The 72,089-nt window shown below is 40.8% G+C and overlaps 2 protein-coding genes across 6 annotated transcripts; one reads left to right on the forward strand and one right to left on the reverse strand.

Annotated features, from left to right (window-relative positions):
* Window positions 1-19,039: 19,039 nt before the first annotated feature.
* On the reverse strand, window positions 19,040-36,071 carry LOC121351977 (carbonic anhydrase 2). The gene is made up of 7 exons (XM_041464476.1): window positions 35,853-36,071; window positions 35,161-35,358; window positions 25,607-25,725; window positions 24,094-24,186; window positions 23,278-23,340; window positions 22,130-22,285; window positions 19,040-19,897 (listed from the first exon to the last, which is right to left on the reverse strand). Exons 1-7 carry the CDS (start codon window positions 35,884-35,886, stop codon window positions 19,778-19,780), a joined length of 783 nt encoding a protein of 260 aa, XP_041320410.1. The 5' UTR covers window positions 35,887-36,071; the 3' UTR covers window positions 19,040-19,777.
* Window positions 35,977-40,150, forward strand: LOC121351976 (translation initiation factor IF-2-like). Of its 5 annotated transcripts, none has more exons than XR_005954866.1 (4): window positions 36,222-36,413; window positions 36,558-36,706; window positions 36,812-37,034; window positions 39,722-40,150. XR_005954866.1 is itself a non-coding variant. In XM_041464475.1 (3 exons), exons 1-3 carry the CDS (start codon window positions 35,977-35,979, stop codon window positions 39,933-39,935), a joined length of 834 nt encoding a protein of 277 aa, XP_041320409.1. In that variant the 3' UTR covers window positions 39,936-40,148. The 5 variants fall into 5 exon arrangements, 1 of the variants encoding a protein (XP_041320409.1); XR_005954865.1 differs by having other exon boundaries at window positions 36,558-36,741; window positions 36,852-37,034; window positions 39,722-40,149; XR_005954863.1 differs by having other exon boundaries at window positions 36,558-36,688; window positions 39,722-40,148.
* Window positions 40,151-72,089: the final 31,939 nt, after the last annotated feature.

A 72,089-nucleotide genomic window follows, 5' to 3' on the forward strand; every position in this document is an offset into this window, starting at 1 on the left:
TGGGCAGATTTGAAATAGATTAAGAATTAGTGCCATAAGGAAACACATAGCCTGAAAGGATGATGTTTTTAATGCATCTTGGTGCTTTCCTGCTTATTCAGAGCTACTCTAATAAGTGTATTGAGTGTTTTCACAACATTTATAGCAAAAATGCTCTGTTTCATCAATGCTACAACCCAGAATTATTTTAATTATTATTTGTTCTGTTAGGCAGGTAATTTTGAGGGGCTTTTGCCCTTTAAAAGTCCTAACAAACGGATACTGAATGCAAGGCCATCTCTAATCACTCTTCCATGACTATCTGAGATTATCGGCCTTCCTGTACCTAAAGGCTGTGTGGTGATAGGAAAGGGGGATGACTTCAAACTGAAAGAGGGTAGGTTTAGATTAGATATTAGGAAGAAATTCTTTACTGTGGAGTGGTGAAGCACTGGAACAGGGTGCCCAGAGAAGGTGTGGGAGCCCCCTCCCAGGAAGTGTTCAATACCAGGTTGGATGGGGTCCTGATTAACCTGGTCTAGAGGAAGGTGCCAGTGAGAGGAGGGTTAGAGCTGGATGATTTTAAGGTCTCTTAGAACCCAAAGGATTCCATCATTCCCTGATCTAGAGAGATGGAATGATATTAATTTTGTTGCTTCCAAGGGTGTCTTACTGAATCACTCTCTTCTCTTCTTCACATCTTGCTTTCTATACCTCCTATAACTGAAGACACTGCACTTTGAACTGCCAACTCTATCTAAAATCACATGATTTTTTTCGTTGTTATGTGGAATCAGTTCATTCACTAAGCAAAAGTCACCTGGAAATGCTCTGAATGTCCTTGATTCCCTCAAATGTGCATTTGATTCCCTAGTTCAGTGATCATTGCTTGTAATAACATCAAAGGAAATACACAAGAAGATGAAAAGTGTTAATGACGGCTCATAAGAGGAGGTTTCTAGCAGTGATTTGATCAAAAGGATCCAAGTCAGATCCCACTTAAGATCAGGAATAAATTGTAGAGCTCTTTTTAGCTATTCTATCTTGTGACTCACTGTGCAAAGCAGTGCTGCTTCTAAGATATCTTTCTGTTTCACCCAGCAATAGAACTAGCTCAGGAAGTAAAGAGCAGCAGGATGCAGGGAATTAACAGCTATGGAAAATCTCACAATTTATGAAACTTTTTAAAATAATAAACTGAAGGACTTAAAAGACAAATGTTTCACTTTTGTCAATTTTTTTTTTAAAGAGGCTTCTGGTTTGTTTGTTTTTTTTTTTTTTAATTTTTTTTTTTAAGAGGCTTCTGGTTTGTTTTTTTTTTTTTTTTTTAATTTCTTATCCAAATAAAATTCACTGCAGAAAATAAAGCCATTTTTCAGTTTGTTGTAGGTTGACAAAAATGTGCTTACTTACTCACTGCTTTGCCTTCGTGCTCCTTTTCTTTCATTCTGTACAGGGCTCAGACATTTCATTCCCCAAAGGAAGGATTCTGGATCAGCTGGGACAAGATGTTCTCATGGAAATATTCAAATATGCAATTATTATCTGATATGTCCTCACATGTTCTTAAAGCTTACTAAGTCATATGATATTCTGTTCTCGTGTGGAAAAGCCAGCCTACAATCTTCCTTTTCCCTTTCCCTGTTTTGTGGGAGATTCTAAAAAGTGGTCTGGGTGTAATGTTAGCTGGTTACAGGAGAAGAGTAACACCAGGGTTGTGGGTTTGACCCCCATATGGGCCATTCACTTAATGGTTGGACTCAATGATCCGTGTGGATCCCTTCCAACTCGGAATATTCTGAAGTCTGTGAAATCTGTGTGGGTGAGGTGGATGGCTCTACCCGAGCAGAGGGGTACATTGTTGCTGTTTCTGAAAGCCCCATGACTTTCTGTAACCAGAGACTTTAGGTTTTTTTCATCTGTGCTGATGAATTTTTAAACCACCTCCTAAGGGCATGGGAGCAGGAAATTCCCAAATGTCAGAAATCAACAGGCAGAACAGGAATCTTCTCTTGAAAATAAGGCAAAAAAGAAAGGTGTATCTCAGTGGATATGGGAAGAATACATAGAGGTTGCTTGCCATTGTAGAGAGAAAATTCATGTGGCCAGAGCTTAGCTGGAGATAAAGCTGGTCAGAAATGTGGGGGACAATAAAAATAATTTTTTCAAATATATTAATGGCAAAAGGCAGTATAAAAACAACATCAGCCCATTACAGGGTGAGGATGGTCACCTCAAAAACAGGAATGTAGACAAAGCAGAGGTGTTTAACTCATTCTTTATCCCTGCCTTCAACAGAGATGACAGATCAAGGGAGTCTCGGCGCCTGACCCGGAGGACCATGACTGCAAAAATTATTAACTCCCTGTCAATCCTGAAGCTGCTGCTCCAGCCGGATCCTTACAAATCTATGGGACCTGATGGCATTTATCTGAGAATCCTCAAAGAGCTGGCTGATGTCATTACAAAACCACTCTTGATGATTTTTGAGTGGTCTTGGGAATCCAGAGAGGTCCCAACTCTCTGGAAGCTGACAAACCTTGCCCAAGTTTTCAAGGAGGGCAAGAAGGAGGACCCTGGACACTCCAGGCCTGTCAATCCCCCTTCAGTGCCTGGTAAAGTTATGGAGAAGATTATTCTGGGAGGTATTGAAATACACCTGAAAGAGAATGCAGTCATTGGCCACAACCAGCACAGCTTCATGAGAGGACAATCCTGCTTGGATTGGAAAAAGCTAGTCAAACTTTATTTCCTTTTATGACAAGGTAACCCACCTGGTTGATCAAGGGAAGCCAGTTTATGTGATCTTTTTGGATTTCAGCACAGTTTTTTATACTGTCTCTCATAAAATCCTTCTGGACAAAATGTCCAGCTCACAGCTGGATAAACCCATCCTGTGATGGGTTAGCAACTGGCTCACAGGTCGGGCACAATGGGTTGCAGGGAATGGGGTGACATCACACTGGGACTTGTCACTAGTGGGGTTTCACAGGGAAGGCCTGTGCTCTTCAACATCTTCATTAATAACCTGGATGCAGGACTGGAAGGGACACTGAGCAAGTTTACAGACACAAAACTGGCAGGAGCTGTTGACTCCCTCGAAGACAGGGAGGTCCTGCAGAGACAAATCAGAGGGCTGGGCAATCACCAACCATATGAAGATAAACAAGGGAAAAGTGCCGGAATCTGCACCGGGATGGGGCAACCCAGGATGTACAGATGGAGTGGGGAATGAGGTGCTGGAAAGCAGTGCAGGGGAAAGGGACCTGGGGGACCTGGTCGAGGGAAAGTTGAACATGAGTCAGCAGTGCCCTGGCAGCCAGGAAGGCCAACCATGTCCTGGGGGCATCAGGCACAGAAATTGAAAGGAACTTGAAAGGAAGAAGTTTTTAGAATCCCTGAAACCTTTGTCTTTATGTGAGAGCAGGAGGGAGAAGAGGCTCCTGGAGGTCAGATGCATGTGTATGTGTGCATCCCTCTTCTCTACTGTGAAAAGCGTGCACCAAGAGCTTCCTATTCCCAGAAACACAAGGATTGAACAACCTTCTGACCCCTTTACCTGTAAAATCAGAAAAAATTCTGCCTCTTGTGTATTACTAACAGGACTCACTCATGTCATTCTTCCCCAAATTTCAAACCTTAGGAATATTCTGTCAGTGTAATTGTTTTCTTTAGGTCTTTGTGCCGTAAAAGTGAAAAGAAAACGGCCAAGACAGAAAGTTTGGGCTTGTCTTTCTGAATTCCTCAAGAAGGGAAGCCAGGCTTGCAACCATGCTTTACCAATGGTATATTGTCTTCTTTGTTCCATTTTACTGCTTAAAAAAGTGGCCACTGAGTCTATATATTTTTTTTCCAAAATACATAATTCAAAGTCAAGACCATATAAACTGAAAATATATTAAGATTTAGGTGGCCTAATCTAAACATTAGTTCTAGAAATATTCCATGCTTTAGTCTCTGATTTGAGTCTTCTGGTTTGTACGACAGATAACACAAAATGCAAGTGATCACACTGATTACCACTAGACTCTTAAACTCAAGAGGATTTCTGCCACAGGACTGACAACCAAGAAATTTCAAAAAGAAAACTTTTCCAAGCAAGTGTTATATAGATATCTCACGAAGGACTATCCATCCAGAAGGATATTCCTATGTTGTCAACAAACTTTTAGGAATTATTATCCAGACTGCACAGAGAACACATTAACTAGGAAAACTAATTTTTATGGGTTTGCACCACTAGCTCCTGACAGATGCATGATAACAGAACTCTTTATAAACCCTCTTATTAACTGCTTCATGAAGCTAGTGATAGTATTCCAGTATATATGTATCTTACTTCACACGACCTGTCTTCTAAGATTGTTTTTCAAGATGGGGAAAAAACCCCAAAGAACTCAAAGAAATGTATTTGAAAAGTAGTTTCTAATCTTGCTTCTTAAGTGCACTTCTAAATTCCACTGAATATAGACAGATATGAGCAGAGTATCTGTTTGTTTGTAAAATGTCCATGGAGATAGGCACAGTGAATGTAACACGAAAGCAAGGCCACAGTGGTGTTATTCTGCTGAAAGAATTGACTTGGAGTTTTAAGTGGCTATTAGGGAAAAATCTGACTAAAAGTACTTGTAGAAGTCTCTTTTACAATGGAAATACTTTTCAGTTTCTACTAAAGAAGAAATAATATATCTCCAGCAATGCTTGTTGAAAAGTTGTTACTATGAAGCTGCACAGGCCTAGAAGCAAATTAAAATCTCTGTGGCTTGGCTTACAGAGCCACACAAGGCAAAAGAATGTACAAGGCACACTTTTCCCCTTTGCATTGTCTGTGCCTCTCTGAGAGTGACAGCCCAAAGTGAAAGAGGCTTCTTAGGAGTCATGTTCAAAAGGAGCAAGAATACTATTGACCCTTGACTGCAATCCCCATGGCCTGAAGTGCTATTATACACTGGTAGGAGCTGGCCTGGGGAAAAAACTCACCTCAGATGGCTCAGTAATACTGGGATTTGGCAAACGAAGGCCTGTAATCATGTCCATAATGTCCATAATGTACATGATGCTCCCAGAGGTGAGTACAGTGGCTCAGGGATTACAGATTTGGAAGGGGCTGTGTAAGTGATAGAGAGGGGGGCTGGTACTGGGGCAGTGGCTCAGCAGGGAAGAGAAAAGACAGGTCTGCACTGAGAGGCTGGAGAGTGAATGTCCTCCAGTGTGGATATTCCTACTCTACACCTGATGCTCTTCCTGTCGGAAAGTCCACCAACTCCCAGTGGGTTAGGCATGAACTACAGATCGGTTTACTACTCCACCTTGAAGGTGAACTTTCTGGTCATTAAAAGCATGTTTTTAGTAGAGTGTAAGATCAGATAGAGTGGAGAGGTTCATCTGTGTTAGACAGTGTGCCTTGAGGTTGTTCACACAATGGGAGAGCACTTAAAGGAGATAGCCCACATGAGAATTCACCTTCTCCATTAATTCTCAGTGACCTATCTCTGTCTTAGAGGTGTTCCTCAATGAAACTGATTATCAAAGTGGATTTTTGAAAAAAAAATAAAGTTTATTTGGTCTTTTTCTGAAACATAAATCCGTTTTTGTTTTGGAAATCCCTATTAATTTCTTAACCTAAACACATGTGCCTCTCTCAGGGATACTGGTCCCCTTCTCCGTATCAGACTGTGAACTTTCTTTAACCCAGCCCTTCCCATTTACTAAAATGTCTCTTTGACCTGAGCTGTAAAGCAGTTGACCTTCCCGCCTCCAGCTCCCTCATTCATATGCGCTTCTTCCAAGACATCTACATGACACAGGCCATCTTTATGGGCGAGCATAAAGAGCAGTCAGACTTAAGTACCAAATAACAATGCCTATGTTTTAAAAGCCCTCAACGTCTGAAAAGTATCATTATAGCTTGTGTAATATATGATATTGCAGAGCACCTCTGACTCTCCGAAGAAGGAGGTTTACAGGGACCTGGGACAGCCATTCTCATCTCTGGATAGGTGAAAACTTTGGAGTGAAGGTGTGCAGAATTGTGACAAATATTCCCCCTAAAGAAGTTAACGGAAAAAAACCCAGAAGGTAGACAAAGCATCCTCTGTACTTATATTCTGAAAGCTTTGTCCCTTGGTACATTAAAGAAGCCCAAGAGACTATAATTACATTTAGTTTCCTCACAGTGTCTCCAGATGGAAAGGTATGGACACAGTGCAAACCTGTCTTCTGAGCATGCGGCACATCTTGCAGTTTTATGTCTTGACAAGCTTAATGGACCTCTAATACTCCCTGCTGCTTTTGGAAAGACTTTTGGAAAGAGATTTATTGCTTCACCATCATATAACCCTTGGACAAACACTTACTACCTCTAAAAAAAATCTCAAAATGTCTGTTTTGCGAGTAAAATACACTAGCTTGGCACAGATATAAATAGCAACAAATATACAATAGCAGAGAAGACACTACTTAAATACATTTTATTTTGAGCAATAACAAATTTGTTGCTATCAGCCACCATAAAATATGCTTCATATGTCTTACATAGAAAAAACTATGGCATAAAATGGGTCAGCAAATAGCATTAGTTCTTCTTTTGGCGTCTGATATTTGGTGCCACCATATGTCAATCCTGCATGGTGAGATTTGTTTCCTTCATCTAATATTACTATTTTTCCCCACAGCTGCTTTTGTAGAAGATGAGAGATCATAATGCAGTGGCTGCTTGCATTTTTCCTGCCAGGCTTTGCTTGCTGCAATGGAATCACTATACATCTCATTTAATAGTCAAGGTCAAACCAACAGCTAAGATCTCTTGTATGTGATTCTCTGTGGGTGGCTAAATAAATGAAGATTTCAATAAATATTTGATGTCTTCTGAGGGATGAGAAGTAGCTTTCTTTGTTCTTACAGCAGGTCCTTGGCTAGTACCGATTTTTAAGGGCACAGCCAGCCTGTACTATATGTTGAAAGGCAATTTTCTTGGATCCTGAAGCAAAAATATTGGCAAACCTTCATGTAAGGATGATGTCTTTGCTCATATGATTTATAGTGCCTGATGCATGAATTCAGCTGGCATGGCTGAGCATCAGTTCCTGTTAGAGCCTGTATATAAGAATCACAGATATCCTGTTAGAGCTTGAATCTGAGTAATACCTGCTAAGAGCGGCAGACCTCTCTCCAATTAAAATCCTTCAAAGACACATTCATGGTCATGACATTCCTTTTTTGTCCTTTAGAGTCCCTAGAGGACCGACCAATCAGTTATTTGTGAAATCCCTTGAGGGAATTCTCAGATAGCAGAGACATGCGAAACTCATCTCTTTGCAGCCAGTGACACATTTTTCTCTGAGCAGAAGCCACTGTGGCCATGCCTGAGGAGTGATTCTGCCTGGAGTCCTGTCATATATTAAGGTTTCTTGTTGCTATATTTTCCAGAAGGATTAATTGTTGGGTGATAAAAACCTGGAGGTATTTGGGACTGTCTGGATGTAGGTGTTGAATCAACCATAGGTCAAGGAAGTGAACAAGGAAGTCAGTAGCAGAGTGACCTGGAATTTTTCATGGGGTGTTCCTCCATTCTTCTCCAAAATGCTTTATCAAGTCTCACAGAGTCTCGCTGGTCTCAGAAATCAGCAGGTTTTCACCATGTCGAAGCATGACCCTGGTCCAGGATCTAGATCAGAGACCAGTTTAGCTTATATTGTGTGATCAGTTGTGCAACAAAGCTGTCAGATATCTGCTTCTGTTCTGCCAGATAGCCAATGGAAAGCTGTGGCTCTTACTGTGCATGTGAGAGGCTCAGGTAGAATAAGTCTGGGAAGTATGTAACCTCTCTTTCACCCTTCCCAACCCCCAGAGACAATGTCTGTAGAGAATCTGTTCACTGGCAGATTAGCTCAGGATAGCTGTCTTTAGGATGTAAATGTTCTGCATTTCAAAACAGGACAAAAGAACTTAATTGGATTGTGAGGCTGAACTTTGTAGAGACTGCCTGAAGAAGATAATAGGCTTCCCGAGATCAATAAAAAGAATTAAAACTCGGGACTGGGACCCCAAAAGCATAACTCATGATCTAATACACATGAAAAAAATGTCAAAATATCTGAGTCATAATTATATGAATGACCATTACATCAGGATTCTAAAAAAAAAGTAATGAGCAACACTAGAAAAACTTGTACTTATTTAATACCTTTTCTCTTTCTTCGAGCTGAATTCTGTAGGGCTGTTCCTTTCTTTCCCTGATTATTACACTTATAGATGTAAAACAGTAGAATTTTGTACTGGTTTACATAAGATTTACAATCATATGGTGAGCCACTGTAAACAGGAGGGGCATGTACGTCTTCTTTTACGTGCTAAGTCAAAGAAGAAAAGTTGCATTGACAGTATCACAAAATGTAGGTATGCAGTAATTGTCAGTTTTGGTAAAATAATAAAATACTATGAGTGTTATTCTCTTGCAAATTGCAATAGCAGTTGTGTTTCATTCTGAAGCTGAATAAAATCCCTGTCATTAAAACACTGCAGCTCTCTCTCCCTCCTGTGACTAGCAGAAGTTTTTCACTCCAACAAACCATGGAGTCCATGTCTAAGTCCCCACTCTGGCATATCCCATATTAGCGAAAACTGCATGTCTGTACCTCCATCTGGCAAACCAGAATGAAATATTAGCACAATCAACAAATAAGTACTTCCAGAATTTTATGGATAAATGTATCCCAGTAAATTCACAGTAATCCATCAACTGATACTTTTGTTTATAACCAGACCAAAAGGGCTCCAAGTGTTTCATATTCATTCATTTTGCTCACAATCAGACAATCTTGTTTGTTTGAAGCATCCAGAGAACATATTTTTTTCTTGTTCTTAAAACAGGTGAAAGCATTATGATCATTACAGAGCTGATTGCCTGGACTGGTAAAATGTCCCACACGTTTAACCTCTATGTAATGGATTCTGTTTTGGAATTTTACTTGCAAAAATATTAACAGAGAAAAAGAGAAACTTATAAATTAAGTTTCATTTACTACTGAATTTTGCCACTGTGAGTAAAGCTGCTGTACTTTAAGATAGTCAGGTCTCATCCTCATGGTTGTGGTTTCTAGAGTTAATAGTTCAAAAAATCATTTTCACCAGTGCTGCATGTGAAAGATAAATAGAGAATAATACAGGCAAGTTCAGGCTCGTTGACTTTGTATTACTTAGTTGGGAACTGATTTGGGGTTTTGGGTTATTTCTGTAGCAAAATGAAGCAAATCCTTGGTGATATACCCGAGATTTTTTTTTTTATGATTTCTGCAGTAATACATTCCTGAAAATTGCCACTAGACTCCATGTCCCAGAGATTGAGTGAATTGAAGTTGTTTCACTGCCTCCCTGGTGTGTAGGTTGGAAGAAAACCTGTCTGCAAAAAGGAGGCTGAATCACAAGTAGTACCAGGCAGCCTGCAAAAGACCTTTAAAAACGAGACGTCTTGTACCATTTGCCAAAGAGTGGGGAAAGCGTGAAGATGACTGAGATGATTCAAAGCCCTTTTAAAAGCCCTCACATGCCTGATCATGTTCAGTTTCACAGAGAGTAATTTACTCCCACCACAACATTTTGCTGCATTTTCAAATGAAAACCTGGAAACTGGTGTTAAGTTAGTGTAGTACTAGTGGAAGGTACTAGACCTTATCTCAGAGAGCTTCGCTCTCTGCGGGGTCTGAATGGGATCCTGGGGAGAAAGAGTGGTGTAAGGAATTGATTTTATGTTCATTGCAAGAAAGGAGGAGCTAAACCTCTCTCTCTGTTCATGCAGGGTGAGGACGCGAACCTATTTACACTACTGAATTCCTGATTGGAATCTCAGGCTTCATCCCAGCTCAGGCCATCATAGACCTGAATTAATGTTGAATGTTATTATGGATATTGGTCTACAGTGATAATAAAGAGACTGCAAGACAGTAAGATGGGGGCGGGGCGGGGGGGGGGGGGAGAAGGGTTTTACTGTCTGGGTATCAAATAATATTTTTTCTCACCTTAGTTTTTTTAATATTTTTGTTGGACTTAAGTTAGCGAATTTCAGCATAGGCTACAAGACTCCACTGCTCTTGACCAAACTTCAGGGCAGCAGTTACTCCAGCTCATGCATTTTCTAAAAGATAAGACCAAGAACCACAGAAAACAGAAGCTGCTTTCAATACTGAATTACCAATTTTGTTATCAGCTCAACACAGTGGGCAATGTACTGCTGTATGGTTTTAGAAGAGATTTCCTACTTGAGTCTATAGCTACCTCTTAAAAATTGCTAGCATATTAACTTCATTTGTATCCTCATTTTTTATTTTGGGTGAAAAATACCTTCAAATAGTGGGAAACTGTTGAAAGTTAGTGTCCTGATACTGTTTCATCTTTATGGCCAAAAATAATAATCTCGGTGTAGAAAAATTCCTGTCAGTTACCATGAGAAAGTAATGCTGTTACTGACATCTTTTTTTCTCTAGTTTGCTCCTCTGTGCATGGTTTGCTGTACTCAAGAGCTTTCATGGTATAACTGACATATTTAGACATTTCTACTTGTCTCTCTCTAATGTATGTTGCTTTTTTCTTGCTTTCTGTGTGGTGATGATGAAACCACGGCCTAGCCCATAATAAATCCAGGTGAGGTATATTAAACTAAAAAGAAAAAAAGATATATGATGCATATTATCCCTTTTAAATTTATAAATGCCAAGCTTTCTTCAACAAGTGTTTAGAGATGAACATTCAAAATATTTTTGGCATAAGAAACTGATTGACTTTGTATTAGAGTCCCAGTCAGAACAAGCCATTGGGTTTGAATAGTTAAAATATGAACAACTGAGTTTTCATTGGGTGTCACAAATCTGTTGAAAAATTTTATTTTTCACTCACTTTTATTTTTGAGTTTTATCCAAGTAGAGGGATAAAGAACATTATTTGTGACATTTCATTTCTGTGAAATGAAACAAAGAGCACATAAACAGTGATAGAAGACATGGTAGAGCACAGTTACAGCTGCTGGTGTCCATAGTGTGCAGCACTTATAAGAGGCCAGCGTTGCTTCAGTTTCAGGGTCTATCTTGCTATAAGTAATTATAAAGTCAACCATCATCTTCTTGCACAGCACCTGATTTTGTGCCTGTCCTGGTCACCCTAGGACCATATGACAAAAGAAATTATTCTTATGCTTACGCCATCTGGGTGATGTTTGTCTCACAGTTTGCCATCAGTGAACTTTCCACAGATATTCTCTATCCAGAACTAAGAACAAAATCTCAGGTAAATATACTCCTACCTGCCATCCCCTTGGGAAACAGGTTTGAACTATCTGCAGAGTAGATGTTTTTCCCTTTTGTTTTTCTTGATGCTGTGGTTGTAGGAGGAGATTTAACTAAGTTGTCTGGATGCAAACCTCATAGATGACCAGAGAAAACAGGTGGAAAAAAGCACAGCAAAAAATATTGTCAGACATTGTTGACAGCACAGCTTCTATCAGAACACCAGAAGGATTCAGAGTAGTCACAGAGCCACAGCCATAACATGGATTTGAAGGTGTATGAATTTCCAGGACCACATTTTAAACCTCATACTCACAGAAAGCCACTAATGGCTCTCTGTGAAGAAAATCTGTGCCACTGGTTTAGTTTATGGTCATGAGAAAAAGCCTAGCTTTTGTATTTAAAAACCCCTGCAGAACTGGAGGAAGGGCTAAATAAAGGACCTTTGATTGAGACATGGGAACAGAGGTAGACAGGCTCTAATTTGGTCGTAGCATTTTTATCTGGTGAAATTCCATTACTATAAAATCTCATGGTAAGCCAATTTTTGCTGTTAAATCTATTTTTGTTAACATGGAAAATGAAATAATTTCAAGGCTCTGGAGTAATCTGCCCAGTGTTTCACATATATGTGCAATATTTTCAGTTTTGCTGAAAGAAAAATAGTATGTGCTTATCTGGAATGTTTTCTTGCCTAGCTCCTTCCTGCAGTGATTAATTACTGTTGCATTTCAGTCCCTTGGAACAGAGGATTTATAACAGAAATACTGCAGAGTGTGCCACTTTTTTCAGCTCTGCACATCCAGACTGGGCTTGTTACAGCAGGTTTTGCATACATCTTGAAATGCCTTGCAAGAGCTGAAGCTCTTGAGGATATTTTCAACCTTATAAGTCCGCGGAAATCTTGCGTCACAGTCTCCACGAGGCTGGTGGTATGTACAGCAGCCTGCAGGAGGAAAGCTCTGCGGTGCAAAGCTGTTTGAGCACAGGCTGCATGGCTGGTGGTGCCACTGCCTAACCCAGATTCCCTTGACTGCTTCAAAGGGCTGAGAGCCCTCATTCTCTCAAGCACATCTCTATTGCTCTTCCAATCAGTGGCTCATTTCTTACTGCTGAGAAGTAAAAATAGTCTCATTAGTTAATGTACAAACCTTGGACTTTTTTTCTGATTGTATGGAGGATGACTTTGTAGCTCACTTTTATTTCTGTGTTTGCTTTTATTTTATCCATTGTAAAACTCAGGTAATAGTTCAAAATGCTTTGCTTTTAGCCACACTGCAGTCCAAAGCACTACAGAAATTCAGTTGGAACAAAACCAGAAAACCACCAGAGAAACCTAATCTGCTAACCACAAGAAAGGAACCAGTGGCCATAACTCAGCCACTCAGTAGGTTATCACTATCATTTTGGTAGCAACTTTTTTCTTGTCAGAGTGGGACTCTTATTTCACAGTGCTCTGGTTTTCCCAGGCTCTGTATTCTCAAGACATGTAACATAAAATGGGAATCTACACTCAGAACACGTGGTAGTATAGACCACTGTGGTGTAGTCCTAGCTAGGGAAGGAGATGAGTGATGGAGGCTGTGGGAGCTGAGAAAGTGAGGGCTGTATGACACCTGAAGATGCAGGGAGGCATCAGTGGTACCTGCTGAATGAATTCTGCACATACATTTCAGTGACTGAAGGACCAAGGCATTCAGAAAAGTCTGAAAAGTGTGGTGACAATCTGTCTCCTGAACACAACACCTCCCTGCTGGAACCCTGGCATACATAGCTTTAGATGTGCCTCAGCAAGTTTTCCCTGCTGAAGAAAAAGGTGCATGCTGAAGGGTTTTTAGGCTTCAGGAAGGACTGATACCTTGATGGTGTTGCTGCAGGTTGTGCTTATCAATATAGTTTTACCTTTGTGACATTTTGCAATGCTGCAAACATTCACAAATCATTTATTTTTGAAAAATAATACATCTAGGAACCACCTCTTAAAAGTAATCTGTCATTCTTCCCTATCTTAAATAAAATATTATTAGGATTAAAAAGAATGATGTCCTAATCATCTTTTTATATTTGATCAGTTTTCTTTGTTCGCATTTACTTTTATGTTTTCATCACTCAGACCAATATAGGTCAAAATCCTCTTACTGATCTCTGTGAATACACACTAATAATACTGGAGCTCCATGGAGGCATAAATATCTGTCTGCCTACACTGCACTGCAGAAATATCAGGTTTAGTCAGTTTTCCTTTTTCTTTCATTATTTTCTAGTATTGCTTCTGCTTTCATGGTAGCGTAAGTTTTAAGAAAATGCTAGATCATAGCTGGCAGAATAAACAGACAACAAATTATGAAACTGGATGGAAGAAGTGTAATAACTGTTTTAAAACCCCATAATTAGCTAGGTCACAAGATAAGCATACAGCATGTACCTAATTCTGTCAACACTCTGCTACCATAAAGTTAGGCTCTTAAAGTTATTCCTGAATCATTCATTAAATGCAGATTAGACTTGCTGTCTTACCTAATCAACCTTGCAGGCACTGAATTTCCTAAGAGTCTGGTGTCATTAGCTCTTCAGTCACCGGGAATGCAATGACTGGGAGTGATGGCTGCCTATGTCAGACCTACTTCTTTCTTGTCTTCCTATCCCTCTTGGGCAATTAGTTTCATTTCAGTCCTTGAAACAGCTTTTAATAAAGCTTTTTTTTCAACCCTTGTGGGAATCTCTAGTTTCTTTAAGCAACCATAAGCAGATCTGTGATGTCTAAGATACACATTATGTTTTACTTGAGCAGACATATGACCCAGTTTTTCCCTATTATGGATAGTGAGCACTTCAAAAGGTACAGTTTTGATCAAAGTGCAAAGGGTTGAAATCAAAGATAAAGTGACTATTTTCTAAGTACAACATACTTGATTGGCTTGATGAGGATTATTTGTTTTGGGTGATAATTGGTATATTGCTTTTCTATTTCATATCCACTCTAAGAAAAAATGGTCTCTGAATGACAAAAATAAACACTTCTTCAAAGGTTTATATTACTGAGAACATAATATGTGGAAGGAGGGCAGACATTTCCTTCTCATGAATTGGGATTGACATTTATCATGCAGTCAGATATATTGCAGTTGTTAGATATGAAGCCTAAGGTCTAAAAAAACCATTATTCATATACCTTGTTATTATCATATAACTTTATTAAACACAGTATGGTGATTGATGACAAACCAGGTCAATTGCTCTGACATTATTCCTCCAAATGAAAATAATCTCAATGCTACACAAGTTTAGATTTTTTTTCCTGTTTGCTATTTTTCTTTCTGAAAAGATACTTTCACTTTTACAGTCCCCTCTCCTTAACCTAGATAGCTGCTCAGCTGCAATATCCTCTGGGAAATAATAACAGATTTTCATATGGGAATGATCTGACTCTTCCATTTACCTGGAGACTACACAAGGATTAGATAACTAGATGGGAATAGAATTTTACTCAACAGAAATTAGGAGCTGGACCCTGCCAGTCACTTATGAGCATGCTCAGATTTCTTCACATGAACAGTCCCAACAGCCTAGCTCACACCCATTCCTCCATCCTATCCCCTCTCCACTATTCCTCAGGATACATCCCTAAACTGAAACTGAAAGGAACAGGACACCTGACCTTTCAAGTATGCAGCCTCCTACCTGTACTACTCATGGAGGGAGAATGGCCCTTCCTGTGCAATGTGTGTGGGAAACCAATTAAACTTTGATTAATGGATAAGATTACTCATGTAGGTGATTAGTCACATCAGAGTTTTCATGATCAGGCCTTAACTTCTGGTGTTTCTTCCCCCATACACTTGATGATGTGATGAGTTCTTCTCCAGGGAGAGAGAACCTTGGGAAATGCAGAGCAGAAGGTGACATTTAAGAACTTACAGCAGGGGAATTTTACTCATTCTGGGACTAGTGCGTTTTGTATGTGTAGGCATTATCATTAATTGAACACTTGTTTATGTCTCTAAAAATAATTTAAAATACTTTTATTTCAAAATGCAGTCTGGGTATGACTTTATTACTAGTCAGAAAGTATTTAAGAGGGCCTGCACTTCTACAGAGTAGGAGGAAATTATGTTTACCACCCTCTCTTAAGCTGATCTGCAAAATGCTGTCCTTTTAAATGTCTCCCAGGAACAGATTTAGAGTGAGGATGGTATATTTTCAAGCCTTGTTTTTCTCTGTTGTTCCACCCAAATGCTGCTTTTGTTTTCTTTTTTACTTCTACCTTCCTTCTTGAAGCATGATTATTAACCACTAAAACAACCAAAACACATGCTCAGTGCAAGTATCTAGAAGCATTTAGATATTCATTTTGATTCAAGGACTATATTATTTAAGACTGTCATTTGAGAATAAAACAATTAGACTATTTATAGTAACTCCTGATACATCTTTTTATACTGCTAATAAAGTGGTGAAGAGATGCACCATCCAAATTACAGTGTACTGCAGCACCTGACTTCAATGAAGCTCAAGTCAGCTGATTGAAGTGGGATTTAAGCAAAGGAAGGAAGAAGCTCTTCCCTGACCTTCGAGTAATTCCAACAAAGTATTTTGCTGCTACACAGTTTGGCAAACCCAGGATCATTGGATATCCTTCCTCCTTTACTTTGGAAAAGGTTCTACATTTCCCTGCTTAGGTGCACTGGACTCCTGAAGGCCCAGCTGTGGAACAGAAAGGGAGAGAATATCCCATGAGTCATTATACCAGCCCACTTTTTCCTCTTTAGGGTAGGGTGGCACAAGATGAGCAAAGAGGATTATTCAATGGTCAAGGGCTCCAGTTTTTACTGGATGAACCCTGCAGGTTCACTGGAGTCAGGGTCCTCACACTTTGGGCTTCCCAAGACAGAAGGAGGTCAATACTTTGCAGTGAATTTTCCAGGTCTTTGACCACTGATTATTATTACAAGCCTCATTAAACCCTATTCCTTGGGAAAACAATGTAGTTAATATGCACCTGTTACTTGTTTATTGCACATGGTATCAATGCATTTCTTCGCTCTTTCAGAGTCAGTTCACACTGAGCAAAAAAGAGCAGTGATTGCCTCTATACATACATAGAATACCTCACAACATGCAAGCTTGTAAGGATAAGGCTTATGTATTGCCTTTTTCCAAATGACCTGAGGGTATCTTTTTACTGTTTAATACACTGGAGGGCACGGATGTCCTCACTGGACAAAACTGACTAATCAGGGATTAGGAGCAGCACAGCTGCTCCCTGATAGCACCAAGCCTGCTGAGCATCTGGGTCCATCAGCTCAGGCAACACAGCTCTGTTGCTTTGAGCTCTGAAGAAAGTGAGCATTCTGGAGAGTTCCTTGTTAGGTTGAAAGTCAGAATCACTGCACTGTAACCCACAATGGGCTGGGGATGTACCCAAACCAAATGGCTTTGGTTTGCGGCTTAGATAAAAAACAAGAGTGAAATGTGGTCTAAAATTAGGGATCCCTGAAAAGTTTTGTGCATCTGCCTTTAGGATGTTGGTGGCTCACAGGGAGCCTCATGGCCTGAGTGAACCGTTGATGGCATCAAGGCAGCACAGCTGTTTACCATCATACAGAAAGAGGAAGTGCACAGAAGTGACATGTCCAGTTCCCAAATAGACTTAAAATATACCAAACACTCAGTGTAAGCAACTGTCACCAAGTGCTACATGAATATATGGGGTGCTGTGGTTTGGAAGAGGAAGTGGTGGATGTTAGAGGGTCCATGGGAGTTTTTCAATAAAGCTACTGCTTGTACTTTCATCACTCCTTATTTCTGTGGTACTAGATTTGACACAGCTGTTGCTTGCACGGCTTTCCTTTGGAGAGTCAGAAAATCCTAAAGCTGTCATTTAGTGAGTGATACTCTTCTATAAACTATCTGGACTTCTATAAATATTGCTGACTGTATGCAGGGCATCATTAATCTTATCTTCCAGGGAACATCTCTAATCACAGTTCTACCCGCCCATGTCAATCTAGGACACATCCAAGCCTTAGAAATAGCAGTGGAAAAATCATAAAATGTTCTAACACATGGAGTTGGCAGACAAGTGCCAGACAAGATCACAAACTGTGCAAAATGAACAGTTTGCAAGTGAATGTGCTTCCCTCTTTCTCACATCCAAGCTGGTTGAGTATCCTATGATGATTTCAAATTAATGCACTAGCCCTTTTTTTTTTTTCCTTCTTTGTGAATTTCCCTTTAATCAGAGCTGCCTACCTGACAGTAACACAATTGCGTGTACTGGAACATCTTTCAATGTTCAATGACCAAAGTGGTCTCTTAGTTTACATTATGAATTCAGCAACAGTTTTCCAGTTAAAACAGGAGGATGTTGGAATGGGTGTTAATCTGCTGTGCAAGAACTGCAAGACCTAATTACAAACTCTTTATATAAGCAATTAGTAAATAAGAAAGAAGAGCTGGATGCTTCTGTTGACGATTATTTTAACTGAACTCACAATTCAGGAAAAAAATCATGAATGCCAAGGAAATTGTTTTCTTTATTTCCGAGTTGGACTTAATACATGTCTCCCTTGGAAAAAGGTTCTCTATCCATTGCACTAGAATCAAACTGCAAAAAGTGAATTTGTGGTAAGTTCATGTATCATTTTGTTCTGGAGAGGGCTGGAAAGGGTTTTTTTTTGGTAAGGATTTTGAGGTTGGGTTCTGTAATTTGGCTTACTTCCAGAAAAAGAAAAGAAACAGTGCTGCCTGGTAGACCACACAGGTAAGACGTAATATGGGCTCTTCCTGTGCCCAAATAAGTGATCTAGGAACACCAGCTTGCACTGTGTGGCTGAATACAGAAGTACTTTATCCTCAGCAAAGGCAAACATATGGCACTGGCAACATTCCAGGGAAACAGACTCGCACAAACAAGATGATAAATATATGGCTGATGTTGATTGTCCTAGCTGTTAGCTATTATTTATGGAGCAACCTTGAAGTGTGATAGAATATAAGATGTGACACTCTTTATTGCAGCAGTGGCTAGAACTTCAAGGGCATTTCCAAGTTTTTACCCCAGCCATTAGTTCACATTCTCTGTCAAGTACCAGCCTGGATAATTTTTCAGCTGTTCATGTACCAATGAGATTACAACTCCTTAAGCAGTCTTACTGCCTTGTATTCAGGTTACATAGTTATCAAGGTATAGGTTTAGAGTTTTAAAATCCATATTTTGGTTTTGTTGGGTTTGTTTTTTTTTTTATGAGGGTAAGATGGTGGGCATTTTACATGTGGAAGCTTTTCAAAGGTTGTGATTTGACACTTCTTTCTGAAGCTCTTTGTATGCATTTCAAGATATCTTCATTTCCATCACACACATTTCAAGATCCAGGTGCTTCAGAACACAGCCTGCCCAACTGATACCTTATAAATTACAAAGTGATTCCTGATGGGGTAGCAAACTCATTATAAATTAATTTAAAAACTAGCAATAAAGTCTAATGAGCCCATTCTTCAGTAGAATTTTGTTCAAAACTTTTGTGAGGGCATCTTTCATTATACATTCAATTTTGATGATAATTTGTAGTGATTGCTCAAAATTAACACTTCCTTCTGCTATCAGAGAGAAGATAACTACTTAGAGAAAATTTCTTAACATATCCATATAGTCTTGCATACACGTTCAGTGTCACTGAAGCCAATTCCCAAGGTATATGTTTAGTAACTGTGTTTACTATGCAACCATGTAAACAGATTAGTGACTCCTTACCAGAATTAAAACAACAGCAGGGAAGCAAAAATAGAAGTATAGATTTATTAGAGAAGTTATCTAAAATACAATATTATTTTCCTTTTTAAATTAGAACATATATTATTTCAATGAAAAGATAGTTTGAATTATTTCTATGGTAATAACAAATTTTAAAGATAACATTTAATTTAGAACATTTTGAATTAAAAAACCCAACACTACCATTAAGACATAACTAAGGCTGTTGACAGCATGGGTAAAAATGCAAAATAGTCTCAAAAATATTTACATGTCAGTTTCTTAAAATCTAACAAGTCTAATTCTAAATATTCATTTTGCTTAACTTTCTCAAAATACCTTTTTTCACTAAATTATAGCTAGATTCTGTATTCCTGTGCTTCTTACAAAGCTTCAAGTTATCGTTAGTTACGTGTACTATCACACCAGTAGATGAGGTTTCTTAAAATGGCTTATTTTGCTACCACCATATCCTCTCCCAAGTGGCCAACTTACTGTCATACCAAAGCGTCAGTCGCAGTAATAGTCACCAAAATGCACACAGCCACCCACCCCCTGCCTCCCCCAACCCCACACCTTAAGAACCCTTCCCCATTCGGCCAAGAGCCTTTCACATTTCAATAGCTGGCATTTCAGATGCAGAGCAAAAGAAGGAATGGATCTGGGAGACAAGATGTTGCCTGGGCACACATGGCAAAGTTTGAGATTTGGGCTTAGCAAAAGGGGCTCCTCACAAACACAGCAATTCCTAACACTTGCAGCACTGAGGTTACTGGAAGGAGGCTCTGACTTCTCTGCTCTTCAAGGGCTGACACGGGCGCCAGTTGTCCACCATATGGCACACGGGCTCATTCTCAGCATTGAAGCAAAGGCCACGGAGTTTGCACATCTGTGGGAAAAGGCAGAGATATCCTCAAATGCATTCTCTCATTTCAGCAGGACTTATTGAAACTACATGTCTTGGGCCTGAACCAGAGCTCCAACCTGAAGTTTTGCCAGTACTAGTAGTCTAGAGATGGCATCAGAACCCACACATCTGCATTTCATTCACACCATTTCCAGCCTCGACATAGCCTCTCCTGTCCACAAAATAGCCTGGCAAGAGCAACTGTGAAACCACAAAAAACAAGGACATAGACACACATTTTCTGAACTCCACAAGCAAAGAGCTGTTTGTCCTTGATCCAGATATGAACTGAAATCCTTTCAGAATCCTCTGGAAGTTCTACAGTTTTTTCTGTTTTTTTTAAGTACACTTGAAATAATCACAATTAAAAATGGCTTTACCCTTGGGTCAAAATAAAGCTGTTGAATGAATTCAAGTTATCCTGATTTTCAAATGCTGTGAGAGGCGAAAACAGCTTCACATCTATAGGAGCATACTGTATAGTTATGGTACTTGTTCCTAAAGTACAATTGGTGCTTGCACAACCTGATGTAAAAAAAGGACCTTCATGTCTAAATAGGAATCTCCAAAACTCACAAAAAGATTGGGCCAAAATAATAATCCACCCCAGGTTATAGACCAGGTTTTTCCACATTCAAGGAAAAATGGCCTCAGCAGTAACCTGTGTCCGCTGGACTTCACCTTCAGGACCAACCAGAAGAAAGTTCAGAGCTCAACCTCTGCCAGGAACTACTGTGTCACAGTAAGTGATAGCAGGCTTGCTATACACCCTGCTGTTATATTCAGCTTCTTTTCAGCTTCTGAAAACCTATCCACCTTAAACCTTGAATCAATACTCTTATATATGGTTTCTTGTTTTGGTCAGTATGGGAATGAAAAAGCAAACCGCCACACAGTGTGGAAATATTGACAATAACATGGAGGGATGCGTAAGGGAGAAATAAGTGGTAACTTTTTCCACTTGTAGGTGGTTGGAGTAGGTATAGTAGAAAAAAAAAACCACTATTTTGATGGGTATGCTCCTGCCTTATAATAAAACCATATTTGCAAAAAACCATAATAAAACCCTATTTGCAAACTTTGGATTATCAACAGTAATAGGAAAGTGTGGAGTAGTGTCAACTTTAATGCTCCCTTGCAGTTTACTAATGACAATCGATCACTGCTATAGTTATTACTTCCAATAGTTCTTGCTTATCACATATTCTATCTTTTATTATGTTAACTTCTAAAACACCTCAGCTGCATTTTCTTTCATATCCGAAACCCCCTAGAATTAGGTGCAGGTTGTTAGCATGTCTACCATCAATAAAAGATACTTAGGAATTTGAAGGTTAAACTAAAGCCCTTCAGGCCTGGTTTGTATTTATAGGCTCTAGATTCTATTTATATCCCTCAAGCACACAAATCTGAACCCAAAAATGGAATCTTGCCTGTACGTAATTTCATTAATGGATGGCAGAGAAAGCTGGGGCCAAGAGTGATTTAATCTGCATAAGCTTCTTCCTTCTAGGAAGACTATCCTTCTCAGGCTGGTCAACAGAGTATTTTCTTAGGCAGCAGTCTTCTGGAATCTGCAAAATTTGCCTCTTCCAAACAATGGGAGTTTTGTTAGAATCATCACAAAACTGCGTAGGATTTCCCAGTCTGTTCTGTGACAAACAGAACTTGCAAAAAGAGCTAAGTGTCCTGGAAATGCTGGAAAATCAACAGACTAACTAGAGCTCTACAGTGTGAGACTGTGGATGCAGGTTCCCAGGTGCTTTGTAAACCTGGCCTTTTCAGGGCAAGCACACCCGGAGAGGTAATTGGATGTACAGCAAACCTGCTGATGCTCACAATACATGCTGGACTAACTCTGCATGTGCAAACGGTCCTTTCATGCATGCCTCAATTTTCTAGATTTTTACCACATGACAGCTCTAACCACGTATCCGGAAAATATCGGATAATTTTTTAAACTTCCCCCCCATCTTCCCTGGAGTGCACAAATAGAAGACAGCCTTACATTCTACAGCAAACTATACCCACAGGCAGAAGCAGAGTCCTGTCAGAAGAGGATTACCACTTCAGATAGGTATTTTTGACATGTGATGCTAGCTCTGCACAGCTCTGCACTAACACTGCCACTTCATAGATCACCTGGTGGGCTGAACTGAAGCCATCAGTGCAACTTCAGTACACATCTAGTGGCACTATCCATTGGAAACCTACCTGCTCAGGGCTCACAGTGATGGGCTCCTTCAGAACGTGCCAGATCACACATTCAAGCAGTGGTGGAGTTGTCAGTGAGCCAGGGTATGTCCAGTAGTCTCTGCATGCAGGAAGGAGTCCAGTGGGGTCAAAATTTGTAAAGGAAGCTTGCTTTCCCTACAATAAAGTAAGCAAATGGGCTGATGTCAGGGAAAGAACACACACACACTAGGATTGCAGTAGTGAAGTCTCCTAGGAAAGCTCCATGTTTGTAGGAAGGCAGAAATGGAATTTGGCATCAAGTGTTGCATGCCAACTATAGTACCTTTGGGATTAAATACTCTCAGCAACAAGCAATATATTCTTACAAGATTTTCAAGATAATGCTGCATTTATGCTCTTTGATCTTAGAGATAAGATTTAACCTTGTCTGAAAAACAATGAGATTTCAGATGTCATGTACACTGATTGCATTGGAAACGCAGAACCTGTGAGACCTGTTGGAGAGTCCATTGCAGTAAGCAGCATTATACCTTTACCACAAACGCAGCCTGATGAGAAAGATGACAGCATAGTCTCATTTTTTACCTTTCCTGTCCACATTTTCTCATTGGCCTTTACCCACTATGAAGGTACCTAATTACTAAGTACTTTCAGTTTCTCATTACTCAGCACACTAAAATCACACACACACTGCACACAATATTTAAGATACAGGAAGATTTTTTTTCCCCTAAATGATATATCCTGATCAAACTGTTTATCTGAACTCTCTCTAGAAATAGCCACAAGAAGCATGCCCTCTTGGAAAAAGGAAATTTAACCCACAGGTGCACAGATGAGGGGAAATGCCTTTTCCATCTGTTACCACAGACTAGAAAGGACATCTAGGAATGTAGTTTAGATTAGGAAGATGAATCCTATCCTATAGGTTTAAATAAAATTAAAAGACAGAGAAACGTAGATAAGAAATAATCACTGTTTCTAGTACTCCATGCTCTCTACCTCAACTTCATTCCAATCTGTTTTGCTTTTAGAATTATAGGAGCAAGTTTGTTTTACTTTCATATATGCAGAAGGCAGGGAAGAAGTAAAAAAATCTACTTTCCAAAGAAGATAACATAGCACAGTTGTGATGGGTGTCCATCAACACAGACAGCAAGTATTACCTTGGTTTGAATGGAGCTCAGAGCATCCACAACCTTCTGCATCTCAGGCTTGGCATTTCCCACCTGCAACACAAACCACATGAAAGTAAAAATCACCATGCATTCTCATGACACCTTTAGTTTTCTGTTACAGTTCTCAAGGAAACTTTTTTTCCAGCCCCATTTCATTACAGAATAGGAGTATTACAGCATAAGTGACTTAAACAGGCTCTGTAAAATCATGCCAGTTGACAGTGAGCACAAACGGGTCAGCCAAGGACATTGCACACAATGAAGCTATTTTCATTTACAATGCGTGGATTTATTTTTGGACCTAAGTTGTTCTTCTTTTATGGAAGTCACCCTCCTAATAAAATAGTCACCCTCAGTGAGGCCAGGATGGAATACTACGTACTGCTGGAGCAGACACCTCCTCCAGCTAGCTGTCAAGAGAATTCAACTAACACAAAACACTCTGGCATTTAACAATGACAAGAAAAGGAAAATAGGTTTATTTAGGCTGGTCACACTGCAGATTCACACAACTTGTTCAGTTATACACACCACCTTTCACTGCTAAGATTTAAGGTAGCATCACTGTCTTGATGAAGGCAAGAATGCTGCTACAGGGCTGCCACAGTGATAGATGGCAGTCATACTCCATGGCCAGTGTACAGTTGTTATAGATAAAGGAAGGTAAGAATTTGGAGCACCACCTGGTTTGCTATGGATTTGGGTGGTACACCACAATGCTGCCTTATTCTCTATTTACTGCTCTTAGGCTCTCCCCACAACACAGTGAATTTGCTGGACAAATAATAAAAAAGCTTAACAAACCTTCATGAAGATGCCCACCACAGCTAAACCATCAGGATGCTTCACAGCTTCAGCAAATTTACCATATTTTACATTCCAGTGAACAATATGGAGCTAGGAGCAAGAAAACAAAGAAGCACTGTGAAGATTATATTCCATATAGAATACTTCACAAATGAAGAGGCAGGGAAGTAATTTATTAAGAGCAAGATGGTGTTTTACTGGTGAGGTTTGAAAACTTTTGTGTACAGTTAAGAATTTGTTGAATTATTTATCTACTTTAAAGTTTCATTTATTCAAAGAGATTTCTGTAATGTGTCTCATTTTGCTCCTCACTCCTAGTCCCTGGTGAGTTTTAAAGGCAAGCTGTGGCTGTATCATTCTGCTTTTCATGTGGTGAAACTCCTGTTATCTTCAGCATAAGTTTTTCCCACATACAGCCCACAGGATTTCGATGTAGTATTTTAATGCTATATATCCTGGAGCTCTTACCACACTGACATATATTGCTAGTGTCAGAAGAAGCAGAGAAGACACATTAACTACAGATTTGACTCACAATTTGGAAGGGTTTTTTAAAAAAAAGAGTCCTGCCCTTTACTGGAAAGACATGAAAAAGAATATGAAATTGATCTCCAGGTCATGTTAGCCAGGATGTTACTTTCTTTTTAATTTCCAAGTTATTTCTAATTTAAGTTCATCAGGCTGTTTTCCCACATCTGCAAATCAAGCTGAACAAGTAATTATGGTACTGTGAAAGACAGAAGGTAATTGAAAGTTTCTCAGGTAAGATAAAAGCTACTTCCCTCATGAACAAGCAGCAGAGCCAATGAATTTGTGGGGCAATTTCTTTTATCTGTCAATGCAAATCACAGGTATGTTCCACAAATGTGTATTTATGAATATATTTTAGAAGTCAGTCACAGAAACCAGAGGTAGATTTCTAAACAAGGGATGAGGAAAGGTGGGATGCAAGGCATAAAGTCACTCAGTTTCTGTAACAGACTGCAATATGGAGTCTAAAGTGGACTGAGGGACATCCAGAGTCTCAAGGGTATCACAAAGAGTGCCAGACAGTAAGATTGCACTTCACTGTCTGACCTCTTCATAACTCCCCTTGATTCTTTGCTACCAAAATATGAAAATATCTGCCCCAAAATTATTCTACTGCTTTTATAAATATCTCTGATGTTAAAAACTGAAGCTAGGAGAAGGGGATGTATGTGTACAGATGTGCTGCAATTCTCTTTTTTTCAAAATTTCCAAGAGTCACTGAGAAAGCAGGGGAAAAAACAGGTATTATTAATGTGGGATTTTCTGTTTCTCAGCTACTTCTCATGAAGTAGCTGAGAAAAATTACAAATCTAATGTCCTGCTCTTGCAAGGACTATATTCTAAGGCATACCATCATACCAAAATTGTCTATGGTAACCCTCTCCTATGAAGATCTGTAGTGAAAGCGGTACTGTGGTGGAATACTTTAAAAAAAACCCTCATTATGCAAAGAAGACTGGAAAAGGTAAAGCATGTCTACCTCTGCATCATATTTCACACCATCCACAGTGTGCTCAGATCCCTGGCCATCACAGGATCCCCAGTGAATGTGAAACTGCACCAGCCTGTAGACTCCATCCAGTGCTCCTCCTTGCACCACTGCAAAATAAAAGAGCCTTAATTAGCAAATCACATAATTTTTGTTATCAAGTCTCCCTTCAAACTGAAACAGCTATCTCAAGTCTTTTATGTGATTTACAGTTCATTGCATGCTGCCATGCTACTCCAGATCATCCTCAATGGTACATTACTGCAATACACAAATATTGATAATAAATGCATAAAAACATAAGTGACTTTACAGTGAGCATCTCATCAGCAATTTAACAGGCATGCTAGTATTACAAGTGATGAGGGAAGATGTAACTTTTCTGTCACCAAATAGATTTTAAAAACCCTTTGTAAGAGGCCCACATAGAATCATTCTTAGGAAGTACATTGAAGACCAAATTATCTTCGATGTACTAATGCAGTCTGTCCTTTCATTTTAGACACTTCATCCATTTAGGCCTTAATCCTGCAAATCCTGGGGCAGATTGGATTGAGTAAAATGTTTTTGGTTCCAATTTAAACCTGAACACCTGTTAGCCATGGGTTAGCCTCCTTGCAGCAAGGTAAAGTGCTAGGCACAGGACAAGACAGCGCAGAGATGTGAATTCAAATCTCTTGTCCTTCCCATTGTTGTAAAAATGGCAATGCCTACATAGATGGACTTTTTAGAAATGAGTTGTTTATTTATGCTCTCCATTATCTGGCATTACTCGTGCTATCGGACTGCTCTGAGTGAAGTTCCCAGCCACACTTGGAATTACACAAGGGCAAGCTCCCTTATTCTGCTTGTTAGTTTTACCCTTCTACTCCAACTGTGACCAATCGCCATTATGATATGCAGGATCAAGCCCTACCATTGCAAAATGCTGAGGGCACAGACAATGTCTCCTCCAGTGCAGCATAAAGCACAGAATAATAACAAATAGTTCCATTAAATAGAGCTATTTATCTAAGTTGTCAGAGAAAGGTTTCACACCAGTTTGTGGTTTGGTTGGAGTTTTTTTCCTTTTTTTTTCCACCAAGCATCTCCAATCCAAATTCAAAATTAAATCTTTAAGTTGTTAATATTTAAAAATTTAAAAACAATAAGTAATTTCAAGTGTTAGATATTTTAAGAGACCAATTTCTCTCTATAAATATATATATACAATAAAGTGACAGAAGAGTGCTGACATAAGATATTACATGTAAGTGTGCTCTGTGTATGTGCCAGAAAATGATTCTGTGGAGTAAAGATGCTTTCTTCTCAGTCTGCAGTTAGTCTAGACACTAGCACAATACGTGCATGTGTGAAAACATACATCAAGTGCTGATTGGAAAAGGTGGCTGCAGGTTTGAAAATGTTCCATTATATACAAGCATGGACAACACCAGCCATGGACATAAACAATAAGGTTAGAAAGATTTCACAAAAAATTTGCAACACATGAAAATTAAGTAAGATTTCTAAAATATACATTCGTTTCCACCAGTGTTCCCTATGCATGCAAAATTTGGGTTCAGTGGACAAATCTAGCATTTGCCTAGAGCTCCTTTGGTAAATATATTTTGAAGTCTCCCAACATGTATTTTTATTTGAAAAACATGAATAGATGTTCCACTGCAACATATGTAATTTCCAATACTGTAGGCAAGAGACCAGGACTTGCCCTACCTATTCCCAAGCTATGTGATCCAAAGAAGAATGTCTACTTAAAGTAATCAAGTAGGAACTTATTTTACTTTTACATTTCTGCATGTGCTAGTTGCCAAGAAGCATAACTGTTTCAAGCACAGGACTACAAATCTGAGTACTTTTTTCAGAACAGCAGCTGTGGAAGGGCATCAGTTCCTTTGGAAATGAAGCAACTGGTTGCTGTGTCTTTACAGATGCAAAACCATTTAATGCACACAATCTTGTGTTTCATTTTAAAATGATGCCATGGAGTTGCAATGTTTCAGTTCCTTTAGCTCACGGTCTTGCTGGTTGTTGCAGGTACAAATGGACTGAGGCTCCACTGCTCCTTGACCTCAGAAAGCACTAGCACAGCACAGGTTAATCTGCCATTATTAATCAATGGAAAGCATGCTGAAAAGCAGAACCATGCAATGTTCTTGAGTTCACTTGCAGTGTTATTTCTCCACACAAAGTTTGCTATAGTCTCAAAACCCCAAAAGATGCAGAAAAATCTCTTTGCACTTTTTGCTTACTTTTCTCATTCTGTGGTTCTCAAATCCAGCACTAGCTTATTTTGACTCACAGCAGAGCATTCAAAGAAAGTAATAATTAGATTAGTGTGAATGAATACAAATCCAGCAGGCTTAATTACAGAATGGCCCTCTTGTTCTAGCCTATGTTAAGCAGTTATTTTATTTTTAAGACTTCTCAGTCTTTCCAAGAAAATAAAACTAAACTTGAAAGGTAAAGTAGGAATGATAGAACTGGTTTTTTCTTCAGAATAAGCTTTCTAAACCATAAATAAATCCTACCAGCTTTTGCAATATAAAAGCTCACAGAGAATCCAGCAGTTCACATTGATGCCAGCAACTTCCCTGTCCTTGTTCCATCTGACAGGAATATCAACTCGAGACCACATTGAAAAAAAGTCCAACCTTTCCATCCCTTTTTTAAAAAGAATGGGGAAGTTCTGATCCATATTGGAGCACTTCATCATTAGCTCCCTTACTTTTGAAATCAGGACTAGTGGAAACCATCCTGAAAATACATATGTAGCTGTGACCCTTTCTGTTTTATAGCACAGCTTCAGATGCAACACTGCCTGAAGACAGCACAAGATGAGCTGAAAAAATATTTTCTCACAGATTCCGTTTACTCAAGACAGTTTACATCATAACCTGGTCATGTGTTATACCCAAGAGGTGACAGTTTGACAGTGCCCTTTCTTCTTTTCCACTATTAGATACTTATTAGACAAATTTGGAGCTACTTTCCTTAGACTAAGAAATGGTAATTTTTTTCCATTACCATTCTATCTTCTACCCTTTACTGGAAAAGTTATACTAGCAACATCCAGTAATTATATTTCACTGTTAAATCATTTCGTAACATGGTCTAAATTAGGTGAACAGAAGCATTAGCAGCACAAATTCAGGAAGTCAAATAAGCACACAAACTCTTCTACTTATGTGACTTACACCAACTGTGGGATACAGAAGGTGGAGTTGATTTGACTCCATTACACTTTCTTGGGAGTCTGAAAACATACAGAAATCAAAGGGTGTTTTGCTGCATCTGGTACAGCTGTTTACTGAGGCTACACACTTTCACTGCTCTATTTAAAGGAAACTGCATGAACAGTTATAGTGTAAACAGTGTAAAACAGAACAGCCTTGTAAAAAAATACTGTGGACCACTTCATACCTTTTTTCAGGAAGCGGCAGCATCCACATCTAAATTTTTGCAGGAATACTGTGGGAATTCCTGTTATTTAGTTAACTCCTATGGAATGTTCTCTTTATACAGAGCAGAAGACTAATACATCTCATAAAGCCAATAAACATGTCAAAAGATTAATCAAAATGGAGGAACTACAAGACTGTTTAATGAGTTTGACTGAATCCCTTCCTGTCATACAAATTAGCGTGACAAGAAAAAATACTACTGTAAAGTTTGTTAATCTGAGAAAATGCAGAATGAGAAAATGTTCTTCAAATGAGAATCACTGACTACAAAGCTCCTTCCAGCAGCTGAAATAATGGGTCCACTAGAGTACAGTAGATGTCCAAAAGCTCCAAACTTGGAGAATTAATTCTAATTGAGATTCCACCAAACAAAAACCCAGCAGCAGGATATTTCAAGCATCTACCTTTAAGAACAGCCCTCTCACACACACACACACTGCTTTAGCACAAAGAAAACCATGATTTTGTATCAGTCTGCAGTAGATGCGATGTGTAAATAACACTCTAGGCATATATTTATGTAAACATATGCATAGTACATACATTACTGCTAATATTTGGTGAGCTTTTGTGCATACACAGACATCTGTACAATGGAAAATAGGACGAAGAGACAAAGCAGATGAAGCATTACTTGAGGCAAGAAAAAAAACCTACTTGAGCACCATGTACTATTAATGACATGAAAAAGGCTCTTATGAGGATGCTCAGGAATTAGCCTTGTGTTCTTATGCAAGGATGGGCTTCCCATCTGACAGACTAGAGTTCAGTTAGGGTGAGCTGTCACTTCTGTGAAATGTGGAGTACAGAGAATCACATTTTGTGAGATGTTTCCTTCTTTATGTTACCTCTTTCAGACATTCCTCCTAGGACATTGTATCATGACAAGCAACAAGAGCAAGACAGCACTGAAGCATCTGACTGTAGGGCTCATATTTGCAGAAAATATCTGTAATGGGTTTCACTATGAGGAAAAAAAAAAAAAGTATATCATAAGGAAAAAACCCAAAACAAACCTACTTCTGACCTTGCTAGAAAATTACCCTGATAAGGCTACAAGGATGTTCCACACAGATAGACCAGAATGAAAAAGCTGCCAAAACACAGCAAGTCTGAAGACATGCGTATCTGCAGCAGGTCAGTGGTTCCAATTCACCTCAGTTGAACTATTTCATCCAGACTGGGCAGCAGCCAGGAAGACTCTGACCTGCTTCAGGATACAAAGTTATTTAGGTTCTTAACATTCCTCCAACTCCCTGGGACCAGTAGAGCTTATTTCTCATGTAGTCTCAAACAGAAATTCTCTGAGAATCATAAGATGCTGTACTGAGTCTCTGACCAGCCTTCAGCCCTCACATTTCACACTACAAAGGCTTACAACAACTTTAAGAACCAAGCTGGAAGTATTAAAAATTATCTTGAAAGAATCAACTGATTTAATTTCTAATAATAATACTTAAATACTAATGCAGTGGCTGCTCACTGAACTGAAAATTGTGTACTGGACAGTGTTCATACTACACTCAGATCTAATGAAGGACTAGCAAACTCAAGGTGTGAGCATTGCCTCTAAGTATGCAGCAGTCCCTCATGCCTGTAAGTAAATAAACAAATTATCAGCTGAGAAGAGTGGTAATCGTGACATCTGGCACACAGCTTCATTACGGCTTAAAAATAAACTTTTCCAAGTGGCCCCAGCTGATAAGAGCTGACTAGTTTCTCCTGGTTTTGCATTAAAAGCACCTCTAGAGGAGGGATTAGTAAAAGGGAAGGCAGTTAAGTTTCCATGATTGTTAAATTCACAATCCAAGTCAAATTTCTACTCAGCATTGCATGTTAACATAACAAAAGAAACAAAAAACAAAACAAAACAAAACACCAAAACCAAAAACAACAAACCAACCCCACCCCAGTGAAAATGAAGAAGGACACTTTTCTGTAAAGACACGAAGACCTGAAACGTTCAGGACTAATCTCATGCCTTCTCATCTTCCTTTCCAGTTCCTGGAAATAGTGGAACTATTCAAGTTACTTGTTTATACAGACTTTGCAGCTTCTGGTGATCCCAATTCGCAGGAAAAATGACTTAAAGATCACACGCCCTTGAAACCTCTGACTTTTTAGTCAAGCCATGCACAACATTACTTGTGACATAAGCAGGTGTCTGAATACAGTCCCCCAAATCTATAATCAAACAGTTCTCTGATTTCTGATTCCAAAGGATCAACACATTCATTGCTTAAGCAATGTGGACCTTCAATGCATGACCCTACACTGATGACATGCAATATTATTCTGGCATGGTTAATATTGTATCTTTAGATCTGGGAAGCCTAAAAATAGACCAGTAGCAGTGACTTTGATTAAGAGTTGTCCCTTAAAGACAGCAGACCTACATGTTTCTTCTTCCATTTACCAGCTGAGGTGAAATTGTAGGAGAAGAGTAAGAGTTGCACTGTTTTCAAAGAAATTCACTGCCAAGTGAGCAGTGCTAATGCACTGGCTCTTCAATAACCACTGTGACAAAATAGATTAATTTATTTACAGTGAGTCATAATTCAAGACAGCTGAAGTGTGTGCATTAATACTTACAATTATAGGAAGAATCAGATAATATATTGGATTACAACTACTGAAAGACTCTCAAGGGGAGCTATCATCAAGGTGAATACAGTATTTTCATTTTCAAGGTCTTCTCATAATTTTTAATTTCTACTATGACTTACTATTTGCAAAAATGTCTGATTTACTTGGGACACGACTTGAATTTCAATACTTTAGCTCAGCAGCAAGGCGAAGGAAACAATTAAGAGACTTAGCCACATGCATAAATGACCAGCACATTTTATCAAGTCTCTAGAGTTTGACACCATAGCTGCAATTCACTTCTGTCAGGTTCTACAGCTAAAATATGATATTTTAACATTCTTGTTATAGAATAAATTCATGTCTGATTGACTTCTTTTACAAGCTCATCAAACACTTGATCAGAAAATACAGAGTCAACTGTTGTGCACATGTCTCACTTGAATTTCAGAACTTAGATAAATTCTCAAAGACTCTCTGGGAAAACTCACACAGAGAACACACTTTATGCATGTTACAAAATCTTTCAGGCTCTTGAGGGTTTTTTGAGCAGAGTCACATCCTGTGGTTTTATGGCTCTGAGAGGTCGCTGTATACTTCTGTCTTTTAAAGTGAGGGAAGTGATAGACAAGTCCTTACAGAAGACTGGAATATGCAACGTTTAATATGATAAAAGAAGTACCTTTAATGAGACTCCTTTGCTGTAAATTTCCTGTATTACAGTAACACATCTTATTTTAAGAATTATCATCATCACTTCTTCACTCATACATGTAGGGTCTGGTTCCATCACAAGAGTGGATGAACCAGAATTCAAAGTTTTATTTCTAGCAACACTTTTATCATAATGCCTTCTTGCTGTCAAAATGAATAAGAAATTTTTGAAATTAGAAAATTTTTAAGATGAATAGCTACAAATACTTTATGTTCCACTACTATTAAAAGACAGTGGACATGAAAATTAAGAAAGCAATGCAAGAACTGAAGGCAAAGACTAAGTAACAACTGAATGGGGAAGTTCAGAGTTCACTTTCTACATACAAACCCAAGACAGCATTCCAAAAGACTCCAAGCATACAAAATAGAAAATACCTATTTTTATTACGCTATTACTACCTGCTTGTTTTTTTTTCTATTACAATTGTATATTTTTATTGTATTATTTATTATATTATTATTATATTTTATTTATTATATTTTAAATTGCATTTTGTGTACTCAGAAGAGCAAGAGTGATCAATCAGACACTAAGACCTAGAACAGCTGTTCAGTTTGCTTCAGTGTCATTAGTTCTGAGGCTGACGGTTCTTAATGAAATGGATCTACTTTGCGTGCAGTTACTCATCTTGAAGACTATTCACAAACAATAATCTTATTACTTCACTTTGCGCCTACTACTACAGATAATTCATTACCACATATGGGACAGCTCATAGAGACAAGCAATACAGCCTGTGGGAAGTATTTACAAGGTATTATTCCATTGTCTTCTGTAAAACATACCAGCACATCACATAACCTCACACAGCTTCTCCCTGTGATTGTTGTGTGATGTCTAAGCAAGAACTGGGTATGCACATTTGAGTCTCAAATTCAGAATCAAGCAGATACAAGTCAAAGACAGCTCTATTTTGTGTAAGGAAAGTAGGTTACCTAGTTAACCGCATACAAATGAAGCCATTAAGTGTGCTGCCAGGTAGATTCTATGCACTGTAAATTTCAATAGGAAGTCTAGTAGTGAATGATCCACCCTTACCCAGCTTCACAGAAATCTGTTTAGTGGTTTTTGTTTCTAAAGAATAATAATTTTTTGCTTCACTAATAGAGATACTGAGAATATTTCTACTTGCATCTCCTATCCTCCCACTCTGAAAGCTGTGTCACTGCATATTTGTCAAAGGATCCCTGTCACAGATGTTCTGGTTCTGCACTGACTTCTCATAAAGATCATTCTTCCTGCAGACATTTCTTTAAATTATTTTATGTTCCTGCCATTTTTTCCTCACAACCTGATTTTCACAGTTCTTTCCAGACTTAGGTACACACCAAGTGAACACAATAGTTTTTAATACTGTGGAGACCTGAACCTGGTTCCTTTGGGCACAATGAGAGCAGGATGGCAGCAAGAGTAGACTTGCATGTATCTGGTAAGAAAATATTTTTTTAGTACTCTGGATCATTTACCTTATTCTCCATGACACAGTTAAATTGAACACGATGCAGCTCCTTTAGCTTCCCAGTATTTCAAAAAAATAAACAGAGTTCAGAATACCTTTTTCCTCTCCTTTTTAAAATGTACAAATATCAACATTGACACTTTTTGTAAATTACATATGGACCTATATGTATTTATACAACTGTTAACACTTATATTAGCTGTGACCACTTAATATTGTCCAGCATAAAAATGATAGTTAAAATACAAAGTCAAATTCTTAGAGCGCTGCTGAATGTCTGCTATACCGCTGTGTTACATTAGTTACAAAAACCTTGTATTTTTAGCAGGCACAGATCATTTGGTTTCAGCACCATTCCTTAAATGACATGCCCAACAAAACACTTAGGAAAAATAGGACACTTGCTCAAGCAAATTAAATCAGGCAGTGTATAGAGAAGGCAGTGACTTACAACAGGATTGTTTTTGTTGTCCAAATTAAAAAATAAAGGCACATTCATTGTGGCAGGGTGATGACTTCTGCAAATGCAGCCATATGAAAAACTAAAATCAAAGACAACATACAGAACCCTTGTTGCAAGGACAGCTTGGATTCAGCCTGCCCATCAGAAAGGCCGTTCCTTTCAGCGAGGATTACTAAGGTTTTGCAGGATTCCACGCTTAATTTCACCACAGAGCACAATGAACACCAAGGGACTGTGGACCTGACTGCCTGCTAGCAACTTTTTAGGAACATGTCAGACACTTCATCCAGAAAGCCCAGCATCAAGAAATGCCAGGGATAATGCTTTTTTGACTTACAAAAGAACAAAGAGGTATTTCCTAATAACTCCTCTGTTTCTGTACTAACCTGGGAGCATATTGGCTTCAAAAATATGAAATAATATTTTGATAACCAAAGAAACTATTTCCACTTCAAGTTAACTGTAATCCTTTGCTATTCTAAGGCCATCTTTTTCCTACAATGTATTTTGCCTCTTCTTTTAACCATTTGATCAATAACTTATGATAACCTATGCCTAAAATTATTCCTGTCAAATACTATTTTTTTTCTTTCCACAGCCAAGCCCTTATCCAGATCCTTCTGATTATACAAAAATAAACCAATTCACCTCACTGAAGTTTAGCTGCCTAGAGAGCCTTAGTTTTCTTCCAACAGGATCTCAGTTTCCTGTTTGCTGAATCCTCACCTTACAGAAGCCAGAATATTTTGGTATGTTTTCATCCTTAAAAAACTCTTATGGGTTTAGTATATATTTTAGTAAGTTTTAGTAGCAATTTCTGCCATTCCCCTCCTGCACACGAAGGTGAGGTCTCACCTGACTTATCAGAAGAATCATCAAACTCCACGTTGAAGGAGTGCCCGTTGTTGACGATGTTTCTGGCCGTGCTGGCATCGTAACTGAAGCTAAGAGGCTTCAGAGAGGAGTCGTACTTGGCGGACTTGCGGCAGATGTCAATGGGGGACTGGCGCTCTCCATTGGCGATGGGAAAGTGCTCATGCCAGTGAGCGGGTCCTGTAAGACAGCGGAAAGCAACTCAGTGGAAAAAGACACAAAGTTCGGGGGATAAAAGCGATAACCCTCGCTCTGGAAATCGGGATGTTCGAACACCAGCATAGCCTTTAACTGCGTACCACCTGTGCGGGCTGGCGGTAGCGGCAGCAGGGGCGAGCGGAGATCCCACCTGGGCACCGAGGCAGCCGCACAGCCCCGGCGGTGAGGCGGGGGTTGTACCGGAGTCCTCGGGGACACCCCGTCCCGTGGAGTAGCGCCCGCGTTCCCTTCCCGAAGTAAAGGAATGTCAGCAGGGAAGCGGGAGATGCTCCGGCACAGCGTGCGGAGCGCCGGAGAGGCTGCCCGGGCGCAGGTGCATTTCAAGGTTACGAGAAGAAAGCGCCACCGAGCTCACTGCCGCTCCAGGCAAGGGCTCCGCGGAGCAGCAGCGGGCACGTTCCGGGCGCGGCTCCCGGGGACCTGCCGGCAGGTGTCCTGCCCCGCCGGGAACTCACCGTCGTGGCTGCCGTATCCCCAGTGGTGGGACATGGTGGGCGGCCCTGCTCTACCCGTGGAGGCTGTCACAGCACCGTGGCCCCAGCGCGCTCTCAGGAGCTTTTATAGGCTCCCGCCAACTCCATGCCCTTCTCTGCGGCCAGAGGAGGGGTGGGGAGTGCGGGCGAGGGCGGAGGGAAACTCCGCTGGGGGCGGAGAGAGCGGTCCCGTATAATCCGCCATCGGCCGCGGAGCTATGCCCGGGCCGGTGCAGAGCGCCCCCAGCAGGCAGGCGGGCGGGCGGTGCGAGGCGTTCGGAGCGGCCGCAGGCAGGGCTGGGGTGCCGGGGCTGCCGGCCCCTTCGCCCCCTCCGCCCCCTCCGCGCTCCCGCCGCCCTCCCGCCCTCCGTCCGCGCATCGCGCACCTGCGGCCGCTGCGCTGCGGGGCGCCGTGAGGCGCAGTGACCTTGGGAGGAGCCGGCGGCCGGGCCGAGCAGCGCGCCGGGAGCCGGTGCGGGGCGGGCGGCAGATGCGACAGTGCGGTGTGAGAGAAGGAGCGGCTGTGCGTCCGTGTGTCCCTCGGTCTGTGTGTGTGTCTGTGACTGTGTGTACGTGCGGGTGCGCGGCGCGGCAGGGCGGTCGGGTGCTGCTCCCTGCCGGGAGCGAAGGGAAAAGAGGGAAGAGGGCAGCCGGGCAGCGCAGTTCGGCAGCCGGGGCTTGTCATAGGTGCCAGGTTTTGGAGGCGGAGATCGGCGGAGTTGCGGAGGGGTGCTGTGGTGGGGCTTCAGAAGAACGGGGACGTCACCGGTGATTGCTCCGTAGTGCGTTTTCCCTGATCGCCTCCGGAGGAGCTGCAGGTCGAGCTGCGTTTACGTGTAATTCTTATCACTGAGGCATTACACACTTAACTGTGAGTGCAGCTCAGCCGCCGCTCTCGAGGCTGGATTAGCGAGAACGAAACTCTGCAATACATATTTTAGATGTTTTCCTATTGCGCAACGCTCCGGTGTTCTGTGGCAGGACAGGAGGGATCGGACCTTGGCAGCGCTTCCAGCGGCGGCTCCGTTCCGTTCCGCGCCGCTTCCCTCGGCCCGGCGCTGCGGTGGGGGGGCTGGCCCCGAGGGGCAGCTCCTGCCCGAGTGAGCTTGCAGATGGTCCTGTTGGAAGGCTGTGTCTGTCTTTTTCTGCTCTGAGCAGTTTTCGGTATGGAAATGACATTGTAACTTAACCCCATTGTCTTATTAAGATGGTTTATTAAAATCTGGTTTTAATATTGTTGTGGTTTAACCACAGGGGTCTAGGTTCTGTTTTCAGTGAGGTCATTGTAAATCTAGAATAACAACACCAGAATGACTTCATCATTTACATTCAGCATTGTAAAATCTTTGTGTTTTGTTTGTATTTGTAAGAGGGAGAAAAGTCTATTTGTGTAATGAGTACTATTGGTAACAGCAAACATAACCAGCTGGAAATTGCTTACAAAAATTACAGGCATTTCTCAGACCCTTTCACGTATAAGCAGAAAATATTTAAAGCTTATTAGTGATTAACACAGTGTGTGTCCTCACATTTGCATGCTTCAGTATGGTTTAGCAACCACAAAATGGAAATGTGATAGCAAAACTGTATACACAGAAGTTTTTAGAAATGGCTGTGGCATGTGATGTAGAACAACAAATGGAAATGCATGTTACACATTTTTGTTTCTAACACTGCAGCAGAAGCCATCCTGCTTATTTTATGCCCCCAAAGCAACAGCTGAGCTATCCTTGGGTGTATTCTTTCGAGGGCTTATGAGAGCCCTCGAAAGAGGGCTGAGAACTGGCCCGAGAAAAACACTTAATATGTGGTGCCCAAACAGGGACAGGGCAGAATGCAGGCACCAGCAGCAGGACCGGGAGGACAGGAGGAAAAGAAATTCTGAGGGGATCCGAAAGCTTTCCCTTAACCCATCTGAGAACCAGAAACCCCGGAGGACCGGCAGGGAGGTGGCCAGGCCAGCCGCCCCGCCTTCCCCACCCCCATCCTCGGAGAAGGGGGAGCAGACCAGCCCTGGCCAGGTTTGTCTGCAAATCACATCTCTTAGGACCCCTACCATAGCTAAGTCCTTCCGATCTCCTCTGAAAAATCCCCTGAGACGCACTAAATTGGTGAGTTTTGGCAGTAAAATCGGAAAAAGCCAAGCTGATTGCATCCACTCTGAGAGCACTGGAACACATGGCAGACACCATGATGGCCATGTGGCCAGCGCAGCCCTTCGTGGGCGTGGCTCACCATCCTCCTCGGCTTCCCAAAATTCCCTGAGTGACTCCTTGCTGAGCTCCTGCCCATCAGAGGAGGGACGCTCCCCTTTTGTGGGCCGAGCCCGGTCGGTGTCCCTGCCCCTGCTCCCTGCCCACACCCCCCAGACGGCATGCCCCCTCCCTGCCCCCCTTTTGTGGGCCGAGCCCGGTCGGTGTCCCTGCCCCTGCTCCCTGCCCACACCCCGGGACGGCACGCCCCCTCCCTGCCCAGCGTGGGAACTGGATGTGATGTCCCGGAAGCGACCCCATCCAAGATGGTGGCATCCATATCAGACAGCTTGCCAGAACAAAAAACAAATTATTGCTATACTCCACAGTGTTATTCCAAAGATTCTGAGGAAGAGTTTAATGGACAAGGAGTCACAGATACCTAGCAGAGGATAAGAAAGGATGCAGTTCAGGAGGGAGAGCGGGAAATTGCATCAAAGCTAGAAGTTTTTCCTGTGAAGTACACAGCAGGTGCTGCACCAAGAGCACATTGGCAGCAGATTAATTTTGCAGAGTTAAAAGAGATCTGCAAAGCCTCTCATTTGTATGGTAGAGATTCTGCATATTTCAGAAGTCTTTTGCAAGCCACTTCTACAGCAAATGTATTCACCCCTCATGATTTAAGGCAGCTTTGTACGTCCCTACTGTCCCCAACCAAGTATTCTCTGTGGGAACTCGCATGGAAACGTTTGTTAAATGACCTTTTAAGAGGTCATGCAGGAACTCCAGCCACTGCAAATGTAACTATAGATCAGCTATCAGGAGAGTCTAATGCAAACCCAAGCTGCAAAAAAAAATTACGTACTTTGCCACAAGATCCTGAGCCCACCCTAACACAGCTAGTGGATGCTTGTAACCGCCTGGGTACCCCTGAACATGCAGCAGCCATACAGGCAGAGGTACTGGCTAATGCCATCACCACAGCTCAAGAAAATACCCTAAAGCAGCAAGAAAAAGCTGTAGAAATGCAAACACAAGCCCTAGCAGAAGCTTTAGTAGCATTCAAAGGTGCAATTGAAAATCAGCAGTTTACAAGAGACTCGTGCTATTCGTGTGGTCAGAGAAGTCATTTTAAAAGGGGATGTCCTAGGATCCGCAGAAGGCCACTACCAAGAAACAGTGGATACTGGAGGTCTCTGTCAAAATACTAACAGTTTTCACCCAGTAGCGGGTTGTCCATGCCATCTGCCAGGAAACGTGCAGCCGAGCACGACGCAGTGGCGTGCTATGACACAAGAACCACTGTACCAGAAGCCACAGACCACCACAGGCCACCAAGTTCAGAACTGCAGCACATCTTTGCAGGACTTCTTACCACAATGTCCCCAGGTACCAGACTGGAGCTGTCTACAGCCCAGCCAGTGATGTTAACCAGTGCCATTGCTCACACAGTATCCACAGGACAGCTAGGACCTGAACCACAGCCACGTCAGTTCTTAACAGTGGGAGTGAACAGATCGCATGCAGAAAGTTTTTATGTCATTCCAACTGTGTTATCTGTCACTTGTTGACAAGAAATTACAGTGTTAGCGTTGTGTCCAGCCCCTCCATGTTTTTTACCCAAAGGACTAACCATAGCACAAGCTTTTCTCCTACCAGAGTCACAGAACAACACAGCTGTCATCGCTTGGACCAGGCACATCAGCCGCGGGCGGCCTCAACTCACCTGTGTCCTGAAGCACCTCGGGAAAGCCATCACCCTCACTGGCCTGATAGATACCGGAGCAGACATCACTTTGATATCGAAACGGCCACAGGACTGGACCATCGTGCCGACGCTGGATCAGCTGGCAGTTATTGGTGGTCACTGTGAGAGCTTTCGAAGCTTACACTCAGTCACCTTTGAGGGACCTGAAGGTCGTGTTGCCACCACAAGACCATTCATTGTAGGCCCTGATATAGTTCTCTGGGGACGAGATCTTCTCTCACAATGGGGGTTGAGGTTAGAAACTGGATTTTAACAAAAGCTGTTGATGGACAAAACACTTTAAAATTGACATGGACATCTAATACACCCATCTGGGTCAGCCAGTGGCCCTTACCCAAAATTTTGCAGGAAAAATTTCAGTCAGTTGTCCCAAACATGAACTATTAAGTTCATCTTTAAAATTAATTCATAAGCCTTTGAGAAGCCATGCACCCCTTGAGGCAATCACATTTTCTACAGACGGCTCTGGGAAGTCTAAAAAATCTGTGATTGCTTGGCAAAATTCTGAGACAAAAAACTGGGAATCAGATATTGAAAAAGTAGATGGTTCTGCACAGATTGTAGAATTAGCAGCAGTTGTATGGGTCTTTTCAAAATTCACATTTCCTTTTAATTTAGTAACGGATTCAATTTATGTTGCAGGTGTAGTAGAGAGAGCAGAAGGATCTCTGCTGAAAGAAGTTTCTAATGATCAGTTATGCAGTTTGCTTAAAAAGTTAATGCTACTTCTTTCCATTCTACAAGAACCTTACTTTGTAATGCATATTCGCTCACATTCTTCTCTTCCAGGTGTTTTAGCAGAAGGCAATGCCATGGCTGATTTGTTAGCCATGCCAATCCAGCACACACTTCCTAATGTTATTGAACAAGCCAAATGAGCCATGCTTCTTATCATCAAAATGCACCTGCTTTAGTAAGAATGTTTAACATCTCTCAAAATCACCTTCCTGAGAAGGCTGGCTCGAGTTTTTCTGTTTGTTATTTTGCCTTTTATTAAACCTTTTTTGTTTCTAACACTGCAGCAGAAGCCATCCTGCTTATTTTATGCCCCCAAAGCAATAGCTGAGCTATCCTTGGGTGTATTAAGTTTCTTTCAAGGACTGTATTAAGTTTCTTATGAGAACTGGCCCCAGAAAAACACTTAATAGTAAGAACCCTTGAAGAACAAAGCAAAAAACATCCCTTTATGTTGTAAGAAGGAATAAGATTTTGGTACCTTTCAGAAGGTTTCCTTCCATTCAATTTTACTATTGAAAAAAATCCATTCAGCCTGATTCTTCTGTACTCTCACAAGTCAAGTTTCCACTGACGTCAGCAGGAGTACCATATAAAGGACAAGTACAGCATTAAACATGACACAATATTTGGCATGGTAGGCTTCCTAAAAGATCTCAGGGCTCTTACCAGGGAAATTAAGTTACCAGCATCACCAAGGGACTGGGATTTTTAATTATTTGGATCTTCATTGTCTTATCAGTAGATAAAAGTGGTGCATGCTAAGCACACAGACATAACATCCACAAATAGAAAGTCCAGTGCTCATAAAATTAAGTGCCTATTTTCCTTGATCATTCAGCAGTACTTGCAGGCTTGAGCCCAAGCCAAGGAACTAATGAGAGCCTGGCATTGACTTGGGCTTGTTGATTCCAGCCTCTTTCTTTTCTCTCTCCCACCTGCATCAGACTCACAATTTGTGCCTGTGGCTTTATGGCAGAATGCAGTGCCTCAGGCAAAGCCAAAAGCTAGCCCCGAGAGGAAGGTGGATACTAGAAATGGTACAATTGATAACAGTGCACACGGGTGAAGCTGCAAGGCATGTTAGCAACAGCAGAAGAACACAATACACATCAGCTCAGTGCCTGCAGCAGTTCAGGCTTCTCACAGAAATCCAAACTATGCTCCGTGAGGCTGCTCTTCCCTGCCACAGTTGTGATGAAGACGGTGGAATTACGCACACCAGTGAGGCCTGCTTACATGTACAGAATGTGTAGGAGCAGTTCTTAAAGCACATGTTCACAAATCCTGTGACAACAGAAGCATTATAAATACGTTTCAAGCAATACAAATACAGAGAACAGATTAGTTAACTACTATAGCCATTTGATTACTCATGATTGACATTAACATTTTGGGTAGAAAAGGTGCCAGTGCAATCTTGTCTCCCTTTTCTGTCAATACTGGTACCACATACTGTGAAGGTTTTTAGAAACTAATAAAACCAGATGCTATTCTTCATCTCTCCTCAATTTCTTAGAGTCAGATCACATCCAAATATGGTAAACAAACTGGTATTTCTAGATTTGATGGTACTTCTGAATGATATTAAATACAAACAGAAGCAGCATCAATAGCTTCATAAGTGCAAACTCTTCACTCATTCAGATACCTCCATGTTGTTTATGGTACTCATTCATGGGCAAAGGACAGTACAAAGTCTGTACATCACTTAGGTCCCACCTGAATTCTGTTTTGAAGTTTTACATGTCACAGAATAGTTGTTGACTCTGTGCACAGGAAGGGCACATCCTGTTTGTGTATGCTTTATGAAATTTCCTGAAATATATTTTTATTGTGATTATTATTACTTGTGAAGCACAAAAAATGTCAGTACAGATGGAAAATGGCACAGATGCTTCCATATCAAAGTCTTTTTTTCCTTAATAAATTACCAGCTTCTAGTACTCTGGCTGCAGGAGTGATGACATGCCACACAGGCTGTAACCTGCTGACATTTTCAGCAGAAGTGCATTCAATGATTATGTTGTTAATCTACCTTTTAATTTTCATGGTAGATTTTCAACTCTGAAAATCTATTTGCAGTCTTTTTTTAGCGTTAACAGTCATGTTACTGTTCAGTGCTGAGCAAGAAGCAGAAGAAACATGCAGTGTTCTGATTCATTCTAGCAATTCTGTGAAAGTTGAATGCAGTTACGAAAACAAAAGTAATTTTTGGTCCTCGGTCAGGTTAGAGTCCTTTCTTGTATTGCAAAAATGATGGTTTACTACTAATTTCTAATGGGAGACTAATGCAAGTACTACAAGCTTCATGACATGTCAGTGCAAGTGGGAAATGCCCAACTGCCTCTCTTGCTGAGTTTAACTATTGCCGATACAAGCCACTTCAATGCATTTTGAAATATATATATACACTTTGAAATATATCACATTTAAGTAATCTCTGCTGTAAAAATGAACAAGCTTGCCTACATGAATAGACTTTAGTTTCCAGACAAAAGCTATTTGTCACAATTCAGTGAAATTGCATCCACTTGATAAAGCCCTGTGCATTGTAAAATTAATGTCAATAAGGACATTTTAGTTAAGTCCTGCATCCTGCATCTTCTCACACCAGGCTAATGTATTGGTTCACTAGCTGCCGTGATGTTTTGAGCTGTCTCACAGGCCTTTAGGAGCCTGGTCTTTACAGTTTCAGGTGCTATTTCCTTGTTCATGTGATAGTGTGCCTTCCTCACATGAACGTGTCTGTGGTCATCATCCTGAATTCTTACTATGTATCTTTCTGCAAATACTCTCCATAATGTTTTGAAAACCTCTGCCTCCTGCAACTGGCATTGTGCCATGTGGTAAACTTACATCAACTCCCACTGGAAGTCTATTACCAGGATGCACGTGAGAGTATTGCAAGGCAACGGTGGCAGCAGCAGCTCGCCAGTCTGACACAGTACAACACTGCATGTGCAAAGGATTTAAGCCTGGTTTATAAAATAATCAAAGCCATCAGCTTCCAGCTGGTCACAAGGAAGTCACTCGCTATTCCTCTGCCAAGAGGTGCCGGCACCATTTGGAAGATTGAGAAGATAATGTTAATTCTAGAGTTCCTGCCACCAAGGTCAGCAAGTTATAGATTCTTCTTTTAAAAAGTTACTAGCTTCCAAAAGTTTCTTGCTTCTGATACCCTCAGTAACTTCTGGAAGAAAAATGTTACATTTGGATAGAACATAAAACATTTTTATTGTACTGATACAGTGACTGATGAAAATGAAAGTCCTCTGCTGTAGTGAAAAATAGTTGATGTAGCACATACTCATATTTGGACTCACCAAATATTACAGCTTTAGAAACACTAAAATGAGTGCAGCATGAGTGAGAAGGGAATTCCCAAAAGACAACAGAAAGTTCCAAAGTAAACTTCTGTATCTTTCCAAAAACAAAAGAAAAGGTAAGAAATCAGTTTATGAAACTGAACTAAAGAAGAGAGAAATGGAAACAAAAAAAGAGGAGTACCTAATTACACAGGCTGAGAGATATCTATGGAAAAAGGATTGAACCTTACCTCTAAGTACAGCTGAAAGCAGTAACAGAAAATAGATTTGTGAGAAAATTTAGTATTTACCTTGGTGTCAACTATTACCATACAAATGTTCATATACATAAGTAATTGTATGTATGTAATTCTATTGGGTTCTCTGATGAGTTTATTAATGACATCTATCCTGCAAAATGTAGATCAATTAAATCACCTGAACTTAAAAAACCCACCAAAATCAAACAGCCATATCGCTTTCATCTTCATTGCAGGTAAAAATGTAAAATTTAGGAAGAAATGAGATTTGAACTTCTGTGACAATTTCTTAATTTCAAATTAAACAAACAAAAACAGACAGCACACTCTGAGAACGTATTCTGTTTTTGTTATTAGAGACCATGCCATGCTCTGCTGTTGTTTGCTAAATGTGTAAATTGAAGGCACTGAATATAGTATTCAACCAGATATCCCTGTAATGGGCATTCTGAGATTTACTTTTCATGAGATCCTACACAAAGCTCCTACTTTGAACACAGGAATGCTGCTTCCCAGGGTATGAGGGAATGGTGACAAGCTCCTCTTTTACTCTTTGAAAGAAGATTCTACTCCAGCTACAGACAATGTAACGAAAATTCTCGTGGGATGGGAAAAGCAGTGCTAAGCACACAGAGGGACTATGAGCTGTGTGCAGAGCAGTGACCAAGGAGGGCTTCCATGGGAGTTCTCAGTTGCCCCCAGGATGGGAGGTAGATGGTGGCTGAACACCAATGGCTGCACTGTGCAGAGCTTCCAAGTGTCATGTCACAAGGGAATAAATATTGGTTGTTTGTTTTTAGTTTTTCTTGCTAATTTCACAACCAAACAAGCAGGAAATATCAGAACCCTCTTAGTAACAAAAGACCTTCACCTTGCTTTGCCCAAAATCCCTTCACATGAATCTATGCCTTTTGCCATCAATGGCTGTAAAGAAGGAGGGATACAAACCCTAACCTTTGATCCAAAGCCTATACCTGGGGCCTCTGGTTCTAATGAAATACTGCAAATTGAACTGGGCAATCCTAGCAGCTGTGTCAATCTGTCACTGTATTGGAGGTAGTTTAAAAGCAGCAATAAAACCTGCCAAGGTTTGAAAATACTTAATAAATCAATTAAATAGTCACATAATGCACATGTCTTTTTTGGTTCCTGGGAAAATAGTTGAGTTTTATTTTGACAAAATATCTGTTGGTTTGTTTACGTTTCTGTCTAGGAAATACTTACAGTAAGATACTGAGAAATCTCTTTTACTATACATTTCTACATCAAGCTGCCATTAATGAAAAGTTCTGCATTCCCTATGAAATTCTGTGATAGGCTGAGATATTGGGCAAAGGACGTTCAGATTTTCTGGGGTTAAGTATAATTCTGAATTGTAACAAGCTTGTGTCTCAGAAATAATGTTTCTTTCTCTACACTATTAACTGCTCACTCATTCCTGGGTTTTACCTGGGTAAAAAATTAACATTATTGTCCTACTTGTGTCAGCATTAGATACCTTACTCAGTGATAAGGAAACAACCTCGTGACTTCAGAAAGAATGCCTTGGAACTTTTCCTATTATATGCATATACTGATTTTTAGACTTTTAAGGCTACAGAAACCAACAGGAAGCGCACACACTATCGAAGGCTGGTTTTGTTTACATTTCTTTTCATCCACTTTATCTTCCTTTCTCCTATTCCAGAAACGTATTAGACATGCACACACATACACGAGGACATAATTTTTCAGATTTTTGCGTGATTTCAATGCTAGGCTTTTTAAAACTTTTTTTAGGGAGGAGAGAGCTGTACTGCATTCAGCAGTAATGAACAGTAACTTCACTCATGAAAAATGAAAAACGAAAATAAACTCACCTGTTTTATTTTTAGGGGTTTTTTTGTTTGTTTGGTTGGTTGGTTGGGTTTTTTTTGTAAGATACTTCAGTATCTGGCAATGGAAATTTTGTTATTGGAAAATCTGGCAGTAAAATATTGTTGATTTAAAAATAATTTCTATTCACAGAAATTGAAAGAGGAAAGCTCATTTCGGGTACTATGTATGGTTAAGGCTTTGTATTTACTCAGCCAAGGTTTAAGCCCAAATTGGTGGGTTTAAACAGCTTAGTACAACAGCTGCTATCCATCTCACAAAGTTCAAATCAGTTCAACCTTTTCCCTGGCATATGCAATCAAAGCAAACTGTAAAGCCAGCCTTCTAGGACTAGCTAAACTGTTTTCAGCAGAGTGAAAAAATAAAGAAAAGGTTCTTTCATGTCAGTTTTCTGAATGTTTTCCCATGGAGTTGCTGATAGCTTCCTCACCCCTTGACACCAGGTACTGGGGTAAGTATTTCAGATATGTTATCTTGCAAACAGTTTAAACTGGGGATAATACTTCATCTCCTACTCATGTCAGAGCTTGACCCCAGAATGTCCTCTGCAGATTAAAGCCTGAGGTGGTAAAGGAAAAGCAGTACAGAGCTGGCTGAACCAGTTTTTAGTCAGAAAGTCATTGAAAACCTCAGCCTGTGTCAGTGGATAGCATCACTGGTTGTCCCAGCCATGTTTAAGGCTTTGTGTTGGAATGGATATTGTCTGCTCTCCACTCTGTTCCCTTCTGTGAAAATCTACATGCTTCTCCATCCTAGAGTGGACTTCATGGAATATCTCTTCTACTTGCTTAGGATGCACCAACCTTGAAAACAACCAGGCTAACTGAAAATATTAGTGTCACCCTGCAAATTATTAAAACACATCAGTGACAGAACTTAGCTTTGCCATAGATTTTCTTTGGAAAAGATAGCTTTAGGTAAAGTGAAATTGGCTTGCTGCTGCTATTAGAGGAAAATGGTAATTATCTTCAGAAACAAGCAGTGGGGTGACAGTATTTTCAAAAAGCATAGGACAATCTAGAAAAAAAAAAGAATTAATGACTTTTTATGGTTTTAGCATTTTAAGATGCTTACTTTGGGGCATGTGGGTTAGCACCGATTAAAAATAAATATTAGTGTTAGAACTTCATCAGAGTTTTAGACACTTTACAAGGTAATAGATTGTAAAATGCTTCTGCAGAGTTCCTTTTGTTTTTCCTATCTGTCCAAGCTGTACATTTTTCTTTTTCAGAAGAAGTAGAAAATGGAGGAATATTAAGAATCCAAATTCATGCCCATTTTACAGCTAGAGGAAGACCCTACTTGCAGATGGAATTCAGGACTTGGTCTTCAAAAAGAATGACTAGAAAGAAGATGCTTTGAATTTGGATTGCTCTAAACTAATCGAAATTTAAAATTGCAATGTTACCTGAATACTTCTAATTTATCATATTCTGATGTATTGCATAGCTCACAAAATTTACTTTTTAATGAAGAAAACAAAGTTCAGAAATGTTTTCATATTTCTTCATTTTTCACGGTGTTTCTCACATGCAACTCTGAAAACTTCTATTCAGTAACCATTAGCATTAGTCAGCCTTCTTAAGGATTCTGATTGGATTAACATTTTCCCAGGACTGATACATTACACAAAACTGGTTTGATTATTCAGCTCATTGTAAAAAGCCTTTCAAAATGTACAAATAACTGTGCATTGTGTACCAAATTGCCTGCTATTACAGGTAACAAGTGCAAATAATGATGAGCAGCTACCACCTCTTTTATAGCAAAGCAGTACAGAAATTATGTTGGCCTTTAAATTCTAAATGGCTTTCTATATTGGACTGGCAGCAGGATATAATCCCTTTCCCACCACTTGTTTTGAGCTGAATATTCTTCAAATAGTGGAACTCAAACTGAATTTAGACATAGAAATTAATTACATCTCATTGCCACAGTTTAGAGGAGAAAGAGATGCTTACAAAAGCTGATTTTACCAGGAACATGATTTTGGTAGTCATGATTTTGTCTGTCAGCAATTCCCTGGGAAACAGCCTTGGCTGACCAGTTTATGTATGTGGGTTTGTCAGAATGCACAGCTGACATTTTTTGGATAAGTTTAATTTTAACATGCAAATTGTGGGTTACAAAAATGTTGAAATAATAAGTTCACAGAAGTGGAGACACTTAGCACAGTGATGTATTGACCCAGAAGAAGATCCATGATGGTCCTGTATAAGCTCTTATAGCTCTTTCAGTGTCAGTGATGTGTTGCAGTTGCCAGTGCTGGGGACAAATCCTGTAGAAAGGGATGCAGGCAGAAGGGTGATAATGTGAGGATAAAGCTGTGTACAGCCAGCCTAGAATACAGAGTGCTGTAAAAAAAAAAAAATAATAAAAAGACAACAGCGCTCTTCTGTGCTTGTACAGATAACTTGCAATTGGGAATCAAGACTACTAGGTAAACTTCTAAAAATGGCATGTTTTCCTGAAAGACAGCACATGCTGTGTCTGCTGAATGCTTTTTTCTTTTGCTGTGGTCAAAACCAAGCATTACTGCAATCAGTTACAGCTACCATCTGAAATTTCTATGCACAGAGGAGAAAATTGTGAAACTTCCTTCTTGAATGCAAAGTAACACTGAAGGGCAATTGGCATAAGCTGCTGTGCTGAATAAAAATAGCTAGTGAGGTCGACTGTGAAAAGTCATAGAGACTGCGCTTTATTTGAAGAAATAGCTCAGATGGGGCTTGTCATTTGACACAGGGATGGTTTGACAGTATGAATTGGAAGCATTCAAACTGACTTCCCAGCAGTAATAAGGTCAGTCAGCTTCTGTTTGAAAAGGAAACAAGCACTTCTCAGACTTATCTTGGTCAGACATATCTGCTGACAAACTGGATTAAAGGCCATTTGTCACTGAATCCAGATCAAGTTGTATGACATTAAAGACTTTTGTAGTAGAGCATCAGTGTTAACAGTATTCATACACTGCCAGTTCTTATTTTAAGAAATCAAAAAGCAGTTTTCAAACATCAGAAACAAACATCAGAATTTTTTTTTTTTTATAGCATTTATCACCATAGAACGACAGGAAAAGGAAGAAGTAAAACTTAAGACATTTATATTGCTTTAATGAGTTTATTAAAACCTCTGATGCAATCAGAAACCCAGACTTTGAAGATTCCTGGAAAGTCTCTCCTGTCCTAGGCAGTTCTTAATTCTGAAGTATCTCCATGATGAGATGCAAGGTAAAGGTCAATCAAGCCTTTTCAAGCACTTTGTTTTTATAAGGAACATTAAAACAGGATGCATCTTGAAGCATATCCTGCTTGTCTTGCTTAGACCATGAGGCATGATGATCCATAACCTCCAAAATACGTCCTCAGACTCAATTTAGATTGCAGAAGCTGGGGCTTTTTCATACACCTTTGTAGAGGGATTAATAGGAACTGTTCATGCTAATGATTTGCTTGCTGAACGCCTCTGAACAAATTGCTAAGGCTGTTTATCAGAAAGCTCTGTAAAAACAGTGTATCTTTCATTTTGTATCCATCAATAGAATGAAGTTTTAAGTCAATAATCTGCTTAATTTAGAAGCACATTGTCATTAGAGACACACAGGTGATTTTCTAGAAAAGGAAAGAACCGTCATTTCTGATTAATTTTCACAGTGACTATATGGTCAACACAGGATCAAGATCTCTGCTAGAGTAAAGCTGTACCAAGCTCTTGTACCTACCTCTCTGCCAGACTACCACAAAACCTGGCTATTTAACAGAAGATGACTTTGCACAACCAACATGGGCTAATTTATAAGGTGATATAACCAGCTGATCTGTGAAGAAGCCTTGCAGCACACTGACTGCATTATCATCAAGATGTTATTGATAATAGTTCCACCATGATGGGCAGAACTCACAACACAGTTTGAGGTGTAAAGGACTAAGCAGCTCTAGACAGGGAAACAACATGAAAAGAAGACCTGTAGCTGATAAGATCGAGAGCCAGAACTGGTGAGCACATCCCAAAGCTTCATTTGACTGGTCATGAGAAAAGTACCAGATCTGCTGAGAAGCTGAGGAAAGGAAGAACTCTGGGGACAGTTGACACATGACAGCAGCTTCTCACTGGGAGCAGAGCCAGGCTGTGCTTGCTGCATGTACACCAAGTGCTGGTGTGACTAGCTGGATTCATCAGCTTGTTCCAGCTCACTTCTTCCTGCAGCTAGGGGCTACTCATAAGATCCTACGCTAGCACAGAACCCCTGTCAGTCAAATGGAACACTCCTCTAGGGTTGAAGATGTGCCTGAATATGTGACAAGTTACAAGAAATTTACATGCCAAATTACAGCCATTTCTATCCCAAAAGACAATTGACTAGGTGTGGTTAACATCAATTCGTATCAATTATACGCTGCACAGAATAATTGAGGCTGGGATAAGTCAAAAACCCCTCTAGGCAGGAATAGCTTTATTTTAGACTGGAGTGCACACAAGGCAAATCAATCGTGTTGGCAGAAACAACAGCTACAAACGGAAGAGCTCTGAACACCACTGCAAGTTGTGCAATACAGGGCATTTATTGCATATAGGCTGGCGCAGTCAGCTGTACACTCCCTGACCTTGTTAACTCCCCCTCTCTGCCTCTGTTCTTTACAAGTGATGTACAACAGCAGTCTGACAGTATTTTCCCACAATACAGGTTCTGGGGAAAAGGTTACACAGGATTCACCTGTAGCAGGACTGTTCCAGACTCAAGAAGATACTACAAAATTGAAAGTCACTCTGGACAGCAACTACATGGAACTTCACTAGCAAATTATTATTTTTTCAATTATATAATTTGTCCAGTTACAGTAACATTCCAGAGGCAGCCTTAGACACACACAAACAATCAACCATCTTTAGAAGAATCTGCAATTGTTCCTAGCAAAAAAATTGCAATTGAGCCAAGTTCAAAATCCATGGATTTTTTCATATGACTATTACATAATGAAAACTCAATCTAAACTTTATTAAGGGCAAAAACGTACAGTGACATTTCAGAATTTAAACAGTCTTATAAATAAGGTGTTTTAAGATACCTCTTAAAATAGTTTTGTCAGAATAAACCTAAATTTAAATGAGACTTAATTCAATATTTTTGGACTTTCTGCTTGACAAAATATTTGTGCATTAGCTGTATACTTTTTGCCAGTAAAATCCTTTAACTTATAAACAAACTGAATCTTCTCTGAAAAATATCACCCATCTCCAGGTGAGCAATAATCAATTCAAGATCACTATTAAATCCCTCACACTTCTCTTGTCTGACTTTACCTTACAAAAGAATAAGGTAGTAAGTGCAGATAGCTCAGAATTATGTATATGGGAAAAATCATATCTTGATCTTTGTTAAAATTCTAAGCATTGAATGATAACAGACTTGAAAAGTAGATTTTATTCAATGGCTTCAGTGTAGGCCTTTCATATAAATTTGTGTCCTCTAGCTTGGCAGTATTGGTAAAAATGACCCTAACTTATCTGCCAGCCTTAGGTTTGCTCAGAACTGGTACAGAACTCAGGAAAGGAATTTGTATTATCAAAGTCTATTGTCTCTACCTGCTCTACAAACTTCATATTAATATATCCATACCAGCATCAAACCTCCTTAAATGCTATGCTGTATTTATCCATCATTATATACCAGGAAGAGTCTATATAATAACAGCAGCACATGACTACTACGACCTAATTAAAAAGGAATTATTTTCCCTTGAGACATGATGACAGGGTATCCTTCAGTGCTAATAAAACACGAAATAAACTTGACTGCATGGAATTGGCTTTGAAAGAAACTAAATATTTTGTTTGATTACAAGGTCTTTAATGCCTTGTGGATGTGGTATTGATCTGAGACGTCTATTTTATGCTAATATTTTAGAGGAGAGGAACCGGTTTTTCCAGCTTAAATGTTCTTAACATTAAAGTCAGGCTGATTAAGGTAATAGTATCGACTCACAATGTAACATTATTTACCTTTTCTCCTAACTGGCTCCTACTTTAGTTTCCAGGATTCGTGAACTAAATGCCAGTATTATTAGTATGTAATTTTTAAATGAGTATTATTCTTTAGTCCAAGTTTCTTCTCTTTATAAGTTATGGTTATTTCAGTAAACACTATTTCCCCCCCAATATATCCACATTTCTTTTGAAGCATGTCAGTCTCTGTCTTGGTCCACTCTTGAGTCAATTTTTCTGATGTGCCTTATCTTAATTCTACTATCCAAAAGGGCCAGTTTTGGAGCTGACTTTTCCCTTCCCCAAATTCTCCACTAAAGTGTTATCTCTGTGATTTAAGAATGCCTCTCTTTCCTTTCTCACTTTGAGTCTGCTTCTGTGGCTAATTCATGGAAATTATCCAGGCCTTTTCTCTCTCTTTCTCTGCAAATATTCAGCAATTCATCTGTTGTCCATTGTCATTTGATGGATTTCTGACAATATCAGTTCATGCCTTATTTTTCAAGCATCTTAGCTTGTTGTTTGATCTTCCTGACTGCTTCCTGAAGAGCACTGCTCAAACTAAATGCATAATTTCTACCTTTTCTGTCCCTTACATCTTCCATAGTGCACATGCAGTATTTGACTCCTCTGGAGGACATCTAAACCCTTCCAATAAAATACCTGACTGCATCACAAGCCCTTTTATTGTTAATGACATCCATACTCCAACCACACAATTAAGATTTCAAGTCCTTTATATTCTGCAATGATAGCAGTCTGAGCTAGCAGACTTACTTTATGGGCCCTTTTATTGTTAATGACATCCATACTCCAACCACACAATTAAGATTGTGTCAATCAAGTCCTTTATATTCTGCAGTGATAGCAGCCTGAGCTAGCAGGCTTACCGTATGGCATAGTAAGACCTGAATTAGCAAAATAATCTTGTGAGAATATAACTGACTTAGAAAACTTACCTTCTTTTTCTCCCATAATTTCTAAGGTAAAGTGTAGTAGAGAGAGAAGGAACCAGGACCAGGCAGGCTATTCACATTCCTGTGTCTTCCAGTGCTTCTACAAACTGAGTATTCATTTCCCCCTGCACTCCTGTTTTCCAAAAATTTTATAGACATATGACACTGCTGGTTAATCTTCATTTTTTTTCTCAAAAGACTTTCACCATTAATATTAATTCTTGTCCTCTCAAATCAAGGAACAGTCCCTGAAACTCGTTGATGGTGGAAGCATACTAGATTTCTCACAGGCTGATGGACAGCCCTGGAAGGGTGACGTTTGCAGAAGTTTCAGGTATCATTGTGTCATGGTCTTGCAACATCAGATACAGCTGGGTATCTACAGGTTGCTCTATCATTGACCTTAGCAGATCAACCTGAAGCAAGGTGAGGCTAAGGATGTCTCTCAAAAGTGTGTCTCTTACATAATGAGCCCCTTTTACAGCTTTTCAGTAAGGTCCTATCCAAAGCATGGAGCCTTAAACTCCCTCATAATCAGTCTCTAGGAAATCTGATTTCAAGAAGAGGATGTTTCTGAACAGTAGCATCCAATCACATGAGATCGTTATACATCTAACCAGGAACAATTTTTTGTGTAGTTTTTTCCAACATTATGCTCCAAAATGGATGATTTACAATTTTTGGAGGGCAGGACTGAACTTTGAGATGATCTGGGAGAGGAAGAACCACAAGACTGTGAAAGCTCCCTAAGGTGTAGTGTTAATAGAGCCAACTTCCCTGCTTTTACAAGATGTGTCTATATTTCTGTACAAAAAGTTTTGGTGCCAAAGAGATGACAGCATAGTTAATGGCTATTTTCATGAAGGTTACTGCTTGCCAAATGGAACACTTAGTTTAACTATGAGGAAAAGACAGCTAAGTACTTTCCCATGTTGCCTTTCCTTTCATAACCCTGCTGATGCCTCTCTAATATACATACTTTCCTCCCAGAAAGGGAAAAAATATTCAGCAGCCAAGCCCTTTCTGCATTACGCTACCTCTACATTATAATACCACTGTTGCAATTTTACATTAATAAGCCCTGTGTGTAGATGAAGGCAATAATTTTCTAAAACTGGTGAGAGACTGGATGCAGAAAACCTCAGACCATGATAAGTCTGTTTAATATTTCAGTTTTCATTTCTACAGTTATCAGGGATCACAGTCTTGTGTTGCATGAATAATGTCTGGAAAGACAGGATAAATAGAAGCAAGACAGAGTTGATAAGTGGCTCCAAATTCATAAATCACCTTGGCTCCCTGTGACCCACTCTTATGAAATTCAGGTACTACAGTCTGCAGGTTTCACTGCTTGGGGTTTTTTTTCTTTCTCTCTTTTTTCTTTTTTTTTTTTTTTCTATTTTTTTCAACTTAAAGTACAATGACTTTTCAGCCCTAAACCCACTGCAGGCCATACAGACATTATTGCATAGTGCAAAGCGCAGGATTTGGACGCCCCTGGGGTTGCTGGGGAACCACAAATTCCAGGCATTTGGGAAAGGGAGATATAAACAGAAAACAGTAAGCTCATGTGCTCAAGCCCCTGCAGCACGGTACAAGGTGTGCTACACATTTTATCATGGGGGAGAAGGGGGGTAAGAAGGGCTCTGTAGAAAAGCTACAAATTATTGCTATTATATAACTGCTATTAGGCAGGCTGCCTGCAAGCCTTTGTTGAACCTCAGTTTCATGAAATTAGGGTTAATTATTTCACTATGTCCTGCTGTACTTGTCTTATTTTGCTGGCTGCTTTTCCTCTATTTATTTAATATATTTTGTTTTCTTGCACATTTTTAAGCTTACAAGGAAATAAATATCAATACTTGAGCATAAAATTTTGTGTAAATTCAAGGGAACATCAGTGCCTTGAAATACAAACCTAGTTTTATTAACACAAAATCTGTAAGAGAATTCAACACAAGTTGATATTAGCAGAAGAAACCCCACAACAATATGCAGATACAAAAAGAAAGTATTTTCTCCATAAAATGCCAACAGCAGTGCAAAGAATGGAAAGGCATACCTAGTCACAGTTACAGCAGCTCCACTTTCTAGGCCTCCTACATAACTTGGAAACTAAGTAACACATAGATAAAATAATGCATCAGATGACTTCTGTCAATACAAACATATATGTGTTCATATTCAGTCACTCACAGAACTCACCTTGACTTCAACAAGTATTAATTATCTTGGGTGCGCTTTCAAAAACTGTTGGTGTACAGAGAAGATGAGATCAGATAATCCAAGCATAACATAGCATACTTTCTATTTTGATAAACAAAGAAAGGAGAAACAGTAATAATAAACTCACTGAGGCACAAAATCACAGATTTAAGGGAGGTAGGGAAGACATTGTACAGGATAAAAATCATGCAAGAAATCATGCTAAATAATTGTCATTAAATGCATTAAATTCTAGAAAAAAGCTGCAACTCTTGAGTTCTATGGGCAATGTCACAGTTTCAGAGACAGACCAGTGACAAGACACACAGAGTTCATGCAGCAACAGTTCACTTTATTCAGTGAATATTTATTGTTCCTTATATACCATAGGAGCTCATGAGGTCAATCCTCATTGGCTGAGCCAGTTGTGGGAGCCAGCCTCCCCCCATGTTGTGGGAATGGGGAGGTACATGCCCACCCCTTGGAGGCTGGGCAGAAAACACAGGCACACCCCACAGAAGGGGGCTTGAGGCTGTGGTCTTGGAGCTGGTCCAGTTGGTCTCGGGAGGAAGCGGTTCTGGTGCGCTCAGGGTTTCTCTGCCCTCTGCATCAGCGGCAGTGCACCCTGTTGACAATGTGTGCTGCTCTTGGGTGGTTACGGAGGTTTCTGCCAGCACGGCAGAACAAGGGACAGCAGAGCGCAGAGCGAGAAAGTGGCCAGTTGTTTCAGAGGCCTCGGCAGCCGCGGCAGGGCACGGAGGGGCTGTAGAGTGCCCATTTAGCACAGCACGGCTGCTTGGAGCAGTTTAGCTGATGGCCCCAGGCACGCTGTAGAGTGCCCATTTAGCACAGCACGGCTGCTTGGAGCAGTTTAGCTGGCATGGGGAGATCTATCAACAGATCCTGGTCCTGAAGGGTGTCAGGGCTCTCCCTGGGTAGGTCATCCAACCTTGGGAAGGCCCCGTGACTCTGCCCATAAGCCTCCAGATGCATTGTACTTTCTGTACCCATCCTTTTCCTTCTCTCACCTGGCACAGCATCTGCCTACCCCACCGCCTCCCTCAGTGCCCTGCTTTTGCCATTTGCATCAGTGGATGGCACCAGTTGTGATCCCTCTGCTGTTCTCACCACCCGCTTGCTCTGCAGCATTTTTATCATGTTCATTATGTGTCTCCATGATTTGATAACACAAATGGCAGAGTCATCTCCTGTGGAGGCAGCTGTTAGGATATGTTGGCCGGCGCGCTCCCAAATTTTTAAATCTAGGGCAGCCCCTTCTGATGCATCCAGTCCGTGGCTCTCACACCACATTATGAGGGCTAATAAAGCCTGTTCCTCATATTTTTCAAATCTTTTCCTTAAAATGGGAGTCCATACCTTCAGGAAGGGATCCTCTAGTGTTGAAGGCCGTGCTCCCATGCTGGCGGTGTCTTCCACTTACAAAAACAAAAATTAAAAGAAAAAATTAAAGGGGGGTCCAGACCAATCGTGGCTCTATATGCTGTTCTTCACAGCTCGAAGGCTGCGGGCAGCTCCTCCTGGCTGCCCTGTCTGTCTCCCTGCTCTGTTGGCGGCAGATGTTGCGATCACGTCAGGGTTCACCAATTGTCACAGTTTCAGAGACAGACACAACACACTGAGTTCATGCAGCAACAGTCCACTTTATTCAGATCTTGCTCTCTTATATACCTTAGGAGCCCATGAGGTCAATCCTCATTGTCTGAGCCAGTTACTTCCTGCTCAGCCAGCCAAGACTGAGTCTCCAACAGCCTGGGCCTGCTCTTACTGGTCAAATTATATAAGTAAGGTAATTATGTACCTGATCACATATTTCCATTAGAATTTTATACTTATTTATACTTTGAGGCCTACAGGCCAGCTGTAGGCCATCACAGGGCAATGCTAATGTTTACCTCTGATGACAGTGAAAAATAGTGGCTTGGACAGTGCCAGGTGCATCCTAGCTCTCTCTGGTTTTCTTCCTGCCCACCCTGAGGGCCCTGGCAAATGTAAGTAAGTTGGAATGCTTTTTCTATGACTGTGCTGAGGTCCCATGAAGAAAATTTCTGTAATCACCTGCCACTGCTGCTGGGGTCTTCCAGGGAGCAAAGGGACAGAAGCACTTTCTAGGCCCTAAGTATTACTAGGGCCCCTCCTCAGGTCAGATAAATTTTAAACCAATATGTACTGTGACAAAGGGATGTTGACTCTGAATTATTCCCAAAGTTAGAGAAAATATGACTTATCTAGTAGAAATAATTCCTCTATTGTTTGAGAGTTCATCTTTATTCTCTTTTTCTTTCCTCAGATAAAAGGATTTAAATATGTGTGACAGATAAAACTGTCTCTCATTTACTCACATAGCCATACCAGATCTAGTACATGCCATACCAGATCTAGTAGCCTGGCCCTGCTGGACCTTAAACAGGAGTTTCAGAACCACAAGTCCATGACTTTTTGGTCCTTCAACCTGTAGGAGAAAAGCCTGTAGGAGAAATCTGCTGATTCAGGCTTTGCATTTCAAACGCTGCCATCTAACACCAGTGAGTCTTTCTTCTGCTTCTGACAAGGCTTATAAGGTTTGTTTCTGTTTGCGTCATGGAAATTTAACTACTTTAATACAGTGTGCCTAGTACAGGGCATACCAAGGAGGAGAGGGCATCTGAAGGGCTACAGGAAAATGGTATAATAGGGCTGACCCAAGGAGACCTCAAAAACAACGGAGCTGAAAACCACAGCATATCCAGAAGGCACAATCTCAGCTGGATTTGCCTGTGTCTGCCTGCATTATTACTGCCATTCACATATGCATATAAATGCGGTTTATATTCTGTCTCTATTGCACTGGGTCTTGTGACTGCATGGAGCTGTATCAGTGATGACACCTCCGTAGTGATGAGAAGTTCCTCTGAAAGGCGAAAGCAAAGGTCTACCTTTGTGCTATTAAATCCAATGTGTATATGCGGGGGAGGAAGGCTTATACCACACACAAACACATTGCAAATGCCTGAGCACGTCCCCTCCAATTCCTTCCGCAGGGAGTTCAAATCCGCATTAATCTGCTCCCTGCTTGCAGCTCACAACCCGATTATATCTCCCCGTGCCCCACATCTCAGCCCACACGCTTGGCTGTGCCATGAGGTATGCTCAGCCCAGTACGACATGGGCTACCTAGGTTGCTCTCGAAATCCCAGACTGCTCCCCAAATCCCAGTCTGCTCCCAAATCCCCAGCTGGGTCGGGGGGAGAGGGCAGAGTCTGCGCTTCGGCAGAGGCCCTAAGGGCTTACCCCTGCTTCAGCGCCACAGTTCGCACCAGGTAACCCGGGACATGTAGTGAGGACGGACAGAACGGGACACGAGGTGACAGTGCCTCACCCTGCCCATCCCCGCATTCGCTTCTCCTGTGATGAGCCACACTGGCGCAGCCTGCGGCCGGTGCTGCTCACACACCGCGGGGAGCGCTGCCCGGCGGGCTGGCATTGGCGCTCCCGGCAACTCCTGCGTTCAGACTGCCCGTGAGCAGACAGGAAAGTGGCGCCGGGAGAGCGGACAGCCGCAGCGGGCAGCCGGCCCGGCCCGGCCCGCCCCGGCCCAGCCGGTCCCGGCCCAGCGGGAGCTGCCGCAGCCCCGGGCCGCTGCTGCCGCTCGGCGGGCGGAGCGCGGCGCTGCCCGGCGGGCCGCGGGCTCCTCCCGCCCGGGCCTCTGTCGGGGCGCTGGCGCTGAGCATGGCAGCGTCAGGACACGACACGAATCCTCCCCCTTTTTTATCTCTTTCTGTGGAAAATTCGGACTGCCCAGAGCCCATTCTTGCGTGACTGTGCTGTGAGCTCAGTCTATAGCAAGTTCTGCTCTCTCTAACTGGTGCCCACTTTAGGAACTGCAAGGCCTGATCAGAAGCTCAAATTGTCAGCACATAAAACAAGTAGAAATTAACTGTCACAAACGATTTCACAAATCAAAGGACTTACTCAAAGCTGTCCTGTACATCTGTGTAAAGCAATAATTCTCAAAAAGAAAATTACTATTCTGCATGGCAGCGTTGGTTTAAAACACAGCTGGAAAATCAAGTCCCACTTAAGTTGCTCTCTTCCCCCATTCCCTCCTGGTCAGAGGGAGACTAAAAGCAGAGGTTCTGAGTTGAGATAAGAATGGTTGCATTGAAAGAGTTGCAGTCAATGACAAGTGATGGGGAGGAAAACTAATCCAGCAACTCAATTGCTGGCAAATGAAGTTAACTCTCCTTACTACCAAAAGCTCAGTATTTCACACACAGCAATTTAGGTCAATTTTGAAAGGCATTCCCTCTCTCCATAGATAGTGTAGTGATACTAAAACTGCTGACACTTCGATAAATTCAACTTCTAGCAATTGTTTTTCTATTCAGATAATTTGTGTACATTAGTGCTGCATAAGTGCTCAAAATTTAAGTACTCTGTGTAGTATAGTCAGAATGTAAACTTCCATTTCTTTCAGTTAGAAGTTGTTATATGTGGTTTTGTATGATCACTTACAAAACTCCTTATGTTTCATGATAATTAATGGATACTGTACAACTAAGCTAAGGTCATTATTTTTGCTCAGTTAGTATGCCATAATACTGGGGGGTTTTTTTGGTTTTTTTTTGTGTTTTTTTCTTTTTTTTTTTGAATGGATGACCATTATTTCACTTGAGTGCAAACATGATGTGAACCAAAGTCTTAAGCTAAAGTTAACACAAGCTTCTGCACAGCTGTGTTTAAATACTAGTATTGACCAGCTCATTTGAATGTAGAGCTGCCTGGAAGGCATTTCTCAATTTTTTGTTTGTGATACTAAAGTTATTTGATATTTTGAAACTTGTCCTTGCATGCTGGTGTGATCTCATCAGCTTCTGGCTGCAAAATACAGATCCTTATTTCTGACTCAGCTTTCTACGTTGCATAGCATCAGTTACAGATTTATCTGTGCCTCAGATGAAAGCAGGATCATTACTGAGTCACTGTTCCCTCAGGGACAAAAATGCCAAGATCCTGTTATTTTGCCCACCTGAGTATATTCATTTTAGTATGAAATTAATTTAGAATATGAAAGATAAGTGCTGTCTCACTGGTCCCTTTTTTGCTGCATGTTTTTGATCTCAACTGGGATTCGGGTTCTTTTTTCAGAATTATCATCACTAGCTTGAAAGAGGAATGGATCATTCATCTGACAGTTGGACAGATCTGTGCATACTGTTCTGAAGAGCACTTGGCCTGGTACAGAGAGGAAAATTACGGATTTCATGGACATTTAATGAATCTGGCAGTGTCACATTGATTTGGGGTTTCATTATTCCAGAGGTAATTATTCGCCACTCATAAACTCACCTAACATGTATGGCGGCTACACATTCAATCATGAGATATTGCCCAGCAACAGCAGGTACTTAGGTACTGCAGGCACTTGAAATAAATACATGGCCTTTGTCCTCAGAGGATCTACAACCTAATCACAGGCTCTGACTGATTTTTAGTAGAAGACATTCTAGTAAAATTTTAAGTACCTAGGACTTTGCCTTAGAGAGTAAAACAATGCCCTTCCTTTTTTGTAGGGCAGGGACCCTGGGGCAGATTTTCAGGACCGTGCAACAGGTGCTCTGGGAATCATGTATTCACATCAGCTGGTGAGTCAGTGCCACACAGTAACACAACCTTCAGGCTGGCTTTGCAATTCCACCTCTGAGTGTGGCATTTATGGCAAGGGCAGGTGCACACACTCATGGATACAGAGATGTGTGGCTGCAGGTAGGTAAAACAGGCATGAACCACACTGAAAATCAAGCTTGATAAAAACACTGCGAGAATCTTAAAAGACAGATACAAAATGCTACCTGTGGCTTCCATCATACCAGGAAGAGAAATTTAAGCTGTCTCATAACAATGAAATAAACTGGTATCTCTGTTTATAACTGCTCAAAGGGTGGATCAAATAATCATTTTGCTGTAATGTTGTAGTCAGTAATCATGGATATATGTGCTACCTTGTAGTATAAAAATTTTCTGTCTTTGCTCTCCACTGAAGTTAAGGACTTGCTGGGTAATGGCCTTATATCTTCCTTTGTGAGAACATTGGCTTTTCTCTTCTCCTATTTCCTTACATCTTGGGTTTGGGTAGGGAAACCATGTAGCTAAGACAGTTCTGTCAATTCTATCTTTGGTTTCAGAGATGTGAGTCCTGACTGAGTCATTAGGGAATGTGTATTCCAAGGACGTACTCTAACAGATTCATGTTCTCTAGGACATCAGCAAGGCTGATCACAGATTGTATTTTTATCCCAGTTTCTGGGACCAATAATTATTCTATCACAAATCATGAATTTTCAGGCAGATATGACTAGAGTCCCCGGGCCACTTTTAATCACAAAATTTAATCTTCTTGAAAATTACATTAGTCTTTCTCAGGGATTAATAAAGGGAATAAAGGACTTGAAGACTATTGCTCCTGCTTTTTTATATAATTATATGTTGGTTTAACTTAGGTAGAAAATGCAAAGTAGTTTTCTAAATTGGCATCTGTTGTACAGCAAATTGTACAACATGGGAGACCTTGCAACACTCTGTCCTGCATGTATTTTTAGGTATTCTCAGATTAATGGCTGCAATTCAGGGTTAAAGTCCTCTGTCTAAATTAAGGAACAAGTGAGACCAAATGGTGGTTCAACAATACCAGCTTTATTTTGTAAAAATGTTTGTATAGGGAAACAAGAGAAAAAGACAGAAATAGTGAGAGAAAGGGAGTAGGAGACAGACGCTGTAAGCAGAAGATAATCACCCTGTAGATCCAGTACCATCCCACTAGTCCTTCATTTTCCTGCTCTTCTTGCTGGTGGCGTCTTACCCAGTTCATTCCCTGAGTTTCTTTATACAGTCCCTCATTAGCATGAGAGGTGAGAGAATGTGTGTGTTTTACTTCTTTGCCTGCTCGGGTCTCAGTTTGGTAGTTGTGAGGGATCTACACTGAGGGTTTCAAGGGAAGTTGTGATGAAAAATGCCAGTTTTGGTCCTGCCTTGGCCAGATCTAACATTTTGTTCCACTTGCAGCTTGTGCATAGGCACTCATGATATTTTCTGCAACAGATTTCCCCACCCAGTGCTTGTTTAAGGCACAAAATGCAAATGTCATTAACCCTTTACTTACAATGATCCCCATCATACACTGGTGCAGAGGGTTGTTCCTCTCCAAGGGCACCACTTCATACTTCTCCTTGTTGAACTTCATGACATTCCTATTGGCCCATTTCTCCAACTTGCCAATGTCCCTCTGGATGGCAGCATGACCCTTGGGTGTTTCAGTCACTCCTCCCAGTTTTGAGTCATCAGCACAATTGCTGTTGGTACACTGCCCATCATCCAGATCATTAGAGAAGATGTTAAATAGGACTGAACACAGTCTCGACTCACAGCATGCACCAGCAGTTACTGGCTTCCAGCTAGGTGCCATGCTTCTCAAGACCACCCTCTGGACCTGGCCATTCACCCAGTTTTTGGTCCACCTCAATGTCGGCTCATCCAGCCTGTATATCAACAGCTTTTCTATGAGGATCTTGTGGGAGACATTGTCAAAGGCCTCACTGAAGTCCAGGTAGACAACATCTGCTGCACTTTCCTCATCTGCCAGGTCACTCAAGTCATTGTAGGGCTTTAGCAAGTTGGTCAAGCCCTTCCTTGGTCAAGACTTCCCCTTGGTGAAGCCATGCTGACTACTCCTGACTATTTTCTTGTCCCTAATGTGCCTAGAAATGGCTTTCAGAATTTATTGCTTCCGAAGTAGTCAGAAGCTGATGAGATCACACCAGCCATGCAAGGACAGTACAAGTTGTTTTCTGACCATCTGGAGGAAGCATTTGAGGTAGCAGAAAACAATGTTCCCAAAAGAAGGATTTATTAAGGTGAAACAACAAAGACAGGATTCCTTAGTGGCCTTCTATATTGAGTGTTCAGCAGCAGTAGAAGGATGTCAAGCAGACTTGAAAACCAGTGTCTGTCCTTATGAGAAAGCATTAAAACTCCCAGCAGATACCAGTTCTGCAAGCTGGAGTTTTCAAATTCACAGTTTGAAATAAACATCCCAATTATTCAATGTTTTAAGTGTTGTCTTTGTGCTGTTCCATATGAAAAAGAAGCTGTGGAGTTAAAAAATTTATTTGGTACAATTAAACTGTAGAAATGAATAAGCTTTGACTCACCATAGTTCTGTTGTAATAATGAACACAGAGCAGGCACTTTGTCTCTTTTATAAGTTATTATAAAAATTTGATAGTAAAGTAACTAGAAAAGTCAGAGGAGTAAATGCAATTCTTCAAGTTTCCTCTGGTTCAGTATGACCCTGGCTGCATTGGGGTCATAAATAATCAAAGAAGGAACAAATGAGCATAATACACTGTTCCATTGAAATGAGCACATGACCTTGTGTCCTGTGATAATGGAGTATTTTTTTGCCACTGATCATATGCAAGCAAGACTAGCTAGATATAAATTTTACTGTTGACAAAAAGTGCAAAGAATGATACAAATTATTTATGTGGTTAATCATCTTGCATATGTGTTTACTCACTCCTCATGGACCCCTTTGACTTTGTTTTCAGACAAAAGCAATATAGGTTTACTGAGGACTTTGTGACCTGTTTTTGAGATTACTGCTTTTCTTAGCTGTAAACAAGAAAAAATCCTTATTACAAACTTGATTTTGGTGTCATGTTGTATAATTTTATAGCTTTATAGTGATTGTTTCACGGGTTATTGCACTGTATACAGATTACAGATATAGTTCAAATGGATGTGCTCAAGAGACAGCACTGGAAATTGTTTGTGTCTCACCAAAACACTAGTGATACATCAAATCTGTCATCATATCCCTAGATGTGCCCAATGTCTGACATATGAGGGGGAAAAAGAAAAAATATACTATCTGTTCAACAAGATCCAAATAGTTTGGTCTACTGGTTGTATCCATCTGTTCTGGAGGGTTTTGGGTTTTTTTTTTTTTCTCTGAAGAAAAAAAGTATGATTGCTCCTGCCTCAGCATAGAGTCATGAGGCTGAAGAGCTGCGTCCTTCTACAGTGATTTCAGCTGTAGCCCATGAGGAAGATACTGCAGCCATCAGTGATGAAAATACCTCATTAATTAAACCTGCAATTAAAATAAAAAAACCCAACTCTTCCCCCCCCCACAAAAAAAGAACCCAAAAAAAATCCCCAAACATCAACGACAACAAAAAAAACCTAAAAAACAAAAACAAAACAAAAAAAAACCAAACACCCAAATAAATTATTCTAGTTCCTAAAGGCATAATGTTGATTTTTCTCCACTAAAATTCTTGATCTTAATTATGTCTTTAGTACAAAGCTCAAAAGAAACCAGATAATCAAGAAAAGACATCAAAAGCTTCCTCATACTTCACCAAGTCTAAAGCTAAAAGGAATGTCTCAAAAATACACAAGCATGCACAAAAAGTCAAAGGCATCTACAAATATACAAATGCTGCTGATAGATTTTTTCCAAGCAAATGGAATTAGAGAAATTGTTTTTAATAGATGTTGATAAATTTAGCGTGCTTAAGCCCAGGAAGAACAGAATCATTTAGGTTGGATGTGGTCTCTTCAGACCATCTAGTCCAGTCCCCCTGCTGAAGCCGTACAAGGCAGTGCAGGGTGTCCCGGACCACGTCCGCTCAGGTTTTCGAATGGGATGGAGACGCCACAATCCTCCTGGGCCAGGGTTCACAGCACCCCTCCGGGGTTCACAGCAGCGCAGCCTGGGCTCTGCTGGGACGCTTCCCGATGTTTCTGGCTCCTCGTCCCGGCGCAGAGCCCCGGGGAGTGTGTGGTTCAGCGGGCGAGGCGGGCACAGGAGCACCGGCCGGCACTAGAGGGCAGGACAGGCTGCGGGAAGCGGGGCAGGACGGGCTGCGGGAAGCGGGGCAGGACGGGCTGCGGGAAGCGGGGCAGGGCGGGCTGCGGGAAGCGGGGCAGGGCGGGCTGCGGGAAGCGGGCAGGGCGGGCTGCGGGAAGCGGGGCAGCGAGCGAGGGCAGCCGGGCTGGGCGGGCACCGGGGCATTCACCGTCACAGAAACACTCAGGGCACGCCCGGGCTCCCTTCACGCACTGCACTTGACTCTTTTTAAGGTCTGGTCATATTTCTGAAGTGAGGCCCCTTCAGAAGAAGGGGATGGGTGTCTGTCGTTGCTGAAGTCGCAGAAAGTGAGGTAGAAAATGAGCATTTACATTGGCAGAGGAGGTGCTGAATGGCCCAAACTTGTGCTTTCAGAACACAAAGATAACAGAAGAGTATGGACTGGGAAGTCTAAGTGCCACGTTAATAAAAACATGGGCCAGAAACAGTCAGTCCTTTGCAGAGATGGTGCTTTGCACTTGTGTTAAGGACTGACTTCATTCTTGCTGACCAAACAAATCCATTGGTCTGCAGCTCTGCAGGCATTCAGAGTAAGGCTCCTGGAGGTTTGCCTCTGGTCCTTCCACAGTCCTGTTCACAGCTGTCCACTTCAGAAACATGGAGCTGAAATCCTACTTCAGCAGAGCTTCAGGAAGTCTGCTCTGGGACAGAGGACTGTGCAAAATGACAACAATGCAAACCAGTTCAGGTGATCTGCTTGGTAGGAATTTGGCAAGCAGAATCATACTTCTTCAGAGAGGTCTTTGCCACCAGCTAATTTCTATATTTTCCTTTTAAATCCCTGTAGCTTTGCCTCGGGTCACTGCAGAAGGCATGGCAGACTCCCTCACATGTCTTGAACTGAATTACTTACCAGCAGAAAGAGAGTAAAATGAATAGCTTTGACTAAAATAAGAAGTAATTGAGATTTACCATGGCTTTATGTATCTAACAATACTGTTGAAAGGCCTGCAGGCTCTTTTCAGAAAGGCGGAAACCACGGAAACAGAAAGATAAAACAGACATGTGAAGAGGGGACTGAATAGAAACCTGGGAAACAGAGAGGGAAAAAAAGAGAAAATACCTTTCAGGGATCAGCAGTCAAAATTGAAAGGGCAAAAGGATGCTTATTCCTGCCTTTATGGTTCCATTGGTGCTTTGTGACTCTTATCACTGTAAGTGCCAGTTTATTTTTTTGGCTGGATTTCCTGCTGGCCTGTGACTCCTGGGCTACCAGGGATATGATGTGGACCAGGCATCTCTTTTGGCAGAGGTGAGGAAAGTGAGGTGTCCTTGCCAGCAGATTTCACTCACACAAGACTGAGATGGAATGAAAAAGGGCACCCCTTGCCGTGGCAGCTGGGAACTTCTGTCACTTTGGGGCAGCCCAGTCTGGCCTCAGGTCCACTCATGTGTAAGAGTAAAAAAGTTCCTCATTCAGCACTTAATGAGTGAAGCACTGAAGCCTGTGCTGCTTGTCCTCTGCCTTGTACTGGGGTGCCAGGGTTGCAAAATGCATCCCAGCCCTGGCAGGAGGCTTAGCTGGCTGAATCATAAGCTCCATGAGCACATGAGAGATGGCTCAGTGACTGAACTGCATCTTCCCAAAGTCCAGGTTAATAATGCCTACCAAAGATGGTATGATTCCCTCACCTCACCATCATTTTTTTTTACATAGAAATAAAAGAGAGAAAATACTAAGAAATAAAATTTATACCAAGAATACCAATGAAGAAAGCTTTTCATAAGGTAACAGAAATTTCTCCGGTATCTATCAAGGCCTGAAAACTAATTTTTCATGTGCTAAACTATTTTCTCATTAATCTTAATTTAAGAAAAGTAACAAATTAAGTATTTATTTGGTGTTCTTGATGTACTTTTCTTAAACCAGGGAAAATGGAAATCTGGTACTTTTTCTGTTTCTACAGTAACAGTAGTACTTAGTAAACCTTGTGAGCTATGTGGTGAACGTAGAGGCTTTTTTTCCTCATCTCTTCCCAGATATGCACCAGAAGAAAAAACCCAAGTGTAGATACAAGGTCACTAAAAGGATCATAAAAATGCTGCAGTGTCAAGGAATTTATTAAAAAGCAGCTTTGATATTCTGACAAAAATTTCACTGATTGTATTTTGCTGTTTTATCTGAAATCTCTTAAGTTTTTTAATATTTTGGATGTCAGGCACTAGGTAGGTTTCTTGAAGCCCTGGAACAAAATATTAAGTTGTCAGATTTATTCTTCATCTTGTGTTTGCAGAAAGGTCTATTTCCCAGCTGATCTCCACTAGTTACTGGTTTCTTTGGTTTGAGCTCCTTTACTTTGAATCCTGTGGAGTCTTTCTCTAGTTCTGTAGTATGGTAACAAATTATTTAGGGGTTTTGCTTTTTTTTTATTATTTTATTGAGGGGATACTACTCCTGCAACTGTAGGGTTTTTTCCCTGATGACCCAGCACACTGCTGACGTCCCAGACAGGCTCCATGTGTTGCCCACTCCTGGCATCTTGCCCCCCTCTGCCAGACACTCCTGCCTGCCAGGGGCAGGGAAAAGGCTGTCCCACTCTGACACATGGTCATGGCACCTTCTCCCCACCACCAGCTTCCCAGCTCACAGCAGCCTCGTGCCTGGCTCTGTGGGAACGTGTCTGGGTAGATGCATGCAAGTGAGAAAAGCCAGAGAGACTGGGAGTGCAGAAAACAGAAAATACTGGACAAACTAATGAGCTGTTGCTACAAGTGAGTCACCAAAGGAGGTTATCACAGTGTGGGATCTGTATTCCTTTGGTGAGCTCTTTGAAGTGCAATGTCTAAGCTTTTGCAGTGAGGTCCCTAGGACAGCCTTGCGTTGTCCTGTACCAGCATGCTTGTCTCCTCCAGGCAGCTCTGCGGAAAACTGATCATCAGGGAAGTTGTGCACAGTGCTCAGGCTTGATCCAGATTTTCTGAAGTCAGTGAGAGTCACTCCATGGACCTGCCTGGCCACATACCCCTGGGACAACAGAGGTCCCAATGGGCTGCTTGCGTGGGACTCGTGGCAGTACCAACTGCTTTTCCTCTATTGCTACTAACTTTTAGTGCACAGGATTCTGAGAAGAAGTACCAGCCTGTCTGGATTTCTTTAGGCCTGCAACAGTACTTTCCAAATGGCAGTTCCCTCCCTGAATATGGACAAGAGCCATAGCATTGACATTACCTTATGATCCTGTTTCCCATTCAGCAGATGGAATTTTCTGTTTTGAGATACAATTATTTGTGTCAGAGAAATGAGAGACGGCATGACCTAACCTAAATATTGGAGGCAAGCAGGCATGAAAATTGCCTCTCATATTCAAGTGTTGGAGACCTCTGGTAGGTCCACCTATTGCAGAAACAGATGTGAGTAATTAATAACCAACTCAAGCTAGCTGCCTCATCCTAGATAAAATGCTCAAAGACTACTCACAATCTGAATCACGGTAATCTTTAGTGCAAGATCTGTCAGGAGACACACAGAATTTATATGCAAACATAAAAGCTACTTTTTCCAGAAAAGCACACCAATTTTTTTTTTTTTTTTTTTTAATGCAGAAGGCTATAATGTATCAGATCTCAGTTCTAGCCTAGCTGGTAACAAGAAAGTAAATCCACATTCCTTACTTGCTGTGGAAAACCACTCAATGTAGTGCACCCCTGAAGAAACCAGGAACAGAAAAGCTAAGCCCCAGTGTTTCTAGAGGTGAAAATGTCTACTGTGTGTGTTATTGTTACTGAGAAATGATTTTCAACAAATGATCACAGGGTGGATATCCCTGAAATTCATTGCACCTTCAGAGCTCACTACTGCAGAGTGGAGCAGAAGAACACTCCTTGAAACCCTGAAATAGCTTTTCTACTTACACTGTCAGTGGGACTTTGCTCAGGAGAAAGGGGTCGGACCCAAACAATGGGTGCTAATATCTCAACTTTATTCACGAGGCAAACAGTTTTAAGTGCACACCTTGCGTAGACATAGAGAACTTTAACTAAATATATATATAATATACATGTAGAATATTAACTAAATACAGATCAATTAACTAAAATTTATAATACCTTGAAAAAAACAATTCCAATTCTAGTACATGAGATTATTTGCTATCAGATCAAAGATAAAGTTTCTTCTCATATATTTGTTGTTTACAGCTAAAAATCCAACAAATATTAGCCAAATACAGCTGCAGAAGTACAAAAATTAAATCAAAATAATTCTGCAAAGCAAACAGAGAAGCCTTCATGTCTGGACTGACAGCTGCTCTGGCCCCGAATGTTTCAACAGCATGTAAACTAATAAATATACCCCATGCTCAAAATTTTGCTGTATTTCTTGATAGAACCAATAATCAACCACATAGTAAACTTTTTTTTTTTTCAAGCCAAACTAATAAAAGATGCAGAACAAAATTCTCTAAAGCAGTTTTTGTCACTGTTCTTTAAAAAGTTTTGCTTGGACACTGCATGTGTGAGCCTTGCAGCTGTCTGGCCAAAGAGTGTTCAGACATAAGATTTTTGCCAGCCAAGGTTCATATGCTACTAACTAGATCCTGGAGATTCTTTGTCCTCCAAGAGTTGAAGCTGGTGAGTTCCTGAAGAAAAATGTGAAATATTCAGGGGTCTAGAGTGAGAGGAGAAAAAAGGATGCTCAACTCTCTTAGCAGGACAGTTGGGATTTTCACATGGATATGAGACCCACCTCCAGTCCCAGAGACCCTGCATTCATAAGTGGTGCTTATCCTAAGTCATTGCTTGGGCCAAGAACCGGCAGAACTCTGCATGCCTTCTCCTAGGACTAGTTTCTGTATTCCAGTGGAAAGACAGAAAGAAGAATCTGCCAAAGGCCATGAAGTACCTTAGTGGCTTGAGCCACTGGATTCCACTCCTTGACTGGATACTTTTGCAAGGCAAGACTAGTACCAGTGTTAGCCTCAGGGCTATGTCACACTCCATAATGACACTGTGGGAAACTCATCCTGGCCTGGCTGGACAGAGCAAGGCACTGGGGAGACACTGAAGTATTTGAGGTGAAACCCATCAGCATCTCTTCCTATGTCTGCCAGAATAAACAAAGGGATAGATGTCAGTTATGTGACTTGTATGTAGGGCAAATATACACTTAATCTTCTAGTAAATCACCTTTTTTCACACAAAGATCATCAGTGATCCCTAGAAGAACAGCTGCTCAGACACATTGGGCCCTGGCCTCAGAAACCTCCCACACCAATGTCATGAGTAAAAAGCTATAAAAGAGTTGGTCTGCCAGATTGGAGGGTCAAATAGCAGCCTGGAAAGGCATGTAATAGGAAAGAGTGTAGCTACTGATATTCATTCCTCTTTCTTAATGGCCTTATGCAGACACAAATAGTTAGATTTTTTTAAAATTAAAAAGTAAAAAATAGGTCACCCTCACAAAAAATTAATAATTCCAATCACACTTCCATATTGCTGAAGTATGTGCTTCAGCTAAGAATTTGCACTGATAATAGTGTTAGCTTTCATTGAAGATGTCCAAAAAGCCAATCAATATCTAAGCAATGAGGAAGTTTTTAAGGGCTGGTTGGTCACCATGGGCAAGCACTCACAGAGTGTTTACCAGTTTGTCTGTCTCTGGTTTTGCCTTTATCATTAAAAGGGCAAAATAAAGACATAACACTTTAAATTGTATACACGGGTAGCTACAGTTTTTCTCCTACTGTATCTGTGCAAGTATCTCTTCAACTACTCTTTCTGAAGCTTACAAATTACTTTGGAACTGCAACCTACTTTACCCAGTTTTAATAAAGACACTTAGGAATACCGTTCTGCATGTCATTTTACTGTAGGATTAACATTAGCAGAGTGAACCAAAATAGTCAGTTTAAGTAGAAACTAGATATGTCAAGGGTTCACATCTACTTGAAGCACTTTGCTTGTTTCAATAAATCCATCAAGGATTTAAAGCAGGAACTTATCTCATAAGGCACCTTGCAGAAGAAACATGATAGCAAAGGTCAGAGCATTTCAAGTAGGAACAGGACCACTGTTGAAAGGTTCATGGACTTTCAGTTTATTAACTGATTTACCGCCTAGTATTCCTGGTCCAGATACAGTCATTAAAGCAAGAAGCTCCTTCTCAACTGACAGTATTTCTATGCCCTTCGCAGCATTTGAATGGGAATGAAAAAGTAATTTAGAGGTATTTTAAAGACTGGCTAAATGAACTCATGATTTTGAATGCCCCTCCTACATGTAATTTTTGTGGGAATGCAGAAGAAAGCAGTGGAACAGTAAATAAAGGAATACCAAGGATTACTTCCTTGAACAGAAGATGATGCCTAAGAACATAATTCTGTATAGTAATGCCAAGTAATAACATCCTAAGAAGTGTAGTTTGAAGGTGTGGTAAGATTTAGTTCTAGAGAATAATAAAATCTAATTGAAGGATAGGTTGGAACTGCTACAACAGAAGCTCAAACTGAAAAAAATCAAAGAACAACCAAGTCAGAAGGGCAGCTCTGAAATTAAAGGGAGCAAAGAACCAAATACTATTTAGCAACAGCACAGATGTTTAGAAAACATTGGGTACAAAGTCTGTTATTGCAATCATCTTAAAATCAGCTCAAGTGTCTCATACCCTCACTGTTGCCATGTCCTTTCTTCCAGCACCAGCAAACATAACCTTTCCACTGTCTGCTAACAAAATTTTCTTGTTCTGTCCTTTGGATTGTGTCAGCACCTCTATGAATCCTGGCTGTCTTTTTTTGTCACATTAAACACACATAATTCACTTTGACTTTCAAGGCCATTCACGGACTTCTGTCTCTTGACCTGTTATCTGAAACTGGGAATCCAAGTGCCAGCTCTAGTCTCTGACCAGCAAGTGTGCTCTTAGGCTTCTAAGCAAGCATTTTCAAGCAAGACAAAGTGATTAATGGCCCCAGTGATCTGAGAAAGAAGCATACCTGCTCCAGACTGAGGAGTTCTTTTATTCTTGGAAAAGGAGGGAAAGTGAGCTGTTTCCTCTGCTACTTTATTCTGGA

Source organism: Pyrgilauda ruficollis, unplaced genomic scaffold (assembly GCF_017590135.1).
Source record: "Pyrgilauda ruficollis isolate IOZ18807 unplaced genomic scaffold, ASM1759013v1 scaffold18, whole genome shotgun sequence".
NCBI lineage: Eukaryota > Metazoa > Chordata > Aves > Passeriformes > Passeridae > Pyrgilauda > Pyrgilauda ruficollis.

Coding starts and splice junctions, on each gene's coding strand:
- LOC121351976 (XM_041464475.1), top strand. CDS start 35,977: ATGCCCTTCTCTGCGGCCAGAGGAGGGGTGGGGAGTGCGGGCGAGGGC. Junction 36,414..36,851: donor GTGCGTCCGTGTGTCCCTCG/GTCTGTGTGTGT, acceptor GTTCTGTGGCAG/GACAGGAGGGATCGGACCTT. Junction 37,035..39,721: donor TCTGCTCTGAGCAGTTTTCG/GTATGGAAATGA, acceptor TTCTCCTACCAG/AGTCACAGAACAACACAGCT.
- LOC121351977 (XM_041464476.1), bottom strand. CDS start 35,886: ATGTCCCACCACTGGGGATACGGCAGCCACGACG. Junction 35,359..35,852: donor GGGATACGGCAGCCACGACG/GTGAGTTCCCGG, acceptor GCTGTCTTACAG/GACCCGCTCACTGGCATGAG. Junction 19,898..22,129: donor TCACTGTGAGCCCTGAGCAG/GTAGGTTTCCAA, acceptor CTTTTCCCACAG/ATGTGCAAACTCCGTGGCCT.